The 63096-nt window shown below is 48.1% G+C and overlaps 3 long non-coding RNA genes across 4 annotated transcripts; 2 read left to right on the top strand and 1 right to left on the bottom strand.

Annotated features, from left to right (window-relative positions):
- Nucleotides 1-12716: 12716 nt before the first annotated feature.
- On the bottom strand, nucleotides 12717-38892 carry LOC135292807 (uncharacterized). Its single transcript, XR_010354970.1, has 3 exons — nucleotides 38636-38892; nucleotides 13906-13993; nucleotides 12717-13414 (listed from the first exon to the last, which is right to left on the bottom strand). It is a non-coding gene; the product is annotated as an uncharacterized LOC135292807 (long non-coding RNA).
- On the top strand, nucleotides 24937-27160 carry LOC135292806 (uncharacterized). Its single transcript, XR_010354969.1, has 2 exons — nucleotides 24937-26218; nucleotides 26944-27160. It is a non-coding gene; the product is annotated as an uncharacterized LOC135292806 (long non-coding RNA).
- Nucleotides 33369-37191, top strand: LOC135292818 (uncharacterized). 2 transcript variants are annotated; one of them, XR_010354987.1, is made up of 7 exons: nucleotides 33385-33495; nucleotides 34144-34320; nucleotides 34568-34717; nucleotides 34936-35052; nucleotides 35663-35796; nucleotides 36404-36517; nucleotides 36940-37191. It is a non-coding gene; the product is annotated as an uncharacterized LOC135292818 (long non-coding RNA). The 2 variants fall into 2 exon arrangements; XR_010354988.1 differs by lacking the exon at nucleotides 34144-34320 and having other exon boundaries at nucleotides 33369-33495.
- Nucleotides 38893-63096: the final 24204 nt, after the last annotated feature.

Below are 63096 nucleotides of genomic sequence, written 5' to 3'. Positions count from 1 at the left end.
AGCATAAGTGGGAGAGGGAGCAGTGAGGTGGGTAAGATGGAGATTAGTATGGTGGATTTGGCATTTTTCTGAAGCAAAACAGATTCTTAAATGTCAAGAGTCAGGATTATTAAGTGTTTAGGAAGCTGTCGAAGAAGAGAGTGGTGAGAGCTATATGAAGAGTGTGTGGTGAATTGCATGAAAAGATGAGTTTTAAAGAGCAAAAAATCTTCTGGGAGGCTGTTACAATTAAAATGGAGGACGAGGTGTCAGCTGAGATGTGTACTCTCCTTTTTTTCTTTGTGTAACACATTATTGCTGATTCCTGTGGAACGGTACAAGGTGTGAGAAAATAATTCTTTTTTTTTTTTTCTCAGTCTATATGTGATCACAATTCAATTCCTAAGGACATTTGCATAGTATGATCCACCTTAGGAAGTTACAATGTAGAAGAATTCAGATTTATACTGGCTTCAAGATACTCACACCATCTGGTATGAGTGAGGATGTAGATTTCAAATGTTGTCCCTCCCTTGATGTCTCCAGTCACATTGGTCACATTCTTGCTGAATTTTGTATCACTTTTCTAAACCTCAGTGCTATACAACATTGGCACTGCTTTTCTGTCTGGCTCCATCTGTCCTTTCACTCCATCTGAGATATTTAACTTCAGTGTACAGAGGATTTGGCTTCTCAGCCCCTGCCAGCTTTTCCCCAGGAGCCATAGGTGCTTTGCTCTTCCCTGCTGCTTTTCATGCTCCACAGAAGGGCACAGTTTTTGAGCCAGCCTTTGGCTTAATAGCCAAAACATCCCTCTGTGAAGCATGAAAGACGAGAGAGCAGCGGGGCAGCCGCAAGAGACAGATGGAAAAGAAGCTGACTTGGTGAAATCAGCAGCCAGGCTGTGCCCCACCTCACACAAACAAACCTGGCCACAAAGAGCAGCTCAGGACAGCTCTCAGGCTTGAAATCCTGCTGCTGAGCTTGGAGGGAAGAGCAGCTGGAGCTCCCTGGGAAGCCACTTTGGGCCAATGTCCCTCCCAGCTGTGCCCCACAAGGGCATTCACAGGGGCTGACTCACGCCCCTTGTCTGTGGAGGTGCCACCCTGCTCCACACCAAACCATCTGACTCACACGGGACAGGTCTAGCAGAGTGGCAAAACCTCTCATGTCTTTACTGTTCTTAGTACCAGACAGTAGTTACAAGATTTTCCAAGTCTGTGTAGATGATATAACTATACTTAACTGGGGCCTCTTTGTGATCACATGTCAATTGGATAAGCTAAAAACCCACCAAAGTACAAAGCAAAAGGTCATCTTACTGTGGCTTGTTCTGTTTGCTTTGCTTAGCAGTCAGATCAGAACTTTGGCTAGTGGAATGGCCATTTTGAAACACAAATCTCTATTCAAATCAATAAATTATAACAAGAGTACACTCCAGTTTCTCATATTCAAGTATTTTTACAACTCTTAAATTGAGTTGCCTTTGTCCACAGTAATGGGTTTTTATTGCTTATACAATTCAAAGTGTGTGTCACCTTGGTCCAGAAAATGCTATGGACTCCTCAGTAAAAAAAATTGAATTATTAAGAAGCAGAAGCTCCTTCTTCCTTCTCTTCCTTCTCTTCCTTCTCTTCCTTCTCTTCCTTCTCTTCCTTCTCTTCCTTCTCTTCCTTCTCTTCCTTCTCTTCTTTCTCTTCCTTTCTTTTTCTGTTTATTTTTATCCTAACCAAACTGAAACCACTGGCCAGAGGAAAACAAATTTTAAAAAAGGAACAGTAACAGAAATGGTTGATGTAGAAGGCCTTTATTTCCCTTTCATGCATGAAAAGCATGATAAATACCACAAGCATATGTTTTGCAGCACACTCATTTGTTGTCTTCATGGACTCTCATTCTATTCCTTTGGTTGTATCTTTCAGAACACCTTGAGACTAATTATTATAAGTAAATATTACAATATGTGAATTTCTTCTGTAATAGAGGGTTTCTCTAAGTTTTCACATTGCAGCACAATAAATGCATTTTAAAAATGCCATGGAGGAATGAGGTCAGCTGTCAATATATTATGAAGTGAGTGAGAGTGGAGAAAAAAAACCCCTATTCTTGGCTACCACAACAAAAGAGTTGTTTTGACAGGCTCAGCAGGCTCAGAGTGTGGCTCTGCAGAACGCCTGGGTGCACAGGGTGCTTTGCCCACAAAAGCTGAGGGAGAGGCTGGGGAAACACGAGGCAGAGTGCTGAATGGGTATGTCAGAGCCAGACTGTACAGGTGTGGATGTTTATGGGTGTTCATGCAAAAGAAAAGGGATTCCTGGAATGGCAAACATGCTGGAAGCACTGTGTGTTAACTCCTGGCTGGCTCAGTGCTGGTCCCTGAAGGGTGCTGGAAAGGATTCCAGACTTGGAGACCTTTGATCTGTCTCAGTCCAAGGTGACTGACTTGTACCAGCTCCCTACAGAGAGCAAAAGGCTGAAAGCCTGGCTGGTGTGTTCAGCAGCAGATGGAGGCTATAAATGTCTTCTCTATCACTAGGAAGGAGTGTTCCTCTGCTTTGTCCAAATGCAACTGATAGAAGAGTTCTCATGGTTCTCTGTCACTGGACAGAACTGCAAACTTTTGTTTCAGCATGTACATGCAGACTGATATTTATTTTATTTTATTTTATTTTATTTTATTTTATTTTATTTTATTTTATTTTATTTTATTTTATTTTATTTTATTTTATTTTATTTTATTTTATTTTATTTTCAATAGCAGCATTCAGGACTGGCTTTATGATTTCTGACTGAGGACCCTAAGTAAGTTTCCAGAATTGGAAGTGTTCAAACCACATCTCCTCTAGCCCATGCACAGAGGGAGGGGAATCGAGTGTGTCCTGTCCACAGTGCAATTTTAACTAGAAATCCTTTTTTCCATGGGTAGTATGGACTCCCAGAGCAGGTATTCAAAGCTCATGCTTGCTGGGGTTAACCTGAACATTTGCACTGGAAGGAATAAAGCTACTGCCAAGTGGTTTGTGGAAAGCCCACCAGAACATGGTGAGATTGTTCTGCTGTCCTTGTGCTGAAGACCTTTGTGTTCCAGGCACAGGAATTGTAATTTCAGCTAACTGGAAACACAAGACAGTGGCTCGTGGCATGTGGCATGTGGTGGCTGTTTAGCAATGCAGCCTGCTGTAAGCACTTCAGGTCTCTCTTCCAGACTCTGCACTCTTGTGGTACCAAATCCTGCCCAAGGAAAGTGCAGCAGCACTCAAACTGCAGTGTGGGGGTGTCTGGGGCTGCCTGTGCTCCAGAATTTCAGCTGTGCTCTCAGTGCTTGATAGGAGACAGAAACCCTGGGGGCTCAGAGACACTCAGCTTGTCCCTCAGGTGATGTGGAACAGAATATTCCTAGGAATAAGGTCAAGCTGAAGAGGAAACATTTCTGTCAGCTCTTTCCATGCCCCAAAGAAGCCACATATCCCCATTCTTCCACACTGCAAGCAAGGAGAAAAGAGGCCAAAACATGTAAGATCATCAAACTGGTTTAGCTGCAGAATGAGAAGGAGATAGATAAGACACGTTATCATTTCTATTTTAAAAAGTTGGAAGAGTTTGCAAAGTTAGAGTATGAGGTGACACCTGGAAAAAGAAATCCTGATCCCTTCTGTTTTTCCCACACCACTTAGGTGACTGGAAGTGGTCAGCACCACTGAGTTTGTCATATTCCATAGAGCAATAGTTGGAAATTTTGTTTAAATCTGAAGCTAGCTCAGAATGTTTAATTTGAGCAAGTGTGTTTTGTGGTCAGTTATAGTATTTTAGTGCTTTTTACATAAACAGCTTCCTCAGTTTTAAAATGAACTTGCCCAGATACCAAAAACGTTGTCTTCTCCTGTGATATGTGAGGATGCAGTTCTTGTTCTAAACTTCAGTTCCTGGCAGCAAGGCTTTTACAGCCAGCTGACATGGCACACATCTGCCCTTCTATAGCATTTATCCTTAAAAAACCCTCCAAGAAATCTCTGGAGGAATTTATTACTGAATGATAATGGTTTCTTAAGAGAGGGAGTGGAGGTATAATCAGAAGTGGAAACACTTGAAGCAAGATCTCTAGAATCTACTGTTTCCTACTGTAATCTCACTTAGGAAAGCATCTGAAGTGTGTGCTTGAATCTTAGTAACTACACAAGCAATAAACACATTTCCTAAGAAAGAAGGACTGGCCCATGTACTGAAAATGTGGTGAATATTTTGAAGAACCATGTTCTGTATTAGATCAGTGACAGAAATTATGGTAATATGACAACTCTGCTTTACAGACTCTTTCTTTCCCTGTCAGTCTATGACTTTCATTATATTATCTTTTTGTCTTTCACCTGTTTCTTCACATTGCATGGGTTACTCCTAGGACATAGAAGAATCTTACTAGGCATGGAGAAAAGCCTTGTCACAAAGAAAAAGGTGCTGTTCTTTTAAAACATTGGTCTGGAAAAAGATGATATAGACTAATGGAATTTTTTTCTTAGCTCTCAATTGTCTTATTTATGCACACATCATTTATATATCTATTGTTTGTTGGCTCCTTAAGTTACAGTAATTTCTTTAAGACATTGCTTAAGATGGATGTAGAGTGAAATGTATATAAAATAGTTTTCCAAAGTGGATAACAAAATGTCCAAATATTGTTTCAAATAAGCAGTAAAATATCTAAAGCCATGCCATAAATGCTGCATTAAAAGTGAGCTTTCTTCAAACCTTTTGGCATAAAACCATCACAACATCCTGCCAGGAAAAAAAAAAAAAAAAGGAATAATTAAACCTGATTTGGAGCATCATAGGAGAGAGAGCTGGGAGCTGGGTAGAAATTCTCTGTCCAACCAATTTCCTGTAACTCCACAATACAATTATGTGTGACAAAAAGGATTATTCCCTGGACCAGGTGTATTTGGTAGCGTATGGTGAGGTCTGAATACCTGCCATAAAATTGCTTCTTTTGGCCAGTTTCTGTTGCAGTAAATATTCCCAAATCTGGAATATCCAGAACATTGAAGGTGCCTTCCAATTTCCCCAGTGGCTGGTGATGCTGTCTAGCACACTAGCCTTGCTGAAAGGTGTTTGCTTGGTTTTAACAAGGAGATTCTCCAGGAGCTTTGGTGAGAAAGATACTGGTTGTTTTCTTTTCTTCTGGTTTATTCTTTCTCCTGTAGATAAGAAACAAACAGTGTTTTTGTGTGTCTTCAGATAAGTTGATGGGCAGAGTGGGCATTTTAGGGCCACACACACACCCTAGAGATTTGTAAACAAGAACATGTGTGACAACTGTATGATAGAATGACATCTTTCTTTTCACATGGTCTGCTTTCCCTTCCTGTGTGAACTGCAATCTTCACTGAATTTGCTTTTTTGCTTTGTTCTGAATGTCACCACGTACCACGAGCACTCCTTGGGTGTCACCCTACGGGGCTCATGCAATTAAGCTGTAATTGAGCAGCTGCACATCCATGGGAGGCTGTAGGGATACTCTGAAAATGTATCAGAACAAGCCAATGGACAGTTGTTTCCCTTGACTGGAAATTGCTATGCATTGATTTGAGCAATAATCCATGCCATGACACATATCAAGGACATTGGAGCTGTTGCCAGTCATTAAAAAGCTCCAGATTCCTGTAGGATTATTTTATATATCATATGAGAATACAGAGAAGTAATATTACATCACTTTTTGTTAAAATTTCCCATGAAAATCAGACCATTGTTCTTCTTTGGCTGGGCTTTTTTAAAGGATGACTAGTTTTGTAAAAAATAAATAGTATTTTTCCCACATATAAAACTAATTTCAGTGGAAAGTTTTCTATTATCAATACACTTGAATGGTGTTACACTAGATTTGCTTGGATTTAAATGAAATCAGAAACCTTCCAAAACACAACTCATTGGCTTTGCTCTCAGAGCTTGCTTTAAAGGTGTTGACATTGGCCTATAGGAAGGTAAAGAATTATGGTTAAATGAATGATGTAGTGATAAATTTTTATTTCCCCTTCAGTATTTTTAATAATCTGAAAACATTTAATGGCTATTTTGTGAGCTACCCATTAGTGATGTGAAATAAACTAGTCCTAATTCAAATTTACAGAAATAAGCACAGTTATTTCAACAAATAAACAGGAAATAAGTTTGTACTCTTAGCAGCAAATCCAGCCTTGTGAAGCAAAATGTTGCTCCAGGACAATTCCAGGTGGCCATAATCAGTGGCAAATTTGTTTTGGTGTTTGAGAAACCAACATCTCAGTAATTCAAGTATTTGTCAAGTACAGCTCAATAGAGAAACTCAACATAGAGATAAAAAGTACAGCACTTGCATTAGGTATTTTTTTTTGGTCTGAGAATAGTTTATTCATTGCTGAAGGTTTCCATTTCTAAATTTAGCAAGTTAGGTAGAAAACCCAACAATAATAGTACAGTAAAAATGGAGAATTTTTATTCAGGGGAAATTGCATTTGCATGTAACGAAAAACAACACCTCACCAAAAAATCTGGATGGTTTAGGATGAATTGGGTAAAATCAACTAGCAATGGAAACATGAATTTTCTGCAGGAGGAAAAAAAAGTAGTTTTATTTTGATAAATATTTAGATAAAATGAAGGCAATCTGAATTTCACTTCTTCCAGCTACCCCAGGCTTTCATTGCAGAGCCTGTCAGCTGAAGGGAATGGTGTTTTCCTAGGACCAGAATATTTTCTCTGCAAGTGTGTCTTCAGAGATGCAGGAGCTATCTGAGGCTCCACTTCCATGGCTGTGTCATTTAACCACGAGAACAGACTCTTACCAGGGAGAATTGCCAAGGCTTGCTCCTTCATTGCTGCAGGCACCTGCAGAAATGGTAGTGCAGGGCATGGAATGCTCTGATCCCTGCAATACAGAGCCACGCTCACAAGAAAATAGCTCCAGTGAACAAGGACAAGTGGAAGGAAGGGCTTGACAATCCTGACCTACCAATCTCAGAAAGAATCAATCTGATTTTGAACTCCAGCGTGCAAAACTGGCACAAATATCAGCTCACATCTTTAAAAAGTCTTCATAACATGCAAATCCCAATTAGTCCTCACTGAGGAAAAGGCAGTGCTAAAATAGATTTGCCTACATTTTTAATTATTATTATTAAATTTACAGAACTTATGCTGACCAGCATATATTTCCTGTGAAGTGTGCAGATGATCTACATGCACACACTGAGGGAGGATTTTCCCCAAGGAATTATATAAAGTTTTATTGTCTGAAAACAGATGTAGTTATCTCTTACACTACTGAGTAGTTTCAAAGGAGCAAGCAACACAGATTGGGTGACTTTTTAGCCCCTTAGCCCAGGCACAGGAAAGGGACACCTCTCTGAAGTCATGGATCATGCCAGCACATAATTTCACTTGCTTGAAAGCCTGAAGCCAAGGTCAAGATACACCAGTGTTATTCAAACCTTACTAACAACAACGTTGGAAACACTTTGCCAGGACTCTGCTTCAAAATATTTCCAGCATATTTCTGCCTAGAACATCTTCCTCTGTCCCATTTATCTGTTTAACACACTCTGCTCATTTCTTTCCCATCAGACCCTGAGAAGCCTTTCCCATTCCTGTTGTATCAGTACCTGGACATCACCTTCTATGCAACTCAAAGATTTTAATAATAATAGTATATAGTATAATATAATATAATATAATATAATATAATATAATATAATATAATATAATTATTATATTGTAATAATATGCATTTTTAAATAGTAATAGTGTGTCCTTTTCTGCAGGCCTACCTTCTCCTGCCTTTGGTGCCTAGTTAGCAAAACATTATCTGTTATCAGCCCATCTTCTTGTTGTAATTAAGCTTGCAGGGAGGTTTTATTCCTCTGCCTGTGATGATCTTTGGTGCCCTAAATTTAATTTCTTTTCATAATCCCTACAGTAGCAAGCAGCACAGAGAAGTTTAACTAATAAAGTGTTGGAACCTTGGAAGCAACAAGAACTTGGCAGGAACACCCATGGGATAAGATAAATTATCGTGTTTAAAAACAAACAAGCAGGCACTATAAGCCTCAGTAGGGCTGTGAGCAGTGCTGGCTTTCCATTGCAGAGCCTTGCTGGCTTTTAGAAGAGGGATGAGGGGTGGAAAGGCAGCAGTAAAAGCCATGTGGTGGCTTCTGTCTGTTCTCTTCCTTCCTTCTCAGCAATCCAAGTCACCAGGTGCTGCAGAGCACCCTGCAGCAGCCCCTCCTGCAGGGACAGGCACAGGCAGCAGAAAGCTGCTTTTCCTTGGATTCAGGCTCAGAATTCTTTGTGCGGGAGCCCTGAACTAGCCTGTAGAACCAAGTGGTCAGGGAAGAGACACTAGAAATCCATCCCAGTTTCTGATGTCAAGCTTGATTCTTTCATCTGCAAAGCAGGATGGAATATCATTTCAAAATATGCAAAGCTGTTGCTTTGGAATGATGTCTTCACATCTGCCTTTGGATGGGGAACTTAGTAAATAAATCTGAAGGCAGAACTGAAAAATGGGTGTCCCTAACCACTCTCAGCTTTGCCACTGTACTTCAGCAGTGCAAAACACTTAGAAAATATCACTTATAGATATGGTTTTTTGCACTTAGAAATATGGCTTATACAACGGGAATTTTGTCCTGGTGTTCAGGGTCACAACACTGAATTTTACTTAAATATTTCAGTTACTCTTGTATCCCTCTTCTTTTACCCAAAGGCATTCACTGAGCCAAGGTGGTGTCACATTTTTAGCATTGCCCTTTAGAAGCTGAATGAACTTTAAAAGCAGCTTTTTATTTTCTCACTGAAACTAAATAGGCTACATCCTGAAATTTTAGACCACTTAAAATTGGCTCATAGATAAACCTTTTATTTATTACTTACATATTAGTTATTTATATTGTATTGTAAACTGTGTGAGTATGACTGTAGTAAAAAACTGCATTCCTATCATAGAATTATTTCTCAAGCTCAGGAACAGACTCACAGCAGAAGAAAGCCTTAGGGTCTATCAGGTAACACAACCAAATGTAAAAGCAAACATCAGCTTCTCTAGAAGTGAGGGGCACGACTGCCTTTGAGAGAAAGATCATCCTACACTCACAGCGAGATGTTCTCTTTCTTTTTGGTAATTGACAGTAAAAAGAAGTGCTGGAGTACCTGGTGGCATGAAATAAGGGGCTGACATTGGGAGGAGGGAACAGTGGTTGTTTACTGGGGCTAGAAACACTCGTACGAGGTGCAAACCTCATCTAGCAGCAGGAATACTTGCTACATGAACAAGATTTACTGACAGACTCCATCTGTGCCTTCCCACCAAACAAGGTCACTCAGTCAGATCCTAGGAAGCCTGATGAGCAAAGTTGCCAAGTCTCTGCAGTGATAATGGAGGCTTGCTCTGACTTACGCCTCAGGCACTTGCAATATTTTTAGTACTGGAAAATAAAATAGGGTAGAGGAAAAAAGGTCATAATTTTTATCAAACCAGTCCCCCTTGAGAAATATCAGTGTGCATGCCTGTGCATGAACATACCTGGGTATTTTTTCTTTCTTTTCCTGGTGATTTGCAGTTTACTTTACTCTTGAGGCACTCCTTCATCTTGGGATTCATCTTGGCCATTCATCTCACATCTGCACCTTGGTTGTGGAAACATCACTGTGGTGGTACCATGCCCCTTCCTCACAAAAGGCTGTATCAACAGCATGTGTGGTGGCTCCAGAGCTGAGGGAGAGGCTTTAACTATGGATTTTTGATGTTCATCAATTTTCTGCCTGGAGTTTCTGTGATACAGTCTGGTCAACTTACAGGAAATATTGTGGTAAGGGACGAAAATAAATTTAGAGCATTGCACACGCCCAGAAAAAAAGTCTCTGCTAAGAACTTTTAGTATTCACAGCTGATTTGTTCCTGTAGACAAGCTGATAGTTAAACCAAAACAACTGAACCGCAAGTACCCTGAATCCCTTGTTTGATCTAGGATCTATTCATGTTTATCTGCTTTTGATAGGAATATCTGGTCCAGTGTATGTTTCCAGTGTATGTTTATGCACTGCCTGCAAAAAATTAGCCCCTTATTTGACTTCTTAGTGAGTAAAAGAATTCTTGTCTAAATCTGTGAGATGGCATTAAGGAGACCAAAACCATCATGTAAAACAGTGGAATAAGACGAGAAATTTAGATGGACAGTCAGTGAAGTTTCTCAGTGCCATCCTTTAGTGCGGGATGGAATGTTTCTGGAATGAAATAGTGCTTCTTGTGGTGAGAGATGTGTTGCAATGTGCGCTGTCAGAGTCTTAGTATGGAGAAGATGTGGAGCAGATCTTTTGGAAATGGCTCTACCCTGCAGAATCCATTCTGTGTCACCTTCTGACAGGATTCTGTTCTGCCCCTGAGTCAGTGTAAACTAACTCAGGTCCTAAGATCTCACATACAGAAAACTTCTTCACAGGATGGGGAGTCACATTTTCTCTTGTGTGCCTTCACACTCAATGTATACAACAGGACATTGCCAAATTGCACGCCTGGTGATCAGAATAGAGCATTAATTTAAAAGTTCTAGGGGATAAGCATCCAGGAAAATGCACATGCACAAGTGAATATTTCCATATTCTGGAGGAGATGTCTCTACAATTGCCAAAGGACACTGCATAGTGACACTGGCACTCAGGTGCCTTGTAAAATACAATTGTAAGAGATGTCTTTCTGCAGTGATATAATATCACTGACTGTGGTAGAAGTAGATCTACAAGTGGAAAAGACATGAAAATTTTAATTCTGAGTTGAAGAATACACCAAGATTATGAATTAAATTTTTATTTATTGCTTAACTTATAAAGATGCTGTAGCTCAGGCTCTGCAAATATCCATTCTCCAGCAGTGAGTGCAGACTGGAAATGCAGAACTTGGTGTTAAGCCCAAGGCTTTTTGGGATATCTGTCCAAATTTCCAGTGTAGGATGTCCTGGATTGCCCACAGCTTTCAAATGACCCCTGAAGTTTGCTGTAAGCAGTGCCAAGGCTTTTTTTAGCAATACTCACACTTCTAAATTCCCAGTTACAAGTGGGGGGTAACTAGTTTAGCAATATGAGCTATATGGAGGTAGGAATTGATGGTTTTCCCCTTATTCTCTGTTGTTTCCTGCCATCTGACAGACTTATAAAATTACAGCTCTGCCCATATATTCAAAAACATATCTAGTAATATAATGACTTACCTAATAATCAAAAAGTCCTTTCTATTGCCTGAGAGATGTAATGAAATGTTCTGACGGGTGGGGGTGGAACAGTATGAAATCTCCAAACTGACAGCAAGCATGGTATTAGTTCCCATAAGACAGAACAGCACAGATGTGCACAGAACAGCACATCACCCTGCACACACACTAAGGAGAAATGAAGGTTTAAGGTGCGGTTCTCAGCTCTTCTCCCTAAAGAGCAGGTACTTGTTCCCTGAAATCCCTGTCCCTCTGTTCCCCAGTTTACTCTGGCACACCACACAGTATTTCACAGCTGAAACTCAAAGCAGCTCTGTCCTGGCTGTGCACAGATCTTGAGGTGCACTGACAGCTTCACCCTCAGGCACCGGAATTGCCAAAAACCTGAAGTTTTTTTCTCTCCCGTCCCATCACATTTCTGCTGGTAATTATTTTATTTCTTTTCCCTTCTGACCTTCCCCACAGCCATGCCTGGCTCCATGCTGTGTGTACCAGTGTTCTTTTCCAGCCAGGCCACCTCTCATCTCCCTCTGCCCTCACGCCTCACCTAGGTCAGCCGAAGCCCAAGCTTTAGGTCAGATCTAAGCCCCGGCTTATCTGTTGCTCCACTGCAAAAACAAGATAAGAACTGTGTGGGAAGTGGATTCGTAAAGAATTCTCAAAACCTGGCAGAAAGCTCACACAGTCTTGTACATCTCTGTGCAAACACTGAGTTAAGGTGTGATGACTTAGGAAGGCCATATTTCAATAATTAAAATACTTATAAACACTTTTCAGCCTATTAGCTTTTACCGCACAATGCCACTATTACTTCTAACACCAATCACCTATATTTTTACCCCAGGTGATCCTACTACAATCCATCTTTCACAGTTCTAATTCTCTAAAGTATCTGGTCTTTTCACAAGGGCATATTTTGAAACTTATTAAACTTATGGAACTTATTAGAAGTTATTTCTTGTTCAGTCTCTCTCTCAACAATGTCATCTCTATTCTAGAGCCTTCCTAAATCTCAGTGTTTACATACAGATGTACAAGACTATGTGAACTTTCTATCAGGTTTTGGGAATTCCTTACAAATCCATTTCCCACAGAACTGCACCTTGAGTGTGGGATTCCAGGCACTTCTCATAGCTGTCTCACCAAAACTGGCTGTCTGGGCTTAAAAAAACACCAGTTTATTGGTTCTGACTGGAAAATGGGTGATATTTTGAAAAAATGTTAACTCTGGCTTTCTCTAAAACATTGTTTGTGTTGGATTTTCCTTTATTTTGCAGTTTTCTTTAGCTTTTATAGTTTTGCATGGCCAAAAAAAAAAAAGAGGAATTATCTCAGATGGCTGCTCTGACCCTGAATGGGAGAGCAAGTCATTTTTTCTATAATATGTATTTCATGAAGCTCCTCTCCTGACCCATATTATTCAGTTATTCATTAAAGCTAAAGGATTGTGTATGCTTTTTCTTTGTTGTTGTTTGGGTGGTTTTTTTTTAAGAAAAAACCCAAATATTTTATACATTATAATCAAAATTTAATTTAATTTTATTTATAATTAAAACCATGTCTTAAACTGAAAGGAAAGTTGGTGCCTGAAAAAAACAGTTCAAAATATGTTTTGCTATAGAACCTCTTTACAACAGCAGTGTTGACTTGTAAGAAATTATATGTGTAATCAACAACAAACCTTTTGTGTACATCTTACAATGCAAAAAAACCCCACTTACAGAGATCCACAGATGAAGCTATTAGGAAGCATGGATGCAGATGTTGTATTGAACAGCCTTGCACAAATAAAAGGAAGTAAGGGATACAAGAAGCTTCAAGTACTCACTGTGAATAAATTGCATCTAGAAAGACTTGCCACTGGGTAACACAAATCCATATGACATAACTATAAAGAGAGATGAACCTTTTCTTTGGGATCTTCCCATGTCTCTCATTTAACCTTTCAGTTAAAGATGTTTTAAGCTTGAGCAGCTGTCAATGCAACATTAATATGTGAAAGAAATAGAATGAAACATTCCAGACTTCCTGCAGAGGCAGTAATTTGCTGGCTGTTCCCTCTCAGGCTTTCATGGTCCGGTGCCCAGGTGTCCTGTCCTGGAGCTCCCTGCCACGCTCACCGAGGGCTGCATTTCCACTGAGCTTTATCTCAGCCCGATAAAATTGTAATTCTTGATGAGGTTCAGCCAGGCATGCCCTAGGAACTGCAGAAAAGGATGGGGAAGAGTCAGGGAAAGGCAAAGACAGGCAACACTTCTGTACATTGGTCATAGGACAACTCTTTCATTTCAAGGGAGTTGTTCTGATACAGCCCTGCTTAGCACTGAACAGAGGGTGATTAATGTTTAATTGGTTACAATGCACCTTTTCTAGCAATTAGTGAACACCTCCCCCAGTGATTGAGACCATCTCAGGGTCTGAGACTGGGTTTCCATCACCACCCCAGCACCTGTCTGCTTGTTGCAGCTTGGTTTGGAAAATCACCCACATGAAGAAATGTCCTTCTCTTTGCCAGCTGGGCTCCAGAGGGTTTAACCAACCACTAATAGGACCCCTCATCTGCTGAGTTTTTACTCATTCATGGTCCTGCCTCCCACCACAAACAAAGCACATATGGAAACCTCTACTGGGATTACTCCACTTGTGTCGCTCAAAAGGCACTGACAGTTCCAGTGCCTCAAACAGTGTCCCATACCGTGTTTCCACGCAGGGAAAAGCTAATAATTATAGCAGTGACTCTTTCTGTGACTGGGTAATATGTACAGGGTGTATGATCCATTTCTCTAAAAGAGAAAAAAAAGTACTTTTATATGGCAGCATTGGCAGTGAAACTGATTTTTAACAAGTACTTCAGGGATTCCAGATGTCACTTGACAAGTTGAGCAAAAGTGCTAGCTCTTCCATCAGTCTGTAACAAGTAATCATGTAACAGTTGCAAGATTATTCAAATGGCTCTAAGATTATTTTTGCAGCCAATTTCAGTCCATGGAATTGTGGAAATAGTCCCCCAGGCATGTGAGAACTTTTGTGGTTTTTATCTGTCTGGAGGAATATATAAAGAAATTACAGCCCATCTATAAGTAGTATTGATTAGAAATATCTCTGTGGGAGAAAAAATAACCGCCACAAAAAAAACCACCTCCAAATCAAAACTATTGCATCTAAAAACCTGGCTGGGTTTGGTTTGGTTTGGTTTTTGGGTTTTTTTCGCAACTGTACTGCCGGGGTCGGCTGTTACTTGTCTCTGCCCCAGCACGGAAAAAAGTGGTTCTGGGCAGGCCGCGCTCTCGAAGAAGGAGTCTGGACTCTTGCTTTTAGGTCTTCAGTCGAGTTTATTATTTCTTATCTACAAAGATTTTCTGTCTGTCCAGCCGAGGTCTGATCAGCAAGACAGCCAAAGGCACTCTCTCCCGCCCACGAGGCGGTTGTCTCTTTTATAATGAAAATTATGTATTAGATATTTACCTTTAATTCCCAATACTTTCTGCCCTTGTTGGCAAGTGTACTCTTTCTATGAACCAATCCACACATGCCAACATCATTCTGAACATGGATGCCAAGGAGAAGAAAGAAGAAGGACAGGGCACGCCCAAATTCCTCCATCTTGGGACTCCTGATCCATGCACAGAATTCTAGACCCCCCTGTACAACACATAAAACCCCCCTGTACAGTGCATTCTAACTTAAGTTCTAACAAGTGAATAACATCCCCTCACCATTCAGACCTGAAATTCTCTCATCTCCTCACCTTCAGGTGTCATTTTTTTAAAAGGATCAAAGTCAAGCCACCAGGTACTTTTGGCAACATTCCAGGGCCTCCGAGCCCCCCAAGGGTTGTCTCGGTAGCTCTGGACATCCGGAGTGATGTACTGAGTTCCCACATCTCCCCCTTCTGTTTGCACCAAAAGCACCCTCTTTACAACTCGACTCATGACACCCCGCACACACAAAAGAATGCATGGAATTACAATCAAGAGGACTATGAGAATCACCAAAATTTGAAACCCTATCTTTAAAAATTCTTTTCCCAAAGGTGAAAGATCAAAAAACTTTGCCATGTCCTCAATCCAAGATCCAGTGATCTTGCCAAGTTTCTTTACACTCTCCTCTATTTTTTCGATATTTTCATGAATTGACCTGGAATGGTCAGAGAGATTCATACAGCACATTCCTTCAAATTCTTTGCATCCATGGCCGTGAGCGAGCAAAAGATAATCGATTGCTGCTCTGTTTTGCAGAGTTGCCTGTCTTACACTGTTCATGTCTTGCAACATGTCACTCAGTGCAAGAGAGACTGATTGAGCATGCTTGTTCAGCCAACAACCCATACGATCCAATTGAGTCAAAGCAACCCCTGATGCTACCTGAGGTGAGAAAATTGCTGTCGCAATTCTCCTTGCCTTGCTCCAAGTGTAAACCCTGTCATCACAATTCTCATCGAAATGCTGTAAAGATCTTTTATCTTTATGTTTTTGTTCCCTCTGCATCTTTAAATCTGGTGTCAGCATTGAAATTCTTCCAATGCTGCATGGACCTCCCTTGGCATTCGCAGGAATACCATGCCAAATCCTGTCTCCACAAATCAAAAAGAATCCCCTTGGCAGTTGCACTGGGACTTGGAGTGACCCTTTGTCTGTCACCATGGTGTTGTTGCACCAGGCTGACGCATTTCTGTAGAATTCATGACTGGGAGTGACATCAATAGTTTTGTTTGGCTTTGCTGTACCTGAAATTTCAAATTTCATGCATACATTCATTGTCATGGACCTGAAAATCTCCAATTCCTGAGGTTCGGAAGAAGCCACAGGAAGAGAATGTGTCCAAGCACACCATTCATTCACAGGATCTTTAACAACCTGTGAGATCTCGATTGCAGTGTGTCCTGGAATTGGCCATTCATTCACTGGCAATCCAATCATGTATGCTGAAAATGGCCTCCCTGGTCTGGAGTGCGTCAGGCAAATGCTATCTAAATCTGCTGCCTGGGCTAAAACTTCGCAAACATTTTTTTCTGGCTGATTGACTGGTAAATTTGCTTTGTTGTTCAAAACCATTGGCAATGACACAAAACACATGAACATTGCAAAGTTCATCACCCCACCTTTGTGACTAAATATCACCATTTTCCACCCAAGATTTTTCAGAAAACCCCCAAAGTCTTTTATTCTTCTGTTTCTTCTAGATTATTGCTTGTAGTTTGAGTCTCCTCCTCCGTCTGAGTACTTGTCTCTCTGTTTCTGGGATCTGTGTTCTTTTGTTCTTGCGTTCGAAACGGCTTCACGTGTCGTGCCGACACCCACTTCGGACCTTGCTCTGTGGAAACACAAGCGAAACCCTTGCCCCAAGTGATTAGTTTGAAAGGACCTTCTATCTGTCCTGATTCTGGGTTTCTGACCAAAACTAAAGGATTCTCCCTTAGTCTTGCCTGTGAACTGTTTGAGAAATGTCTCAAGATTGGAGGATTGGGTTCTGAAGATGAACTATTTAGGAAATTCAACACATACAATGCTTTATGTAATTTCATGTGTGGCGTCGCCTCTGGCTCCCCCCTCCTCTGTCTATCTAGAAGGGATTTTAAGGTATGGTGTGTTCTTTCAATGATTGCTTGACCTGTGGGTGTGTGTGGAATACCAAAGGTATGTCTGACACCCCATTTTTTGAAACATTTGTCAAGCACCCTGCCTGTATAAGTTGGACCATTATCTGTTTTTATTTCCTGAGGCACACCCAATGATGCAAATGCTTGTAGAAAGTGTCGACAAGCATGGTCTGCTGTTTCCCCTGCATGTGCTGAAGCAAAGACTGTTCCCGAAAATGTATCAACTGAAATGTGAACATTTTTGAGCCTCCCAAATGAGGGATATTTCGTGACATCTGTTTGCCATAACTGAAGACTTTCCAGTCCTCGTGGATTGACCGCTCCTGTTGAGGCTGGCGGCTGTACAAGTTGACAATCTGGACAAGCATTGATGATCTCTCTCGCTTGAGTTTTTGTGAGACGAAAAGATTCCATCAATGCATGTGCATTCTGATGAAAAAAACTATGACTCAATTTTGCCTGCTCAAAAATGTCTGGGAGTGTCTGTGAAATGGGCATTGTCAACCTGTCTGCTCGAGCATTCCCCTCTGCTAAAAATCCTGGATGTGTTGTTTGAGCTCTGATGTGTGTGATAAAATATTCATGTTCCCTATTTTCTAACAAAGTTTTCGTGCTCACCAAATATGAATACAATATTTCATTGTTGGCCTCTTTCAAGAGTGAACCTTCCAAGCGTCTGACTACCCCCGTGACATATGCGGAATCCGTAATCAAATTGAGAGGTTGTTCAAACAATTGAAATGCTCGAGTGACTGCTGCCAATTCCACAATTTGTGGAGAACCCTGAATCATCCTCACATCCGAATCCCATTTCCCTGTCTGAGTTCATCCATGTGATCACTGACTTGTGTGTCTTCCCTGAGCCATCAGTGAATACTGTGATCCCGTCCAGAGGTTCGTCACTTATTCTTGGCTTTGCTCTAACATATTTGTGACTGCAGCACTCTGTGTTGTGGAAAATTAATTGTGCAAGCTCCTGGGAAAGCTAACAATGCAATTATTAAGTCTTTTGATTTCTCCATCGCCCATTTAAAATAATCTTTTTTCAATGGTAAATGAATGATTGAAAATTCTCGTCCTGCCATTGTCAGCAACCTTGTTCTCCCCTTGATGATGATTTGCGCCATCATTTCTAGATCTGTAAGAATTGTTTTTGAAGGCCTGTATGGTAGAAAAATCCATTCTATAATTATCAAAGAATCTCTTTGGGATGAATCCCATTGAAAGATCAGGCCGTGGAACTGTGTTTTCTCTCCCAGCACTGCCAACTCAAAAGGCAATGATTCAACGAACCGATGTGCTTGACGCTTTTGAATAGCATCTGTGATTTTTTTCCAATTCCTTCTTTGCCTCTCGCGTGAGTGTCCTGGGAGATCAAATGTCTGTGTCCCCTCTCAAAAGATTGAGCAACGCAGGAATGTCGTTGTTCGTGATCCCTAGAATTGGTCTCATCCAGTTGATTTCTCCCAAAAGTTGTTGCAAATCATGCAGATTGTTGACTTTTGTGCTGATCTCCATCTTTTGGGGTTTTATTGTTCTCTCTGAGATTTTCCACCCTAAATATGTCCAAGGTGCAATCTCCTGAATTTTTGAAACACTGATTTCCAAACCTGCCTTTTGCACCTCTGTGATCACACAGTCACGAGCTTTTTGCAGCTCCTGTTGTGTTGACGCTGCAATGAGCAAATCGTCCATATAATGAATAATCTTCACCTGCGGGAATTTCTTCCGTGCCGGTGACAAAGCTCGTGCCACGTACCATTGACAAATTGTCGGCGAGTTTTTCAGACCTTGTGGAAGTACCACCCAATGGTATCGTTGCAACGGTGCTTCCTTGTTGATACTTGGAACGGAAAAGGCAAGTCTTGGTGCATCATCTGGATGAAGTGGAATGCTGAAAAAACAATCCTTGAGATCGATGATCACGAGTTGCCAATCTCTGGGAATCATCGAAACCGATGGAAGTCCCAATTGAAGAGGTCCCATGTCCTCAATGACTTCATTGATCTTTCTGAGATCATGCAACAGCCTCCATTTACCTGATAGTTTCTTTTTGATGACGAACACTGGAGAATTCCAAGGGCTATTTGTTGGTTTGATGTGTCCCTTCTCCAATTGTTGTTGGACCAGGTTCTTCAGCGCACTCAACTTTTCTCGTTCAAGGGGCCACTGATCCACCCAAACCGGATCATTTGTTTTCCAAGTCAGTTTCAGTGTGGCGAGTGCCGCAGTGACCCCAATTAAAAATCCATCTCGATCTTCGTCCCCCACTGAGCCAACAAATCTCTTCCCCAAACTGTGATTGGCTTTTGCACAACAAACGGACGAATGATCGCTGTTTTGTTTCCCGGTCCTGTGACAACAATAGAATTCTCACTCTGCAGACATAGAGAAGCTCCCCCTATGCCTGAGAGAGATCCCAGAGGCACAATCAAATTCCAATCACGGGGCCAAAAGATGTACGATATTACTGTGACATCTGCTCCCGTGTCAAGCATTCCTCTGACCACTATTGTTCTGTCCCCACAAGTCAACTGACATGTGAGTGTGGGTCGATCTCGACCTATGTGTTTGATCCACGTGGCATGAATTTCAACATTCTCCCTCAGAGGATGCCCTTCCTCATCAAAGACTGACAGAACCTGCCCAATGGCATGTGGTGGTGTCGTAGTTTGGCCCGGAAATGTGTTTTTGGAAAGGTTTAAGTCGGGCTAATCAGGGGCCAAATTCAAAATTAGCATTTAAGGTGGCCACTAAGAGTTTGGATACGCCTCTGAGAACACACGGGGGTTAAAAGCAGGAAATTCCCAGAGAACTTCCTCTTTGAGAATTTGGCGTTAGTGAGTAGAGTCTGGCTTCTCCCCTGCCCAGCTGTGTCTGGGTGGGGGAGGGGGAGGCTATGATGGGGAGGAGGCCGGGAGCCTTAAAAGGTGCAGAGGTAGAAGAGAACATGCAAGAGTTAATGAGAATTGAGATGTCTGGGTAGCCCTCCCGGAGAAAGAGACAAAAATTGCGCTGGCAACTCAGCTAGCCAGAAGCAGGAGATGCGTCGAGAGAAGGTGCCTGGCAGATGTGGGAGTCTTTGGGCAGGCAGAGTTAAAGATTTTAACCCCTTTGTAGACTAATAGAAACCTTACAAATACTAAATTCTCTTGAATCAAGATGAAGTAAGAGAGAGATAAGAGATGAGTAAGCGTGAAGAAAGTTGAAAAAGAGAAGAATTCTGAGTAGAAGAGATGATAGAGTGACCTTGGACTGGACTCTTTCTTGTATAGCCATAAACAGACCCGTGTTTTTTCCCTGTAACCCAGAGACTGTATTTAGGGAGAAGCAACACCCGGGAGTCAAGAGTGAAGCAGCGGCGTGAACAGAAACGGCTAAAAGAGGTGTGAGATGCCCTCTGTCTCCACAGAAAAGAAGATCTCTGTTCATGAGGCCCCTCAGCCCCAGGGGGTGAAATTTGGGGAAGACTGGTGTCCCAAAAGTTGAAAGACTGCTGTTTCTGGAAGTGAGTGAAGCATCTTTAAACGGGGAGCCCTAAAAGCAGTCCTGGCCCGTGTCCAGTGGTGAGAGCACTGGACATGGGGGGGAGAAGTCACAAGAGCCGATGTTCTTTAGGTGAGGCCATGGAGGACACGGAAGCACAGGAGTTTTTAATTGTGCTTCCGGGGGAGGCCCATGAGGCAAGAAAGGACTCCTCTCTCCCTGATGGATTTAAGAGTTGATAATTTGAGAGGTGGTGGATCTCTGGAGAAAAGGGAGGGGGAGGAGGAAGGTGTCTGGAAAGTTTTCATTCTTAGTTTAGTATGTGTTCCTTTCTAAATTTGTAATAAATAAAGTGTTATGTTTCTTTCCCTCCATCCCCGAATGAAAGCCTGCTTTGTTCTGTTCCCGGGTCACATCTCACAGCCACCATTTTAAAAATATACCCTTCATGAGGGCCCTGGCATTGTGCCAGGGTCAAACCATGACAGGTGGCAATGCGAAAGCTCTCGCAACTTGAGTGTTTTCCGCCACGATCAACGGTGGACGGAGGGCTTTTGCTAGAACTGTTAATTCTGTATTTCTGTCTGCTGATATAACTGATGGATAAACAATGAGTCCCAGGATACTACTTCTGTCCTGCCCTACTATTAAAAAATCTTGTTTTTTGTCCGAACGTCCATGGACACCTGTTGGTATCTCCGCATGACTTTCATCCAAGAAACACACTAATTTGGAAGCTGCCAATGTGCACTGCATTCCTGGTGGAAGAAGGTCTGGGTCGCTGGAGAGTCTGCTGAGGACTTTGCTGAGGGTGTCTGCTTGATGCTCTCCGATGACTGTCCTGCCTGCTCTTGTGTCATCGCCATCACTTGTGTCGTCGCGCGCTGGCGATTTGTGTGCGCGCTCTTTTTCCCATTTCCCGGATGTGGTAAAGGATTTCCTTCCACATCCGTCTGAGAATAACATTCTTTCACAGAGTGTCTTCCTCTTCCGCATCGTGCGCAAAGTGGTTTTTGCGGTTTTTGCATCTGCACTTGTGCGTGCGCTTGTGGGCAATTCTTCTTAAAATGTTCAAATGCTCCACACTTGTAGCACTGTCCTCCTGGTGGATTGTTTTTCTTTTGAATGGTTGCAAGAATTGCATTCTGCTGTTGAAATATTTTGTCCAGCATCTCTTCTTCTGATTGTTTTCCCGAGTGTTCTCTCAGCTGGTTTTCCCACTCTCCTCTCAATTTATCTCTCACGATCGACGCAACATGCTGAGGCGTTCCCACCTTGCTGCATGCTTCCACCATCTCTGCCAAGGATGGCCGTCCTGGCATTGCAGTGATGACCCGTTGACAATCCGGGTTGGCATTGCCGAATGCGAGACTCTCCAAAAGTGGTCGCTTCGCAGCTTCGATGGTCACCTGTCGATCCACCGCTTGCGTGAGTCGATCTATGAATGATGAATATGGTTCTGTGGGACTTTGCCTGATGGTTGAAAATGGGACATCTGGAACTCCTGCTGGAGCGATCTGCAAGATCGCTTTCCGCGCCGCTTCCTTGATGTCATTCAACACTCGCCTTGGAAGACGTACCGCTTGTTCTGCTGGATTGTCATCTGGAGGATCTCCTGCCAACTGTGCTTCAGTGAGGTTCACGTTGGCCCGCCTTGATAATTTTTCTTCAACTCTGTGAGATATCTTCGCCATCTTCTTTCTGAGATGAGATTCTGCGTGTCTGTGAGAATCATTGACACAAGGCTTCGAATATCAAATGGCGTCAGGTCATACATGTTAAATGTCCCCCTCAGGAGCTGTTTAGACTATGGTGAATCCAGTCCATTGCGTTGAACAGCTCTCGCTAAGTCTTTGATCACATCGTGATTCAACCTTTCCCACCTTGGATTCTGCCCCTGCGCATCATATGTCACTGGCATTGTCAGATCTCCTGATCCTTGCAGCAAAGCTTCTTCTGTCAGTTCTTTTTTGACCTGTTTCCAATCCACCATTTTCATTGGTTGTTCCTCTTCTTCCTGTAGAAATTCTTTTGGCAATTGCATGCACAGTGGAGTCTTCGATGTCAACAGTGATTGTTTTTCAAACAGTCTTTGACTCGAGGTCTTTGGCCTCGCTCCTGGACTTAAATAAGGAATTTGAAATTCTTGTGTCTGCATCCTTTTCATCGCATCAAATGATGGCATATATCCTTTTCTTGCTTCTGCTACTGAAAACATCCATGCCGGAATTCCTTCTGATGCTGCGATTCGTATCACGTCTTCTTCTTGCCCTTGATCCTCGTATAATGTATCTTTAAGTTCTAACTGTGGTACTGTTTTCTTTGATGTTGCCTTCCCTTTATATGTCGTTGGAAAAAACTGCTGCATTGTTGCAGTCCTGCCACGAGATAACGTTGTGGCTCTGCCCTGCATTTCGGTCATCCCCCCACTGGGTTGCCTGGACAGGTGCGATGACGTCACGAGCTCGATCGGCTCCTCAGCCGTATCGATTGGCTGCAGCAGTTGTGTTTGTGGAACCCGAGCCTGCACGGATTTTGGCTGAGCCAGCAATGGAGGTTGAACACCTGAGCACTGCCCTGAGATGGGAGAGGTATGAATCACAGGAGTTGGGATCGAGGAAACCGGAACCGGAGAAGGGGTGGAGCCCCGGGACACGGAGCCCCGAGATCGGCCCCTCCTCGCCCGAGACGTCACCGAGGATCGGACCCGCCCCCGACCGCGCTCCGTCCGCATTTTCCGCGTGTGCGCTTTTTCGGGAATGCTTCCCGTCTCCCCTGGGCTGACGTCACTGTCTCCGTCCCACTCCCCTTCTGATGTCTCCTCCCCAGTGTCTGTCCCCGACTCCTCCCTCTCTGACGCTGTGTCCACACCCCGTCCCCGTGTGTGCGATCCCTGCTTCGCCCGTGCCCGTATTTGCTCCGCGATGCGAGCTGACCGCCGCGGTTCTGTTTCCGGGTCCTGCGTCACCGCTGTGCGTCCCCTACATCTACTTACGGGTGCTGCTCGGAATTCCGCGGCTGCTTCGAGCTTGTTGCCCGCGTCTGACGTGGACGCTGTGATTTGGGAGCCCTTCCCGGATGTCCCGCGTGTCTCGCCCCCCGCGTGCGTCTTTGGCACGGCGCCTGCCAAGGCTGCCACCCCCGGTGTGGGTCCCCCAAAACCCATGCCAAAACTCGTGTTCCCCACCGCTTCCGCGCCCCCCCCGCCGGTCACAACCGCCGCCGTCGCCGCCGCGCAGCCGCGCGCGCCGCGAGAAAGCGTTTCCCCATCCCCCTTCGATCCCCCTCGGACCCCCCTTCCCGATTCTTCCGCCTCCCCCGCCCCTTCGTCCCCCGAGACTCGAAATTCAGGAACAATCGTCCCCGACCCCTCGATCTCGCTGGGTGAAGATCTCAGCTCTTCTGGGGTTGGGATTGTATTCACGTCTGAATCAGAGCCTGAACCCCCTTCAGTTTCTGGGGTTTCAGGGCGTTTTGGAGGTCTCTTGGGACTTTGGGATGACGGGGCTGAAAGCAGTGCCTTTTCCCCTTGCTCCTCTCCCTCGGGAGCTGTCCCCCCCGGGCCAATTGGAACCAGAGCCAATCTCTGCACTGAGCCATGCTCTTTTTTCCCCGCCCTTGTGGGAGTTGTGGAACCTAATTCCCTGGCTGATCTCCGACACTTTGCAGAGACAGCCTCTAACATAATTCTCGCTGGAGATAACAGCTTGAAAGCCGTCTCTTCCCTTCTGGCAGCTAAAAAATATAAATGCCTGTTAACTTCTTGCCAACAGCCTAACTCAAACAACACATGTGTTTCTGCAAATGGATAATTATATCTGACCCATAATAATAACTCTTTGAGCTCCTTTCTAGAAACCCTCTCTGCGTACGCTTCTGTCACGCCTTGTAAGGCTGACAAGGTTTCTATTTGTGCCTGTGTGAGTGTGTTCCCCATGTTTCTTAATTTTGACCTTCTCACCGAATTTGTGTCGTCAGAGCAGTCTGGAGGCTCCCGGTTCCCGTCCAGCAGGTCACAGGAGATGGATTCGGAGGCGCCTTTCCGATTCCGATCCGGGCTGTTCTGATACGAGGTTTCTTCGGGAGAAGTGGAGTGCGGTGTTCTCTCTTTGGCTGCTGCTTCTTCGGACTCTTCTGGCTGCCTTCCCAAGGAGTTATCAGTGCTCTCCTGGGAATGAGTCCAGCTCCGGGAACTGCCCGGCTGGGAGCTGCCCGCTCGGGTGCTGCCCACCTGGGTGTTCTCTCTGCAGCTCACTTTTCGGCTCTCCGCTCAAGCTGTCCTTTTCGCTTTTCGTGCCCACCTTCGGGCCCCCCTTCGTGCCCACCCAGGGACGCCAGATGCCGGGGTCGGCTGTTGCTTGTCTCTGCCCCAGCACGGGAAAAAGTGGTTCTGGGTAGGCCGCGCTCTCGAAGAAAGCGTCTGGACTCTTGCCTTTAGGTCTTCAGTCGAGTTTATTATTTCTTATCTACAAAGATTTTCTGTCTGTCCAGCCGAGGTCTGATCAGCAAGACAGCCAAAGGCACTCTCTCCCGCCCACGAGGCGGTTGTCTCTTTTATAATGAAAACTACGTATTAGATATTTACCTTTAATTCCCAATACTTTCTGCCCTTGTTGGCAAGTGTACTCATTCTATGAACCAATCCACACATGCCAACATCATTCTGAACATGGATGCCAAGGAGAAGAAAGAAGAAGGACAGGGCACGCCCAAATTCCTCCATCTTGGGACTCCTGATCCATGCACAGAATTCTAGACCCCCCTGTACAACACATAAAACTCCCCTGTACAGTGCATTCTAACTTAAGTTCTAACAAGTGAATAACATCCCCTCACCATTCAGACCCGAAATTCTCTCATCTCCTCACCTTCAGGTGTCATTTCTTTAAAAGGATCAAAGTCAAGCCACCAGGTACTTTTGGCAACATTCCAGGGCCTCTGAGCCCCCCAAGGGTTGTCTCGGTAGCTCTGGACATCCGGAGTGATGTACTGAGTTCCCACACTGTACTTATTTAAATTATGTCAACTTTACTTAGAAGTAAACCTTTGCTCTGTGCAGCCTGCCTTAACACAGCATCAGGCCCTGTCTCCTCATGAATGGATGATAAATGAAAGAAATTGGTGAGAAAGTGTCAAAGAGAATCAAAAATATTTCTCACCTTCTCCATTTCACTTAGGGGCATAAACTCTTTGGGATAGATTTCGGTGCTCTTCTGCTTCTCTTTTCTATTTCTGAATGCAGAGATTTCAAAATATTTTTTTTTTCTCAGAGGAAAAAAAGGCTTTATGTGCCATAAAGCCTGAAAATGGTGCCTTCCCTGGCATCTCAGGATGTCAAACAACAAATCCCCAGAGCTCCTCTTTTCACACAAAAACAGCGTAGAAAAGACAAAAAACTCCACCTTTTTGTGTCTTCTGATGGTGTCAACTAACAGAGCTACAGAGCCTCCTGCTAGCTGAGGGCCAAGCCCTCTGTGGGCAGGGTGAGAGCAGGAGCTAAGAGCAAATATTTGCAGGCAGGAAAAGCCACCAAGGCCTTAAGAAGGGTTGTCTTTTGTTTAAATGGTGGATTTTTTAAGCTGTCCAAAAGTGAAAAAATGCACATTTATTGTAAATGCAGGGCCACCGACAAGGGAAGGAATGATGAGGAGGACTCCTTATCAGAAGGCTAATTTATTACTTTGATACTATTTTATATTAAAGAATACCATACCATACTAAAGAGTACAGAAAGGATACTTACTGAATGCTAAAAAGATAATAATGAAAACTCATGGCTCTTTCCTGAATCCCGACACAGCTTGGCACTGATGGGCCAAAGAGTCAGAACAACTCACACCAGAATCCAGCCAGGCAATCACCTGTGGTAAACAATCTCCAAACACATTCCACACGTGAGCACAGCACAGGAGAAGCCAATGAGGTAAGAATTGTTTTTCTTTTTTTCTGAGGCCTCTCGCTGCCTTTCAGCTCCCCAGGAGAAAATCCTGGGCGAAGGAATCCCGTTCAGAGCATGAGAATGCCACAGGCATTCATTCAGGGCACAAGAATATGGACAGAGGTGACACAAGTGCCCTTGGAGGGCTGCAGCTGGCTCCTGGGTTTGGGGACACCTGGGTGTGAGGCTCCAGTATGTCCCAGTCTGAAATAAACATAGAGTTTATCAAAAGTCCCACCATTCCACAATGATCGTTTGCAACCTGAAGCCCAAAGACTGCTTCCTAGTTTTTTTCTGACTATTTTAAAACATCTTGGAGGGATGGAGGGATGTCAGCCATCAAAATTATTTTCATTTTAGCGTGACTGTCAAATGAACATAGGTCCACTCGTGACACAAAGTGTTTAAGGGTGGAAAAATGAGAATGGAAGGATTGCATGGTTGCTGAACAAGCTGCTTGGTTTTATTTTTTACGACAGAAACTCTAAAAGTGCTTGAAAACCAAATTTTTCCAAAGTTAGAAGTGTTCACATGTGTAAGAATTGTCATTAATGGAGGAGTCCTTTTAGAAAAAGTTATTGTAGTTCTGAAACTACAACCCTCAGAGCTCAAAATTTCATTAGGTGTCTGAAATCTTATTTCAGTTCTAGAACACACTTAAGCTTGAAAATCAAATTTCTCCTATAATCTAGTTCTCTGTCTTTCCACAGCAATTAAAATAATTACACTCTGTCAAGCTACATCTTTTCACCCTGATTAAAGACAGAGCTGTATGGAGCAAACACATCAACTTGTCTGTTGGCAGGTGAAAGAAGAATGCAGAGCATGTCTGAAACCATACTGATAACTTCACATTGAGTATTACACAGGCTAAGAATTCATCCTGTATGCTTCTTCTAGAAAATAAACACTTTATTAAGAAAATTATTTATTCTGTATATCCTTAAACCCAGATAGTTTTACTTATAAATCAAAGCTAATGGTTTGGATCCTGTCTCAAAATTAATTACTGGTGCATTCTCTTAAACCTGGTTGTATTTGCAAGTAAGTACCTAAAATCAAAGATGAAAAAAAATCTTTGATCATTAAAAGCATATACAGTTATGTTTAAGTTATTAGTGCAGATGATTTGGCTGTTTACAACATAATTACTGATTCGACTATAAAAAAAAGAACTGCAAATTGTTTCATGTCAATTAACAGTAAATAAATTATTCCACCGTGCATAAATTTTTTGCTGTTGAAAACTAGCACATAACTTTTTATGGTGCTCTCAAAACAGGTCTAATGCAATGCAAATAACACCCAGAAACCCCCCTGCCTGCTGGGGAGGGGGAGGAAGGCATTTGTCACAAGGAGAACAAGAAATGGAGCTGCACCAAAACCTGCTCAGAGACTAACAATTGCAAATAATATGAGCAGTGAAACATTGCAAAACTGCACAGTATTACAATGCAGCAACAGAGATAAAAGAGAATGAGAACTATTATACAGTGAAAAAAAACCCCAGAAAATGGTGGCATTTTAAAATTTCTATTAAATTTTAAAATTTTATTTAAATTAAAAACAAAAAAAATGAGAATAATAGTTAAGGAACACTCACTAGCAATAATTATTTTTGATTATTAAAATGTAAGAAATACTATTTTAGAAAGATCAGGAAATATTTAATTGAAGTGTGAAATCAGTGCCATCCAAACACCTCAACTGAGTTTCACCAAGAGCTACCTTTGATTTGCAGGCAATTGGAAAATACATGGGTTTATTTCTCAGTCTCTCTTCAATGACAAGCTGATACTCACAAGCTGTCATCCCAAACAAGCAACTACTTCTGAAAGAATACTTCCCCATATTTTAACCATTTTCATCACTGACATTAAGTATAAAGGTTGTTCTTTGTTTGCCACATTGATCTTGGAACAGAAAGATCAGGACACTTCCTTAACCTTGATTAAATAATTTTTGCATTCCTGTCATAAATTCAGACCTGTAATTTCAAAATTCAGAGCAGCTATTTAGGAAAAAAAAGAAAGAAAAAAATAAAGCAACACCCTGAATATTGCTCCAAGTGTCAGTGAAAGGGAAGACAAAAATATTAGGATGTAGCAAAAAAGGAACCAGATGTATGTATGATGCCAGTGATGAAGATGGCTGAACTTTTCTTGGGATGACACACAGATTTCTGAGCTACCAGTTTCAAAGACAGAACAGAGGCAGTGAGATTAAAAAAATGGTGTTAACAAATACTCAATTCGTGGTGAGTTTGGGGCTATTTTAAGCATAGCAGAAGGGAAATGCTGAGATATATGTAAGAATTGCATATTGTAGAGCATCTATACTTCTATATAAATTTTACTACAACACAAGAAGAAGAGGGTATTCACAAATATTTAAATGCAACAGATTTAAATGTATGAAGACATTCTTACAAAACTTTTCATTAACCTTTGGAACTTGTTGCCATGTGGTATCGCTGGGTCAAGAGTGCAGCAGGATTTAGAAAGAGAGGACATTTTTATGTACAATCAGAAGTTCCCTCGTTACATTAGAGAGCATAAAGTGCTTTTACAGAGGACACAAAGTGCAATGCTTGGGGCCATGAGGCAGACAGTAACTCAGCGGTGAGGAGGGCTGTTTTCAGCTGGCAGCTTGCTCTGTCCTGGCCCCTGCAGACTCCTTGGAGCTGCTGCCGTGCTGTGGCTGCAGTCAGGGGCAGGTGAGGCTGCTGCCAGCCCATCGTGGCATCACAGCTCTGCCTGCTTCATCTCTGCTCCTACTGCTGCCCTCGGTTTTGTTCATTTATTCCTTTGCAGCGCTGCTTTGCTAGCTGTTTGTGTTACAGGCAAAGCCAGCCTGGCAATCCTGTGTACGCTTTGCTCAGTAAAGAGAAATGGCTGTGATTTCCTGTGCAACACATCTGCTGAATGCTCCTCTTTTTGAGGCAGACAAGCTGCTAATCCAAGGCAGATGTTGCAGCATTTGTTTCACTCTTCGCCAAAGAAGCCAGCAGATCTCCTTTCAGGGAAATGCTTTCAATTCAACTCACTCTTCTATTAATTCTTGGTAACCGATTGTAAGAACTGTGTTAGTAAAATTGATATTTCAGAGCTGCCCTGCAAGGGATATTTTTAACACGCAGCAGCACAGCCCCTGTCTCTCGTCACTCATGTCATGCTGTCACCGTGTGTACCTTCAGACACAGGCAGGCTGCTGCTAATGAGCTCACCACTCCATGTTCCTCTAACATGGAGTTCACTACTAATGAGAAAAATCCCCAGACTGTACTCACACTCTAAATCAACTTGGCAAGATTGATCAAAATATTCATTAAAACAGTTTGTTCTTCAGCTCAGCCTGAGCCCTGCAGGCATAACTCTCCTGCTTCTGGGAGGGTTGGTGTGTGTGTCTGTGTGCACACATGTGAGTGTGTGAAATTAAAACAAGGGGCTTGCTTTTCCTCCTCACAGTGTTCAAGCAGCACTTTCAGAAGGGAAAAAAAGAAATGAAAAAGAATAGCTGAATTGTCATTACTCTTTCCTCCTTGAAAAGTGCCCAGGAGTCCAGAGAGGCTAACAAAAATATTCTGCACTCCTCTTCTCATGTGCCTGTCATCAGGAGGCCTGAGAATGACCAAAATGAAGAAGCAAATTGTCATCAAAAGGGCATCAAGCAAAATAAGAAATGGAGATCTGTCAGAGAAAGAGAGACATCACTGGCCACACAACCCTGGGAATTTAATGTATCTTCTGCCTGTCATCTGCATGCTAAATTTCCATGTCCTCTTTCAACAGAATTTCCTCTTGCTTTGTCAGCCTTGAGAAGTATAGGTTAGCTCACACTGTCTCCTTTTTCACATGCATTTCAAGATAAAATACAGCCCAGAGAGCCAGGAATGACAGTAACTGACTAATGCTCAGTGAGCTGGACTCTGCTCAGAAGGCTCTAGACAGAAAACCAGAGCAGCACAAATTGCAGGGAGAGATGAGCAGGGGATAGATTTAAAAATCTCAGCTATGATGTTATCTATCCCCCCAAAGGGACAAGAATAATTCTTGTTGGTACCAGTTTGAAAGCCAGACACCTTGACTAGTCATATATTATATACTTCTGGTTCATTTCAGCAATAGAGACGGTTGCTCTTGGTCATCTGACTTCACTATTCATTGCCTAGACATCAGGAGCTTTTTCCAAAGGACTGAGAGAAAACTTAAACCAGACATGGTTTTAAAATCCATCATGTGGTACTGTTCACAACATTGCAAACCCCTTTAGTTTAAAATGTTAATGAATTCCCAACAGCCCATTTCTTAGATCTATTATGTGCTATAAAATGAGCTCCTATGTTCCAAGAAGACTGCAGTGGGGTTCTGAATCAATCACTCAGAAACTCCAGAGCAAGCTGCACAGGCAGTGTCCTGCTGAGCTGGAGCAGCAGCTGCTGGTGGGGCTCCTGCAGTGGGGCATCAGGAGGCACTCTGCCTTGGCTCAGAGCACAGAGCCTCAGCAGCTCAAACTGCAGCAGGCAGAAGGATTCCTCCAAAAACTGCCAGTGGCACACAAAGGCTGTGATCCAGATGTCGTTGTTATGTCATTTCCACAGCTTTGTATTCCAAAGGTGCCAAATTGAAAGTGGCTGCACAACTGACTGGGACATGGACAGCTCTTTCACCATGTGCACTGTGGTATGAGATTTTCTTCCCATTTAAACACTGCTGGCTGTTCAGAAACCTTTGCTGTGGCCTGCCTGCATGCTGAGCACCCCGAGTTCCCAGAGCAGTGTACCAGCAGCCAGCGAGGCTCCAGGCAGCAGGTGCCCATCCAGGCTGGTTGAGTCTGCCTGGAGGAGCAAGAGCTCCTGCAGTGCAAACGCTCACAAATGAAACCACTGCTTCAATGCAATGATGCCAGCCTTCTTCACAAGAGCAGTCCAGGCTCTGCCAATGCAGAAAGCTGTTTCTTTTTCCTTTAACACAGAAAATAATGCTACTACAAAGAAAAAAAAAGAAAAAAAAAAGAAAAAAGAAAAAAAACAAACCTGTAATCATATTGTCCAGACAGGTTCTCTGGAGATCAGGTGCTATTAATAAATGCTCATTTACAAGAATATTATCTGCCATAGAAAGTGAGGACCAGCTCTTATCACTTTCCTTTCACAGTGCAAGATGCTGCTTCTAATGTGCTTCCTGCTTGCCCACTTTTATCTGGCTGGTGAGGTTTATTTCTCTTGACAGAAGCTGTCCCCAGGCATCTATTTCCACAAATGGAGGGAAAAGCAGATACTGGAACTGCTTGACTCTGTTCTGTGGATAGACTCTACTGAAGACCGTTGAAATTTTCATTAAAAGAGAAGTTTTAGGGAGCCCAAATACTAACATACTTTTAAAATATTTTTTGTCTATTTATGCAAGACAATAGCTTTTAGGAATGAGTTAGAATTTTGTTTATTCAGTTATTGAAACTATTTCTGCTATAATTTTAAGTCAAAAGTTTAAAAAAACTTAAAAATTCAAAACACGGTGTTGTCTAATAATAGAATATTGTCTACTAATTCAAAACATAGTGTTTCTAAAGGTGTGTGTCTCAAGTAGGTTTTGTGAAGATTTTGTTTTCTGCACTGGATTAAAAACTGAGTAGATAGCAGAGAAAATTAAGCACACAGTTCCTCCTTTCCCTTCTTTGATCTTAATAGGCTGATTCATTCATTTTAAAATCATGCAGGGAAAATATTAATGAAAGTCATCTATTCAGAAGAGTGAGATCTTTGATTTACAAGAGACTTCTGAATCACTCCATATTCCTTGTATATCTTGTTTTAAGTTGTCATGTTTCTTTTTCTGTAGCTTTGAAGCATCTCAGACATTTTCATCATCAGCTGGAGATCACTTTGCTTAGCACAGTTTTTTATTCATACATTTTTTCCCTCAGAATCTTAGGCAGTAGGTAGAGAAGGAGGCAGAGAAGTTTGGTTCAGTGGCAGAAAATGCCTTGGCTTACTCTCTTGTGATATTCTCTCTGATTTTGCCCCTCACTTCCCACCAGTGCCAGAGTGTTCTAGGAGAGCTGCCACAGCCCATGGCTGAAGGGAAATGTCTCACCTCCTCCCGAAAGGAAGGAAGGGCGCCCAAGGGCGCTGGGGCGGCATCGCCGGCTTTTGGCTCCGCTTGGCCCGGCCCCGGCCCCGGCCCCGGCTCCTCCCGGGGCCCGCGGAGGACACAGGCGGTGCGGCCGCTCCCGCCGCCTCCGCTGAGGCTTCCCCGGCCCGAGCTCCGCCGCTCGGCAGCGCGGCCCCCGGCCCCGAGCCTCCCGTGTCGCGTTCCAAAGAGCGAACGCCGGGGGATGGCCGGGCCGGGGCGGGTGAGGGGCGCTCGGGGGCCGTTGCTGGCCCCGGGCCGAGCGCTGACAGCCGCGTCCCGCCCGCAGGGAAGGCGCAGGAGGCCCTGCAGGAGCGCTACCGCCTGGGCTCGCTGCTGGGGCGCGGCGGCTTCGGCAGCGTCTGGTCGGCAACGCGGCTCTCGGACGGCGCCCCGGTGAGCGGCGGGGCCGGCGGCGGGCGGAGGAGGAGGGGGCGGAGGAGGAGGAGGAGGATGGGGCTGGGCAGGGCGGGCGGCGAGCTCAGCCCGCTGCTCCCCTTGGCTTGCAGGTCGCCATCAAAAGGGTGCCACGGAACCGCATCCCGCACTGGAGCGAGCTGGTGAGTGAGCCGGGACAGCGGGAGAAGCCGGGCCGTGCTGGGCGGGGATGAGCCGAGCCCCGGCATGGTGGAAGCTGCCAGGACGTCCCGAGGGGGAGCGGGCGTGGGGCCAGCGCAGGGCGCAGAGCATCCCGGGCTGGCTGAGGGGTTGCCCAGCCCTGGCCCGGCATCGGCCCCACTGACGGCATCGTGCTCCTCCCACAGCCCGACGGCACCAGCGCTCCCCTGGAGGTTGTGCTGCAGGACAAGGTGTCCACTGGCTTCCCCGGTGTCATCCAGCTGCTGGAGTGGCTTGAGCTCCCCAGTGACATTGTGATGGTGCTGGAGCGGCCAGAGCAGTCTCAGGACCTCCTGCATTTTATTCAAGCACGAGGGTTCCTGCGCGAGGAGGTGGCGCGGCAGCTGTTCCGCCAGGTGCTGGAGGCCGTGCGGCACTGCACCAGCTGCGGGGTCCTCCACAGGGATATCAAACCAGAGAACATCCTGGTTGACCTGGCCACCGGGCAGGCCAAATTGATTGACTTTGGCTGTGGCACCTACCTGCAAGAGACAGCCTACACTCACTTTGCAGGTGAGCCTACACAGGGCTGTGCTCCCGCTCCTGGCATCTCATGGCCCAACATGTCACAGCCCAAGCTGGGTGTGGCAGCGGGGATTCTCCCTTTTGCTGCCACTCAGGGCACTGAATCTGCAGCTGAGTTGCTTTACAGCAGGGCTGGGTGGGGAGCCATCTTCCAGCCCCGCTGGCAGGCTTTGCCCACCACTGTGCCCAGGACTGGGGCTGGGCTGGGACAGCCAGCCTGACAAAAACAGCCATGGGTGGGGGTAGCAGAGAGGGAGGCCGGAACCTGTGCCCCAGCCAGTTTGGTGTGCAGGCAAGAGGAAGGTTTTGGACTGTTCCACTGGCCCTGTTTGTCTTGGCTTTATAATATGTTTGGGGCAATGCAGGCAGGGAGAATGAGGGCATGGTTTTTCCCCATCACGCAGTGGGTTTTTCCTTTGCGTGCCATGGTCAGGCCTAGCCAGGGCTTCCACTGCCCTCTTCCAACACCAGTGGCTTCTTTTCCAACCCAGAGTTTGTACACCAGTCCCAGGTGCTGGTGAGAGGACAGTGGTCACCCTGTGTGCCACTGATGCAGCCCCTGCATGCCCAGGGATGCTGGGGCCAGGCTCTGGGAGCAGCAGCATCCCCCTGCTGAACTCCATCTGTATTCCACAGGAACACCATCATACAGCCCCCCGGAATGGACCCGCTTTGGCTGGTACCATGGCGAGCCAGCTACCATCTGGTCCCTGGGCATCCTGCTGCACCAGATGGTCTGTGGGAAGATGCCTTTCAGGAGGGGCTGGAACTTCAGCTGGGGCCAGCTCTCGCTGCCACAACGGCTCTCTCCAGGTGGATCCTCATCTCTGGGCATGGGTGCAATACCAGTGCTGGGAGACAGCAGCGGGCTCGGGAGCATCCCGCTCTGGCAGCTGCTGAGGAGGTGGCACATGTCCTGCTCTCCCCCAAAACCAAGAATTGATGGGAAAGTTCAGGCCCAGCTCTGAGCACATCCAGCATGGCCTGGGCAGGGAATAGTGAAGCAAAGCAGACAGGAGCCTTCTCCAGCTGACGGGCAGTTTCTGGTTTCTCTCCCCAGAGTGCCAAAATCTGATCGGGTGGTGTTTATCTATGCACTCCTTGGACAGACCCTCATTAGAAGAGGTGTTCTGTCATCCTTGGATGCAGGATATTCATCTGCCCTAGAAGAAGAGAGAGAGCCAGAGGCACACTTTGATCCAGGGCCCTGGTAAGTTACAGCTGCACACATGCCTTGGCAATGAGAAGCAAAGGAACCCAGCCTGTGTCACTGCACCAGGGTCATGGGATGGGAACACGCAGCCCTTGTGCTGGAGCTGAGCTGCTCTGCCCAGCCCTGGTGGCCGCCATCCAAGCAGGTTTTGCTTGTCCTGGTTCCCTGACAGCTGGGGCCCTGGGCAGAGCTCTGACAGCCTGGTCTGATCCTAGGGAAGGAGAAGGAGCTCCCAGAGAAGCTGTACCAGGTGGGGCTGCTGCTGCTGGAGACAGCGAGGATGACATCAAGGATGACAACCTCTTCCTCAACCTGGCGACCAGCAGTTGAAGGTGATGCACTTTGATTCTGGCACCTTCTTCAAAGCCAAACTCCACAGGGAATTTGCAGATGAGTCCACACGTGGGGAAATGCTCCCAGATTTGGGCATTGCCCAGCCTGGCTGGGAAGCAAAGGTTCCCCCTTGGCTGGGGCAGATGCAACTAATTCTTCAGTCGGCTTTTTGGCAGGGCTGGTGGAATGGGCTGGGGTGGGTACAAAATGGGAGTGGGCTCCTGGCCCTGCCAACAGCCCCCAGCACCCACCATGCCCCGGGCTGGGGCTGGGGCTGGGGCAGCCAGCCCGACACAAACAAACCCCCGTGGTGGGAGCAGGGGTGGGACTCCAGAACCTGTGCTGGGGCTGCTTTGCTGTGCAGGCAAGGAAGGGCTTGGGCTGCTCCACTGCCCTTGTTTTGCTTTGGGATCACCGTTATTTTGGGGGGACAATGCAGGGGGAAGGGAGAAAGTGTGGACTTCCCTCACCCATGGGTGTGTTTTTCCCTGGCATGCAGGGGTTGGGCCTTCCTCAAGGCCCTGACAGAGCTAAGAGTTTTGACCTTTCTTCTTCTTTTCCCTTTTTGTCTCTAACCTCTTTTCAATAATTTGTCGTTTGTTTTCCTAGAGGAAGCATTCTGGTTAGTCCAGTCTGGATTGGGAAGTGCTTGGAGCAGCTGTGGCATGGATGGGCCGTGCCCTTGGAGCAGGCTGAGGACATCGTTTGGGACCAGCTTTTCTTCCAGCCGTGGATGGCATGAGGTGGGTGCCTGTCTGCTTGGCAGGGTGGGATCAGAGATTTTGGGAGATGGCAGCGAGCACAGGAGCATCCTGCTCTGGGCAGCTGCTGAGGGCTGCATGTGCCATGGCTGGCTGCAGGCTGGGCACATGTCCTGCCCTCCTGCCCTGCTCCCAAAGGCAGCACTGATGGGCAGCTCTGGGCACAGCTCTGGGCACAGCCAGCATGGCCTGGGCACCGTGGGCAGCTGGGACAAGGGGACAGGAGCCTTCAGCTGACGAGCAGTTTCTGCTTTCTCTCCTTGCAGCCGGGCTCTGCGGATGCTGAGGCTGCTCTGGGCTCTGCCAGGGCTCTGTTGCGCTCAGCCCTGGGCACAGCTGGGCTGGCTCTGCCCTCACGTTGCTCTGACAGCTTTGCATCAGATGAGCTTGTTCTGAGCACAGCACCTGAGCTTTCTGATTTGGCAGGTGAGTGAGACTCTCCTGCGGGCCCAGAGATTGCAGCTGGGGACACACATCCAATTGGCAAGGACCCAAACTCTCCACAGTCCCAGCTGAACGCCTGGATGTCCACAGGATGTTTCATCTGTCCCACTCTTCATTCCTTTTTGACTTTTTCCTCATCCTCTAGAAGTGCCACGAGTGGGCCAAACGTGGCAAGTGGGCCGTGTTCCTGAGGCAGTGCAGTCTGGAGCTGCTGGATGGAGAATTGCCCTGCTGCACTTCCAAACCAGAGCAAAGAGCTGTAAGTGGGACTTTGTGTCTTTAAGAAATCCCTGACAGTTTCAAAGGGAATGTGCAGCTCATTAACAGAAGGAGAAGGAAGGTCATCTTCTAAAGGATTTGGGGTGTGACACAGTTTTTATTCCCAGTCCTGCTTGGAGCTGGAAAGGCACACAGCAAATTTCCTCTTGCTTTGACCACAATTTAAAATAACGATATCGGGAACAAAGCCCAAAATCTTTTAAAAGGCTGCTGAGGTCAGTAAGATGGATCCATGCCATCAGCACATTCACAAAGCAAATAACTGAGATCTCTTTTTAAATAGATCCTTTACGTCTTAATGCAAAGTTACAGAAGTTTTTTCACTAACACTTGGATTTTATTTTTATCTTGTAGAATTTTACCAATCTTTTTTTTTCTTTCTCTTTTTTTTCTTTTAAATAGAAAACATGTCCTGTAAAAGAAGTGTCCTTTTCTCCTGGTTCCCATGTGGAGCACCTCCGTTCCTGCTGGCTGAGCTGCTCAGGCAGAGCCCAGCAGCTCCTGGCCCTGCAGGGCTGAGGCTTTTCCCCGTTGCTGGGCACAGACTGATGGAGCAGCACTGCTGAACATTGGGGCACACCCAGAGGGACCAGGAGCAGCTGCCTTTGGCCACCTGAGGCTCCAAGGCCCAAACTCTGAGCAGCCAGGGCTGGAAGAGACTCGCAGGCTCCCTGGTGGCTGTGCTGCCCCACTTGTGTCCAGCCCAGCTTTGCTTGGGGCAGAGGGAGAACAAGGGGCAGCTCCGTCCCAGCCCAGCCCAGGGACCCCTCCAGCCCCAGGGCTTGGGGCACTGTCAGCACCTGCTGCTCCAGCCACCGCTCCTGCTGGCCCTGACAGCAACACCCAAACTGGGGCTGATCCCGAGGGAGCAGCAGCAGGGCCTGGATCTGATCCCTGACTCTGGGGCACGGCTGGACAAATGACCCCACAGCAGCAGCAGCAGCAGCACATGGAGCTGACTTTCATCACAGCCCCTGCCCCTCTTCCCTGGCGTGTGCAGCGGTGTCACAGCAGCCTGAGGCACCTGGGACCCCCAGTGCCAGCAGGGACTTGAGATGGCAGCCCTGGGCTCCTGGAGGTTGTGCAAGGAATGGAGCTGGGGACTCCCTGTCCATGGGGAGCTTCCAGATGGAAAAGGCTGCTGTGCCCAGGCAGCTCCAAGGCCACAGCAAGGAGGGTCTCAACCACTGGATCAGTGCCAGTCCTACAGTCCTGGGAAGCAGCCACTGAGCCTGGGAGAACAGAGGGCACAGCAAGAGGGACAAAGCCAAGCAAGGTCAGAGACTGGAGAGAGCCAGAGCCGGGAGCAGGAACAGCTGCTCCATTGCACTCTTGCAAAAAGCTCTTGGCTGGTTCAAAGCACTGAAAGGCATGAAGGACAGAGAGGAGGCCACACCAAACAATGCTCCTGTTTCCACACCCTCTCCTCTCTGTCCCAGAAGAAATTGCATGGACTGTACTCATCTCTCCGAGTCATCTCGTTCAGCATGAGCAGCTTAGCACCAGGAGCTGAAGGAGCTGCCACCATAGGCCACAGGAGCTGGGCAAGGGGGAACTTTTAGAGCAAAGTAATGCTGCTCAAATAGACCTAGCTGAATGCAGCAGATATAATAATGGAATCACAGCATCCTTTCTGTTGGAAAAGACCTCTGAGCTCATCCAGTCCAGCCGGTTACCCAGCAGTGCCAAGCCCAGCACTAAACCCTGTCCCTGAAGTGCCAAGGCCTGAACAGCAGGCCCTGAGACAAAGGTGACTTCTGGATGAGCCTTCCAACCAAAGGTTATCTTTGTATCTGCTCACTGATGAAATATGCATGGTCATTAGCACTGTGATAGATGTAGCTACTCATTAGTGACACATGTATTGATCTTTTTGTATTTGCAAGCCAGACAAGGCCATGAAATCTGACATCTGGCCTTGTTTGGGGCTGAAGGATCAAAGTCAAACCTCCCTTGGTTCCTCCTTGAGCCCTGGCCAGGCTTTGGGAGGGATCCCAGAGGAGGATGAAACCAGATGTTCCCACACTAGAAGTGCTGTCAGTTTGTTCATCCAGCACTGTCAGAGCTGGGCCCTCTCACAGCGAGGTTGGAGCCTCACCTGTGGCTGGAGGCACCTGCAGGAATTCCCAGTGTCCAGGAGTGGCTCTGCAGCCCTTGGCTGGGACAGCTTCCCCTGCTGCTGTGTGGATCTGGGGGATGGTGAAGTCTGAGGGTAAATGATGCTGGATCTTTCTTATTCACTGCTGCAATCTTTGGTGGTGATGATTGGGTGCATTGCTGAGCTGCACCTTTTGTGATTCTTTGCTGCTTTGAGCTGCAGTAAATGACACTGATTCCTTCAGTTGGAGTCTGTGTCTTTGAGGCTGACCCTGCCCACTGGTTAAACAAAACTGGCAGAGTCTGGCCAGATCACAGCCAAATGTCACTTGTTAAATGTAAATGTGAGGAATCAGTGGCATCAGAAATTCCCAGATGGGAAGCCCTTCCCTGGAGTTGGCTGGCTCTGGAGTGGGCTGAGGTCGCAGCACTGTGTGAACAGTGGGGCAGTTGGTTAAAAGAAGCTGAACCCCTGGATGTCTTAAAAGTTATCAAAAAATTGCATATGGGAAAGGAAAAGAACTTGTGGGTTTGGGCAGACAAAGATGAATTTGTTAACAGTACATTGGAAATAGCACCTTCAGAAGGAACGATTATTGTTGGAATGCTCCCACATGGAGCAACAGAAGAAGGTTTTAATCTTGAGCTCCCATGCATTTGTGCAAGTGAAATATTAATATCATAAATAACTATGTACATATTTATAGTATAATAAGGCCTTAATATATATATTTATATGTATGTCTATATCTATCTAGCTATATCTATATTTCTATATCAATATCTATATCTACGTATAAAATAGTAATAATGTGAAATAGTGCTGACAATACTAATTTGGTAGCTTTGGCTGCTCAGGGATGTAACATCAAACACTCTACAGAAAAGGATTGGCCAGGACCCTAATGTCAGAGGTAAACTTTGTGAGATTGTATACAATGAAAAAAGGAGGAGGGGATAAAATTGTCTATTTTACAGGGTTTGCTGATACTGTGATGCAGAATGCTTTGTCTGTTACTGTGAAAAATACTGTGATGAAGACTGCAGGGTTTTTCATGAACCAGACTATCCACAAGCTGCAGGATTTGTTGAACAGGTGAAGGGGTTGTTAAAAGAGCAGTGGAAAAATTAGGAGATGGGAACCTGTCCCCATGGAGAACCCATCTTCCAGTTGTGCTCCATGTCCTTAACAATGGCCCACTAGGGAAATGGAAACCCCTGGCTGTGCACAGCTGCACCCAATTTGCAACTACAACCATGGGCAGTGAGACTTGGACTGCCTGGGAAATTGTTGTGGGTGTGATGGCCCCTGGCAGGGCCAGCCCAGAGACTGCAGGGCTGGACCTTCATGCATTGGAATTAATGAGGATAAATCCAAAGCAAACGAAAGCTGTCAGTACTGAGACAGGAATTCAGATTCCTCCAGGACACTTTGGTTTGGTAACTGCTCGGTGGGGGTTGGCCTTGCAAAATGTTCATGTCATGGCAGGAGGAAAGGAGGAATTGATGCTGAATATAAAGGAGAAATTACAGTAATTCTGTTAAATAATTGTCAGTAAGATTGGGTTATTCAACCCCATGACAGGGTAGCACAATTATTGATATTGCAATTTTAAGCACGATTATGAATAATGGAGATGCACCTCCAGTCATTACCATTTGTGGAGATAAAGGGTTTGGATCCAGCAGTCCTAACAATGGAGCCAGAGTGAGGGCCCGGAGACCAAAAGGGCCTCCTGAGGCAGCTGAAGGAGCAGCTCCTAGGAAAGACAACACTGAATCCTGAAACCTGGGCAGGAACAATGGGAATATGTCCCTGCAGCCAAGTGTTCTGTTTGAGAACAAGTAGATATTACAGGATGCTGTTTTACACATCCTGCCAGACCAAATCTTGTTTGCCCCAGTGGCCCCTTTGGAAAATGCTCTGATCCACAGGGCTCCCTGTGAATGCTGCTGTGGCACTGAGGGACTTGCACACAAATTCCATCCAGGAGCCTGGGTGCCCCTCAGGGACTGGGCCCCAGCCCCCTTCCAGCCAAAGGGGAAAGGGCCCCACCAAGCCTTGTTAGCCACAGACAACATGGTAAAGCTGAACAGCAAAGGACCTTGGAGGCATTCTTCTGGAATTAAAAAGGCTCCAGCTCCATGGACAACAGAATTATTGTTCCTTACTCAAATGAGATTGAGCGAAAAGAACGAAGAACAGTGTCACTAAAGTACTATTGGTGTCTGTATGTTGTACCTTGATAAGTCAGCCAGAATCTTTGTTTGCCACAAACACCTCCGGTGTTTCACCAAGGGATTAGTCATCAAAATTTAATGATTGGTTCTGAAAATTTCAAGATCAGGGTAGCCGAAGTACTCCATGTCACTAATTTCTGTGTTTGCTCTCAGCTGAAGTTGGGAGGAATGGGGTTCCCTTGGAGGGCCCACCCTGTGGGCTGGCCAGAACTCAGTCTATGGGCTCTGACTCGTAACTGTCAATGAAGGGACAGTTCAAGAAAACACAGGAATACAATGATCCATTTGACAGGATTCACTAAGATTTCCCTTCAGGAGAAACCGAAGCCTGTTCTAATTACAGAGGCCACAGTGTGAGAGGATTTCTGTGCCTTACCATCACTCCCAATGCCAGTAGAACTTGGGCTGCTGGAGCTTGGTCAGTGTCAGTGTCAGTGTTACCCCACTCCTGGCTGCAGGGCCACCATTTAGGGTCCTTCAGCAACAACCACAAGGAAGACCTGGAGCCCAGAGAACATTTTCCCCCCAAGGAGTGCCTTGGGTTTCAGAAAGCAAAAGATTCTGGTTCATCCTGTGCCCCATGTGTGCTGCCCCGTACCGTGGAGTTGACTGGATGGATTATTAGAAGAAGTAGCAAATGATGCTGTTAAAATGTCCGGTAGCACATCCTATGGGCTCCAACAAACGCAAATGGGGACTCCACAGAACCACATGGCCTTGGATTATCTGCTTGCTGGCCAAGGAGGAGCCTGGGCTGTCATGGGACAGGAATGTTGCACTGCTGTCAGTGATGGGTTTGAAGGCCAACAGTCAGCTATCACCTTGACAGAAAGAGCAGGAGAAGAGTGGCAGAAAGAAGAAAATTATTCTTGGTGGGATTGGCTTCATGGCTGCCAAATTGGAGGCTGCATTTGTGGCAGTGTCTGTCATCATTGCAGTGTGTGCACTTGGTGTGCACGCTAACATTCCATGTTCCAGTTGTTGTGACGCTTTGTGCTGGGAAGTGGAATATTGAGACTTGTCTTAAAAGAGACAGTCTCAAGAAGAGAGAGGCATTTGATAAATAAGAGAGAATAGTAGCAACTCTTTAGGCATGTTTGAAAAGGAATGTGAATAGCTCTGAGTAATGAAATGTAACAGCACTTATTTGAAGCACAAGGGGAGATGCGTTTATGCCTAATATCTAAATCTAAACTGTGTTATTGAAAGAATGGTTATGAAGGTTGTACTTCATTGTAGCTCTCAGGGCCCATCCAAGTAGCAAGGCCTGAACAGGCTGGGATCAAGGCCTGAACAGGCCCTGAGGCAAAGTTCACCTCTAGATGAGCCTTCCAAGCAAATGTTATATTTGTATCCACTCACTAACAAAGCATTATTAACAACATGATCAGTGGATGTGTTCCTTGATAAAACATGGATTTCTCTTTCTGTATTCAGAAACCAGACAAGGCCCCATCTGGCCTTGTCTAGGGGTGAAGGATCAAAGTCAACTCCCTTGATTCCTCCTTGAGCCCTGGCCAGGCTTTGGGAGAAACCAGTCAGGAGAATGAAACCAGATGTTCCCACCCTAGCAGTGATGTCAGCTTGTTTGTTTGACGGTACAAAAGCTGTGTCCTCTCACAGCAGGCTTGGAGGCTCCTTGCCTGCAAAGGTGGAGGCACCTGCAGGAATTCCCAGTGTCTGGGAGTGGCTCTGCAGTCCTTGTCTGCCTCAGCTGATGTGTGGATCTGGGTGATGGTAAAGTCTGAGGGTAACTGGTGGTGGATCTTTCTTTAATCACTGCAGGCAATCTTTGTTAGTAATGACTGGATGGATTGCTGAGCTTCTTTTGTAATTCTTTGCTAATGATTATGTGCTTTGCTAAGCTTATCCTTTTGTAATTCTTTGCAGCTGTGAATTATATAAATTACAGGATTCCTTAAGTTGGTGTCTGTGTCTTTGGTACTGACCCTGCCCAGTGGTGAAACAGGGCCCCCTCGTGCGTAAGATTTACCTGGCAAGGCAAAAACCCTCACTCCAACATTCCCCCCTTCCTCCTTGTTCCCTGCACTTCATACACTGAGCATGATGTCCTGTGGTCTGGGGTATCCCAGGGTCAGTTGGGGTCACCTGTCCTGGCTGTGTCCCCTGCCAAGCTCCCCACAGCCCCAGCCCCTGCCCAGCGTGGCTGGAGGAGGAGCAGGACGGGCCTTGGCTCTGTTGCAGCTCAGCAAGAACAAAACCATCTCTGCGTGCTCAGCCCTGTGCTCAGCACCCGGCCCAGCAGTGTCTCAGTGCCAGTGTCTGTGCCCTCAGTCCTTGCCAGGGCTTTCCATGGCAGCTGCCAGGACAGGTGACCCAGGTGTCACCCCCAGTGAGGGCTGCCATGGAAACAGTGCCAGCACTGCCCCTTTCTGTCTGGCTGACCTGGCCTTTGGCCCTGGCAGTGCCCTTTGCTGCTGGTTCCTGGTGCCTGAGCAGCCAGCGCGGCACAGGGCAGGTGGCCATGGCACAAGCCCCCAGCAAGGGATCCCCTCTGGCTCTGGGCAGTGACACCAGCCCTGAGCAAGAGGCCCAGGGCAGGATTCCATGGCCACCAACCATCACAATGGCTCCGGGCATTGGTTGCCATGGCACCAAACTAAGGAATGGGTCCCCATGGCCCTTGCCATGGCACCTGGTGGCACCAACGAGTGTCACTGCAATTGTCCCTGGAACAGCCCCGGCACTGCTTTGTCCTGACGGTTGCCGTGGCAGCCGAGTGCCGGGGTCGGCTGTTACTCGTCACTGCCCCAGCACGGGAAAAGGTGGTTCTGGGCAGGCCATGCTTTCGAAGAAGGAGTCTGGACTCTTGCTTCTTCGGTCTTCAGTTGAGTTTATTGTTTCTTATCTATGAAGTTTTTTCTGTCTGTCCAGCCGAGGTCTGATCAGCAAGACAGCCAAGGGCACTCTCTCCTGCCCACGGGGCGGTTGTCTCTTTCATAGTGAAAACTACGTATTAGATATGTACCTTCTATTGCCCATACTTTTCACCCTTGTTGGCAATTGTACCTTCACCATGAACCAATCCACACGTGCCAACATCATCCTGAACACGGATGCCAAGGAGAAGAAAGAAGGACAGGGCACACCCAAATCCCTCCATCTTAGAACCCCTGATCCCCATGTATAGAATTTCAAACCCCCCTGTACAACATACAAAACCCCCCTGTACAGTGCTCTAAAAATTTTTTTCCTTCACCCTGTGATTCCTACTACTGTGCCACTTAAACTTTTGTGGCCTGTAATTCTTCATATCAGGTTGGCAATTTGCTCCATGAATTAAGATCGAATTTCCAGGTGTCTTTGGCTTCCTGCCAGGGTCTCCGAGCCCCTGCCAGGGCTTTGAAACATCCAGGGCATCCAGAGAGATGTCCTGGGTTCCGACACCAAGGACAGCAACAGCTCTGCAGGCAAGTGGCCATGGAACCTGGCTGCAGAAATGGCTCCTTGGGGTGGTTTCCAAGGAAACCTGAACTGATGAGGGTTGCCATGGCACCCAAACCCAGCAGTGGGGTCACTGCAGTGTCCATGGCAACAGTCCCTTGCAATGGCCCAGTGCAGGCTGGGATGATGATCCATCCTCATAGCTGGCCCAGGGCAGGTCTGCAGTGGTCTTGGTGGCAGCTTGGGCTGGCACACACTTGAGGAGGATGTCTGTTTTCAATGGGGAAACTCAGGAGTTTTCGATTGCTTCAAAAATTAAAGAAGGCAATATCCTCTTTGGCTGTGTGCAGCCGGGTCTCCAAGCAAAGCAGCTCCCAGGTGAGTAAGGAGAGAAAAATGGGCTTGGGGAATGTGGAGCAAGGTTGTCCACACTGGGTCAGACCTCAAGGCACAGCTTCTCTGAGCAGGCCAGAGCTCCTTAGGAGAGTGCCTGGATCAGTATCAGTCACTGAATGCTGCAATCACCTCTTGTGTAACAAGAACAGCAATAAGAGACACCCTTTAAAGTAGGAACACATATTTCCTAGCAGATCTTTGAAATATTTCTCCATAACTGTAAAAGGAAACCTAATGAACTGCACTAGAGTGGAGGTAAGTCAAGGCAGAGGCATGGTTTGTCAGGACTCCTTGATCATAATGAGCCCTGTGGAGTATTTGGAGCTGAGCGTTGAATCTCAGGGCCTGAGAGAAGATTGCACAAGAGTCAGTATCAGAGGAAATGCCCAAAGTGTCTCAAAGTATTATGGGTCCCACTAAGATCCATCCCCAACACAGGCTCCTCATGGACTCCTTGGAGGAGGGAACTGGTGGCCAGGTGTCCTGGTTTAGGGCAAATTTGGGAGATAACCCCCAAAGGGGCTTCTCTACAAAAGCAGATTCAATTGCCCCTCCCCCCTCCAACCGGTTCGGGAGAAAATATCTCCTTGGAGAAAAGTGGAAAGAAACCTGTTTATTAAACAATAGAAACCAAACAATATTAACAATAAAACTTCTCACTGCTCCAAAGAAAGCAAACTCAGAACAGTCCCCTCCCCAGGTTGCAGCTCGGCTCACTCAGTCTCTGATCAGTCTCTCTGGTGCTGGAAACGCTGTGGCCCAGGCCCGGCCAGGGGGGCCACAGGTGGAGCTGCCGGTGCTCTTCTGGGTGTTCAGTCCAGAGCAGGCTTGAACAGGTCCAAGAAAAAAGGAAAAACAATCACAATGCAGAGAACTTCTTTGCCTCAGCTAGCTAAAACTAACTAAAAGCAAGAAAAAGGGAAAAAAGGAGCTCTGTCCGGCTGTCTGTCCATCCGCAGACAACACAGTCCAGGAGCAGGAATGTGGAGGAGTGAGAGCAGTCTGAAAACAAACTGCGCGCTTCTTCCCTCCCCTCCTCCCTGTCTGGAAGAGAGTTTTAAAGGTGTAAAACTTATTATTCAGTATAAACAGAACAAGACGATTGGGGATAAAAGCATCATATAGTCAACCCAGGACACCAGGATTGCACAAAAAACTTCTCAGAAACTCAGTGTGGAAGAGAAAATCCAAAGTAGCTTAAACACCTTGAGTATCTTAAAGTATTAATGACCCCAATGAGTGTCAGCACAAAGCTCTCAAGGGACTCCTTAAAGCAGATAATTGGGGCCATGATTGCACAAACCTCTCACAGACTCTGTATCAAAAGGGAAACACCAAGTACCCTAAAACAACTGAAGTACCTTGAAGCATTAATGAGCCCCACTGAGTGTTGTTACTGACCAAGTGTCTCCAGGGACTAATTACAGCAGATAATTGGAGGCTGTCGCTACAGGACACAAGACAACACGACGCAGACACGCTGCTGCTCTCAGACAGGAAAAAGAGAGAGTTTATTTTCTGACTCCTACATTTATAGATTTCCAAAGGTGACAGAGGATTGGAAGGTGAAAGTGCCACCTCTCCAGGGACACTGGACAAACCAACAGTCCATCAAATTTCTCCTCCTCCATAAAAGAATGCAAACAATAAGTTGTTTACAGAAAAGTGTGTGAGAAAGTTTCATACAAGAATGCAAACATCAGAAGGCTTTAGAAAGTCTTAAAAAATCAGGGCGACATCTCACCCTTCTCAGTTTTAAAAAGAAAAGGAAAAAATGAACAACGTGAAAAGAAAAAAACCCATGAACAAAATTCAGCATCCATCCATGGAGGAATCATCAGAGTGATCACTCGCATCATCTGCATCCGAATCATCACTCCATGATTCACCCACTTGACGCCTTTCAGGTTGGTCACGGCTTCTGTTTTGCCTGTCAGTCGGATTCTGTCTCTGCGGTTGCAGGTCAGGGCGAACACACTTTGAAGGTACCCAGCGCACCCCGGTATCTGTGGATACACAAGCATACCCACGCCCCGAAGCGATAAGATCATAGGGACCTTCCCACTCTTTGGTGACTAAATTCCGCATCCGAACCTTCGCTCGAGGCTGATGTGCTTCGTCCGCAGCCTGCAACGAGAGATGGTGATTCAAAACAACAGGGTTATTTGAGTTCTGCGGCACCGTAAGATGATTGATGGTGTATAATGCCTTTGCCAACCGACTGTGCGGGGTTTCACCCTGCATTCCCCGTTTTTGTTTTTGAAGAACCCGCTTCAGAGTACCATGAGCACGTTCTACAATAGCTTGGCCAGTCGGAGAATGAGGGATACCAAACTTGTGTGACACACCCCACAACTGCAGGAACTGCCGCACCTTTTGCGATGCGTAAGCAGGACCATTGTCGGTCTTCACAGCAGAAGGTATGCCCAGAACGGCAAAGGCCTGCCTCCAGTGGGCAAGGACATCATGGGCCTTCTCTCCGGTGTGAGCAGAAGCCCACATTGCAGAGGAGAATGTGTCCACCGTGACATGCACATACTTGAGCCGGCCAAACTCGGCAATCTGGGTGACATCGGTCTGCCAAAGCTCCAAGGCCCTAAGGCCCCTGGGGTTTACCCCTGCCGGTAAAGGCGGAGCCAGTGCATGGCAGTCATCACATGACTCAACAATGTCACGAGCCTCTGTTGGCGTCAGCTGAAACTGCTTCTGCAGAGTATGTGCGTTCTGGTGGAAAAACCCATGAGACGCCTTGGCCTGCGCGAGTGTATCAGGCTGAGGGGCTACCCACGCTGGGTTAGCTAACTTGTCAGCCCTCGCGTTACCTTCCACTATAAAGCCTGGCAAATTGGTGTGACTCCTTACATGCAGAACGTAGAAAGGATGAACCCGAGCCTGAATGGCACACCACAAGGCCTTCAGCAAATGAAACAAGGCAGGGTTACTGACCTCTTTCAAGACCGAGTGACCCAACCGCTGTGCAATGTCGGCCACATAGGCAGAATCCGTGACCAAGTTGAAAGGTTCCTGGGAAAATTTCTCAAATGCCATGACAGCAGCCTTCAATTCAACCAATTGGGCTGACCCATCCTCATGACCTTCCAGAACCTGCCACTCAGATCCGTCCCTCCAGGTAACAATGGCCTTTCCTGTCCTCCCTGAACCGTCGGTAAAGACGGTGGGTCCTTGCACAGGTTCCTGACTATTTTTGGGCCGCAAAGAGATTTGTGTGGACTTCGCCATATGCAACAGCCTATGGCTGGGCAGATGATAAGTGATCTGCCCTGAAAAGTTTTCCAGAGCACTCTGCAGGGACACACTGTTTGCAAAGCTCCAGTCAAAATCCTCCCGCTGTACTGGGAGTATGATCTTTGCGGGATCCGCACCCATCAATTGCAAGCACCGTTGCCGGCATTTGATTATCAAACGAGCAAAAAGCTCCGACAATGGGGTTGCCGTCTTTTGCGGCTGATGGGGCAGGAAAACCCATTCCAAAACGTGCAAGGAATCGGACCATTTGTCACTCCATTGGCCAATGATACCTGTGGGATGCGAATCTGGAGCGGTGATGAACACAGTGACATCAATGGAGGGATCAATGCGGTAAACTTGGCAAGCCGAAACGGCCTGCTGAACCACCTCCAGCACCTGACGTGCCTCAGGGGTCAATGAACGAGGTGACTTTAGATCAGAGTCTCCTTTTAGTAGATCATACAATGGAGACAGTTGTGCATCGGTTAGCCCCAGGTATGGACGTAACCAAGTGATGACACCTACCAATTTTTGGGCATCATTCAGTGTCTTCACAGGATGCACGAATTGCACCTCCTGGTGACAGATTGTCTGTTCCAGAATTTTGACCCCCAAATACTTCCAAGGCGGTTGTTGCTGGACCTTTTCTGGAGCCACCTGCAGTCCATGTGCATTTAAAGCATCGAGCAACTGAGGCTGAATTCTTAGCAGCTCATCCTGGGTGGGCGCAGCCACCAAAATGTCGTCCATATAATGATACAGACGTGCACCAGGAAACTGCTCACGAACTCCAGACAAGGCACGGGCCACATACCACTGGCATATGGCCGGAGAATTGCGCATGCCCTGAGGAAGGGTCCTCCATTGATACCTCTGTGCGGGCTCAGCGTTGTTAATTGCTGGCACTGAGAAGGCAAATTTCGGCCTGTCATTGGGATGCAAAGGAATCGTGAAGAAACAATCCTTCAGATCCACAATGAGGACCGGCCAATCGGCAGGCAGCATGGCAGGCGATGGCATGCCCGCCTGCAATGTTCCCATGCCTTCCATCACGGCATTGACCTTTCGGAGGTCTTGCAACAAGCTCCATTTCCCAGATTTCTTCTTGATGCAAAAGACAGGAGTGTTCCAGGGACTGGTAGAAGGCTCCAAATGACCCTGGTCCAACTGCTCCTGCACCAGATTCCGAAGGGCGACCAATTTATCTCGAGGGAGGGGCCACTGGTTCTCCCAAACAGGTTTGTCCACCAACCACCGTATAGGAGGCGTAGGACAGTCCGCGCCCTTCATCGCAGTGGCCCCCATCAAAAACCCGTCCCGATGCGCACCCCCCACGCTGACAGAACATCCCTCCCCCAGAGGTTAACAGGAGTAGAAGTAACATGCGGCCTGATCCAGGTCGTCTGTCCCTCTGGGTTCGTGACCAGCACGGACTGCTGGCTCACGTAACACTGCGCCGTTCCCCCCAGCCCCCTGACAGGCGTCTCCACCGGATCCAGGGGCCAGTCCGGAGGCCAGGCAGCAAGAGAGAGAATCGTGATGTCGGCGCCGCTGTCAAGAAGCCCACGAAGGCGAGTCTCCGACGGCGTCACACCAGGAATGGACAGGGCACACATCATCTCAGGACGTTCCTTGGTCAGAACAGCAGTCCAGTGCACTTGAGGCGGCCCAGTGGATCCGAAACCGCCAGCTCCACGCGACCGGTCCGCTGCCCTGCAAACAGAGGACTTAAAGGGCACAAGTTGAGCAAGTCGTGTCCCTTTCGGGATCGTGACCGGGGGGGTGGGTGTGGAAACCATGGCACAAATCTGCCCTGTAAAGTCTGCATCAATGAGCCCCAGATGCACAACGATGCCCTGAAGGGTGGCACTAGACCTCCCCATCAGGAGAGCACTCATGCCCCCACCCAAGGGACCAAAGGCATCTAGGGGAACCTTGTGTACTTCACAAGATTCTAACACAGCTGTTGCTGCTGTGCAGACGTCTACACCCACTGAGCCGCGGGTGCTGGCTGCAAGCCGGCTGAGCAAACCTCCATCGGCTCCGGGGTCTGGAGAGAAGCTTGTGTCTGAGCGCGTCTCTCCTTCGCGCTTCGCTTCCCGTTTCCCGAGCCCGGCAGTGCCTGGCCATTAGCATGAACCGTTGCCTTGCAGACATTAGTCATATGGTTCGGTCTTCCACACCGACCACACAGAAACATAGGAATCTTTTCCTTCTGTTCTTTCTTCCCCCGTTTCTTGCTGCCCTGAGCATTCCCCTGCTGCTTCTGCCAGCCCTGTGGCGCTGCCCAGGCTGGCTGCGCAGCAGTAGCCCAGGCAGCCATCTTCTGAACAGGGGGGCCTATGACCGAACAGGCCTCCGTCATTTGTGAGACAGTAGCCCCACCAGGAAGAGCGTCTATGACTCTCTTACAGTCTGCTGTACAGTTGCTCCTCGCTAGGTCCGCAATCACAGCCTCTCTTGTCAGCGGATTTGTCAGCTGCCTCTCCACCGAGGCAGTCAGCCTCCCCACGAATGTCATGAAAGGCTCATCAGCCTTCTGGACAATGGTTGAAAATGGTTGCCGTGGAGCAGCCATTTCTACGGTCTGAATCACTGCCGACATGCCTAGTGCTTGACACTGCTCAAGCACGGAGGGAGAGAAACCAGCCTGTCCCTGAGGCTCAGTGTAATTGCCTGTACCCATCAGCATGTCAACGTCAGCCACTCTCCTGGGATCCTGCGGCCCCAGTGTAGCATTATGCTGCGCTGTAGTGGCTGCCAAGCGAGCCCACTTGGTCTCAAAGACACCAAATTGCACGGGATCAAAAAGAGCACGCGCAACATCACGGACATCGGCAGGCGTGCGCACCTCAGGAGAAATCATGCGAAGCATGTGCATGACTTCAGAAGAGCCCAGACCATGTCGAGCAACCGTCTCACGGAGTTTTGTCTTTGTCTTGAAGGGCAGAGGCTCATAGGTGTTATGAGCAAGACCCCTGATCACAGGAAAAGCCTGGGGGCCTTCTGGCAAGGCCGCAATACCTGCCATGTCCCGTCCCGTGGGCCCCACGGGAACAAGAACAGCTGCCTGACTGCGAGGCACTGCGACAGCACTCGACCCCGCATCCCTCGCAGCACCAGCAGAGCCAGAGGAGCCCCCTCCGTGATCCTGCAGACGCTGCGAGGAGACAGGCTCACGCATCTCATCAGCCGTAGCTCCGACTTCCCCCCAGAATCGTCTGGGATCCTTCGGACGCACGATCACCTGGCACGGGGGAAGAGTCCACACACCCGGCAGGGAGGACCTGCGACCCCGGGAGAACACCGGTTTCCCGCTGGCCGCGTCAGCAGTCGCGCTAAAGGTGAACACCCCAGCGCCCTGGCGCGCCGCAGCCCCTGCGGAAGGCGGGGACTGCGGGGCCGAACCAGCTGCTCCCTCGGCAGCGCCGTCCGCCTCGGCACCGGCAGAGGGCGCCGCAGTGGACGCAGGCGGCGGCACAGACCGCAAACCCGACGCGGAGCCACCCGTCTCCCGCGCAGGGGAGGGGCGGGACACAGGGAGAGATGCGGCTCGCGGAGCCACGTCAGCGCGGGGCGGCACAAGGGAGGTTGGCACAGCCCCTAGCAGCACCCGCCCCATCTCACGGGAGGCCGCAGCCGACTCTGCCTCCGCTGAACAAATCGAGGCAGGCATGCCGCCCACCATGATGGGACGAGATCGAGCACCGACCAACGCCCCGCCTCCGGCAGCCTCCACCGCCTGCGCATGCCCGGCGGGCTGCTCAGGCTCAGAAACAGGAGAAAGTGTCCCCCCGCGAGACGGGCCCGAATCTGAAGCGGGTGAACCCGCTTCCGCCGGCCGCAGGGAATATGTTGTGGACTTACCACAATGCGAACAGAGCGTTGTCACCAAATCAGACCCGAACAAAACCGGGCACTGATCCAGGGGCCCCTCATCGCCCCCGAGCGCCGGGAAGGCACAGGGGGACGACGGCTGCCCCTCCACACCGCGGTTCGGGGCAGGGCGAGTCAGCCGAGCTGCCTCCCCGGGACCCCCAGAAACCCGCGGGATTCCGCCCCCCGGCTGATCACTCTGGAACCGAGGGGTGAGAGACCGATCCTCCTCCGAGGACCAACCACCACCCTCGGAGGCGGAATCATGCTCCAGCTCCCCCCACCGGGAAGCGGAGGAAGCCTCTGCGTCGCTCAAAAGCTCAGATTCCCTTTCATCCCCATCCGAGACGGACAGGTCCTTCCGGGAACCTGCAGAGCTGCAGGATTCAGACCCCCATACAGCCCGAGCAACATCCTGCAATGTGTGCCACATCAATTTCACGCTGGCAGGACCACCAGCCATCATCTCCTGCACGAGGTGGTCATTCACGCAAGACCACGCCGCCTCAGAGAACGTCTCCGTAGCGTCGGAAAAGAATCCCCGCTGTGTAGCCCAGCAATGGAGTGTTTCGAAATCACTCCAGGGCACGGAGATCTTACTGTTCTCCAGGACCCGTCTCCACGAACCCAACATACCAAACGCACTCATGATACCCACAGGAGTGCCGCTATCACAGGACAGCAAGCCAAGCTCCCAGCAGGGAAGGGGCAAACGGCACAATCCCACCCGACAGCCCGAACTCTCTGCCTCCAGCCTAGGCTGCAGTACACTTCGGCGGTCACCAGATGTCGCTACAGGACACAAGACAACACGACGCAGACACGCTGCTGCTCTCAGACAGGAAAAAGAGAGAGTTTATTTTCTGACTCCTACATTTATAGATTTCCAAAGGTGACAGAGGATTGGAAGGTGAAAGTGCCACCTCTCCAGGGACACTGGACAAACCAACAGTCCATCAAATTTCTCCTCCTCCATAAAAGAATGCAAACAATAAGTTGTTTACAGAAAAGTGTGTGAGAAAGTTTCATACAAGAATGCAAACATCAGAAGGCTTTAGAAAGTCTTAAAAAATCAGGGCGACAGAGGCCATGATTGCACAAACCTCTCAGAGAGTCTAAGCCAAAAGACAAACCCAAAGTCCTTTGAAAAACCTGCAGTCCTGGGAGCATTCAGGAGCCCCCAGGGCCATTGCTGAGCAAGGCTCCCCAGGGACTCCTTCCAGCAGATCCTTGAGGCCACTGGGATGTGAGCTAGGGGGGGATGCTGAGGGCAGGACAAGGGGCTGACAGTGCCCAGCCTGGCTGGGGCTGTGCCAGGAGGCCCCAGGGCCTCAGGACAAGGTGTCTCCTCCCAGCCCTTGGTGGCACAGACCCTGCTGCTGTGCCCCAGGCCACCAAGACTTGGCTTCTCTTTGTCCCCACCTGTTATCAGTGCCTCCAGTTCTCTGCTCTGCCTGGGGCCTGGGGACACTTTCTCAGTGGTGTCCCTCAGTGGGACCCATCAAAAGTCCAAGAAACTTTGGAGTTGGATTCTGACTTGGAGTTCTGGAGAGGTTTCTTCATCTGCCTCTCAGGGACTGATGTTCAGGGCATGAGCACAAAGCCCCAGAGGGTCATTAAAGTCCTGGTGCTGTGTCTGTGCTGCTGAGCTGGGCTGGGCTCCTGGCACAGAGGCAGCTCCTGGTAATCAAGAAGAGCTTCAAAAGCACATTTCTCTTGATGGCACTGCCTGCAGCCAGCCCGGGCACAGCCCAGAGGCACAGAGAGCTTCAATCAGTCAGGGCTGGGATGGTGCTGAGAAGTGCCTGGGGCAAAATCACTGCCAGATCTTGGCACAGGAACCTCTGGCTGCAGGACAATGCAGCTGCAGCTCCTGAGTGATCTCCTAAAGCTGGAACATCCCAATGCCTGCAGACCCTGTGAGTACATCTCTGAGTATTTCTGCTGCAGGGGAGGTGAAATGTTCATGAAGCTCTGACACGCTGAAGGGTTCTGAGCAGTTGTATAACATTTCCAAGACAAGGATTTTGATAAAAATGAGGAAATTTCCTAATGTTTCTATTCAGTTTCCTACTCTTGGAGAATGTCTGGGATTGGGACCAAAATATTAAAGCTTGATTATGAATTTTGACATGTTCCTGAGACATCTGAACTGTTACTTTTAGTGATGAGTACGTTCACAAGAGATTCCTAATGTGCTTTCAGCCACTCTGCCCATGGACAGCACCAGCATCACCTTTGCTGGACCCATCAGGCTCAGTCTGAGCTGTCCTTTCTCCAAGCTGCAAAGAGAACCTGCCTTAGCCAGTGCCCTGAAAACAGGCAGGGTTCTGTAGGGGCATGGAGAGTGCACAAAGATTTGGGGTCTGAGAGTGCTGGCAGGGAGAGATCAGGTGCAGGGAAACAGCTGCAGGGGAAAGTCTCTAGGATGCAGAAACAATATCAGGGAAGGAGAGAAAGCAAAATCCAGAAATGCTGTGGCAGGGAGAGTTTAGAGATGTCCACAGGATCCGTTCCAGTGCAGCCCCTCCCTCTGAACAAGCCCCCTCCCTCCTGTCCCCCAGCCAAGCCTCTGCCCTCAGGGCCGGGGCTCCAAGGCGTGAAGCCCCTCCTGTGCAGGCAGAGCTGCAGCAGAGCCGTGGGGCAGCTCTGCAGCCCCGGGCCCAGTTCCTCTGCAGAGCACAGGGCTGGGAGCAGCTGTCCGGCCCTGGGGACTCTGGGAGGGGGCACAGCTAGCTCAGGGTGACGCTGTGCCCAGTGCCCGGCTCTGGGCAATGCTGTCAGTGCAGCCAGGGAAGGAGCTGCATCTCCCTTCATCCAGTGCCAGCATAAGGACACTTGGAATTCGCTCTGAGATTTGAGTCCAAGATGGGAGCTTCAATGCAGGATTCAAACCTGTCCTAGAGCATCTCTAAGATTGATGGGGAAGCACAGAAGTTTTCTGACATTGAAAATGCTGTTGGGTTGGTGAAATGAGAAATGTGAGTCCTTGGCTGCAAATGTGGAGCTGGGCTGTGGGGGATTCATCTGCTCTCAGCAATATCTGGTGACCATTAAGGAAAACTTAGGAGTGTGAACAATCCCCATTTGGAAAAAGTGAAAGCCCAGAGAAACTCCAAGCACAATGAAGTGACAGACCATCTTCCTCAGTCTCCACTCATCATCTTCCCTGAGGGAACACACTCTGTCCTACCAGAAGGCAGTAGAAATGCTGAGGGTTTTGATATCCAAGAATATCAGGAGAGACATGGGGGGAGCTTAAAAGAAAACCTCAGAACTCTCAAACAGAGAAGCCTGTCCTTGTGTGTTACAGAGGAGGGTGTATGGGAAATGGCTTTGATTTTGGTTACATACATCTCCTCTAACTGTTCACTGTCCTTTACCCATGAACAGGTTCCCATGTGCAGCCACAGCAAATGTCCAACAGCAGCTCCATCAGCCACTTCCTCCTGCTGGCATTGGCAGACATGCGGCAGCTGCAGCTCCTGCACTTCTGCCCCTTGCTGGGCATCTCCCTGGCTGCCCTCCTGGGCAACGGCCTCATCATCAGCGCCGTAGCCTGCGGCCACCTCCTGCACACACCCATGTTCTTCTTCCTGCTCAACCTCTCTATTCTTGACATGGGCTTCATAAGCACCACTGTCCCCAAAGCCATGCACAATACCCTCTGGGACACCACAACCATCTCCTATGCAGGATGTGCTGCTCAGGTTTTTCTGATTTTTTTTCCTTTGGATCAGATCTTGCCCTTCTCACCGTCATGTTGTATGACCGCTACGTGTCCATCTGCAAACCCCTGCACTATGGGACCCTCCTGGGCAGCAGAGCTTGTGCCCACATGACAGCAGCTGCCTGGGCCAGTGCCTTTCCCTATTCTCTGCTGCACACAGCCAATACATTTTCCCTGCCCCTTTGCCATGGCAATGCCCTGGGCCAATTCTTCTGTGAAGTGCCACAGATCCTCAAGCTCTCCTGCTCCAAATCCTACCTTAGGGAGCTTGGGCTTCTCATAGTTTGTGCTTTTCTCTTATTTGCTTCTTTTGTGTTCATTGTTTTCTCCTATGTGCAGATCTTCAGGGCCGTGCTGAGGATCCCCTCTGAGCAGGGCCGGCACAAAGCCTTTTCCACCTGCCTCCCTCACCTGGCTGTGGTCTCTCTGTTTCTCAGCACCGGCTTTTTTGCCTACCTGAAGCCCCTCTCCATCTCCTCCCCATCCCTGGATCTGGCCCTGTCAGTTCTGTACTCAGTGTTTCCTCCAGTCCTGAACCCCCTCATCTACAGCCTGAGGAACCAGGAGCTTAAGGATGCCCTGAGGAAAAAGGTGACTGGATGCTTTTCAGAAGCAAAAAAGTGTTTGTTTTCTGCTGCATAGTTTTCAGAATGGAACTCATGACTGGCCCAGTCTGCCTTCTCAGGTCTTTGGTGATGCCTATGGGTTCTTCTTGCCATAATGTTGTGCTCCATTAAATGTTTTTATTCATTCCTTGCTTAATTCCCTATCTGCCTCTTGAATTTGATCCAGAAGCTCTGTCAACCAGGATTTGCACCATTGCTTTCTTTGAACAAAATAAATGACCTTGCAGTGCCTTCTTTTTCTGGGATCCCAACTCTGAGACCTGCATGACGTTATGGGGGAGAAAGGGAAGAGTCCCAGGACAGCAGCACTCCCAGGGAGCAGCAGCAATTGGTCCTGTCAGAGCTGCTGAATGGACCTCCCTTTCCAGAGGCCCACACTCTCTTTCCCAGCCCTGCTGTGGGTGCAAGGCCGGAGTGCTCTGGCAGCTTGGTCACTGTCCTGCTGCATGTCCGTGCTGTGCCCTCAGGCAGGGACAGGCCATGGGCACTGCTGGGACACAGCTGGGCTCCAGCACAGCAGCTCCACCAGCAAAGGGCACCTCTTGAGCGCAGGGCAGGATGGCTTTGCTCTCTTCCAAAGTCACTCTCAGGCCACTCAAGAAGCTCCTTGTGTTCCTTGTTCTCCCAGGACTCAGTGGGATGAGATCAGGGTCCTGCTGTGTCCTTCAGGGGACTCAGGTCTGGGTCAGGTTTTGCTTGGGGGTAACCAGTGCCCATCAGATGGGGAATGGTCTGTGCTGAGCCTTCCAGGGGCTCTGCAGCTTGTGCCAGAGTTGATGGCAGGGGAATATTTGTCTGGAGGGCCTTGGGAGCTGCCAGGAGAACACAGGGGACCTGCAGGGACAGTGTGTGCCAGGGACCAGCAGGGAGTGGAGCTCACTGGGCACAGGCCTGGCAGGCTGGGGTCACCCCGAGATCCAGGACTGAATGTCTGCTGTGAGCCAGGAGAGCTCTGCAGCCCAGGGACACAGCAGGCCCAGGGAAAGGAGTCTGGGCACTGACTCCTCTGACCCTCAGGGAACTCCCCCAGGAGGATTCAGGGCAGCCCCAATCCCCTCTGGCAGCCCTGGCACAAGGCAGGCACCTCTGAGCCCCCTCCATGGCCCCGCAGAGCCTGTGTGGGAGGGGGTCAGTGCAGGGAGCACCATCAGCTGCCTCTGTGTGCCAGGCTGAGCAGCAGAGCCCAGCAGAGGCAGCCCAGGGCCCCGGGCAGCACAGCCCCCGTGCTCTGCAGAGCAGCAGCCCCAGCTCGGGGCTCTGGGCAGCAGGGCAGGGGCTGCAGCAATGGCTGCTGGGGCCAGCACAGACGTGTTCCCCTGGGAAAGGCTCTGGGGGCAGCTGGCATGGGCCAGGAGCAGAGCAGGAGCCTGTGAGTGTGCAGAGGAGCCCTGGCAAGAGGCTGGCCTGTCCCTGGGCCAGCAGGAGCTGCCTGAGGAGCCCCAGGGCCAACTCTGCTGTTGGACTGGGTAGCAGGGCTGGCCCTGGGGCTCCAGGAGCTGCCCGAGCTGAGCATCTGCTGAGCATTGCAGACCCAGAGTGGCTGTCCCTGACCTCCAGTGCCTGCAGTTCCTGCTGCAGGGCCAGACCTGACTCTGCTGCTCTGCTGGGCTGGGGCAGGGGCAGGGAGAGGAAAATGATGAACCCTTGTCTATATGAGTCCCCACAGTGTCACAATGGCCTCTTGGTTCCATGAAGCCCCACAGGGTCACCATGGTCCCCAGGTCAGACAAGGCCCTGCAGTGTCACAAGAGCCCCTTGGTTCTGTGGAGCCCACAGGGTCAGTTTTGCCAGTGGGCAGGGTCAGCGCCAAAGACACAGACTCCAACTGAAGGAATTGTGTAATTTATATAATGTGTATGTGCAAAAAATTACAAAAGGAGAAGCTCAACAGAGCACATCATCATTAGAAAATAATTACAAAACCAGAAGCTCAGCAATACATCCAACCATCACCACCAAGGATTGCAGTAGTGATTAAGAAACATCTAGCACCAGTTCCCCTCACGCTTTACCATCCCCCAGATCCACACAGCAGCTGGGGAAGCTGTCCCAGCCAAGGGCTGCAGAGCCACTCCTGGACACTGGGAATTCCTGCAGGTGCCTCCAGCACAGGTGAGGCTCCAATCTCGCTGTGAGAGGGCCCAGCTCTGACAGTGCTGGATGAACAAACTGACAGCACTTCCAGTGCGGGAACATCTGGTTTCATCCTCCTCTTGGGTTCCTCCCAAAGCCTGGCCAGGGCTCAAGGAGGAACCAAGGGAGGTTTGACTTTGATCCTTCAGCCCCAAACAAGGCCAGATGTCAGATTTCATGGCCTTGTCTGGCTTGCAAATACAAAAAGATCAATACATGTGTCACTAATGAGTAGCTACATCTATCACAGTGCTAATGACCATGCATATTTCATCAGTGAGCAGATACAAAGATAACCTTTGGTTGGAAGGTTCATCCAGAGGCCACCTTTGGCTCAGGGCCTGCTGTTCAGGCCTCACTCAGGGCTGTTGTCCAGGCCTTGGCACTTCAGGGACATGGTTGAGTGCTCTGCTTGGCACTGCTGGGTGAACAGCTGGACTGGATGAGCTCAGAGGTCTTTTCCAACAGAAAGGATGCTGTGATTCCATTATTATATCTGCTAAATTCAGCTAGATCCATGTTAGCAGCACTCAGTTGCTCAGAAAGTCTCCTCTTGCTCAGCTCCTGTGGCCTGAGGCTTCGGCTCCTTCAGCTCCTGGTGCTAAGCTGCTCATGCTGAACAAGACGACTCGGAGAGAAGAACACAGTCCATCCAATTCCTTCTGGGACACAGAGAGGGGAGGGTATGGAAACAGGAGCATTGTTTGGTGTGGCCTCCTCTCTGCCCTTCATGCATTTCAGCCCTTGGAACCAGCCAAGAGCTTTCTCCAAGAGTGCAATGGAGCAGCTGCTCCTGCTCCCAGCTCTGGCTCTTCCCAGTCTCTGACCTTGCCTGGTTTTGTCCCTCTTGCTGTGCCCTCTGTTCCCCCAGGGCTCAGTGGCTGCTGCCCAGGACTGTTGGACTGGTAGAGATGCAGTGGTTGAGACCCTCCTTGCTGTGGCCTTGGAGCTGCCTGGGCACAGCAGCCTTTTCCATCTGGAAGCTCCCCATGGACAGGGAGTCCCCAGCTCTGTTCCTTGCACAACCTCCAGGAGCCCAGGGCTGTCATCTCAAGTCCCTGCTGGCACTGGGGGCTCCCAGGTGCCTCAGGCTGCTGTGACACTGCTGCACACGGGAGGAAAGAGTGGCAGGGGCTGTGCTGAAATGTCACTATAAGACACAAGACAATACGACGCAGAGATGCTGTTGCTCTCAAGGCAGGAAAAAGGGCAAGTTAATTTTTTTACTCCAACATTTATAGATTTCCAAAGATGACAGTGGATTGGAGGGTGAAAGTGCCACCTCTCCAAGGACAAACAAACAGTCCATCAAGTTTCTCCTCCTCCATAAAATAATGCAAAAAAATAAGTTGTTTACAGAAAGTGTGTGAGAAAGTTTGGTACAAGAATGCAAACATCAGAACACTTAGAAAATCTTAAAAAGTCAAGGCGACATTGAAAGTCAGCTCCATGTGCTTCTGCTGCTGCTGCTGTGGGGTCATTTGTCCAGCCGTGTCCCAGAGTCAGGGATCAGATCCAGGCCCTGCTGCTGCTCCCTTGGGATCAGTCCCAGTTTGGGTGTTGCTGTCAGGGCCAGCAGGAGCGGTGGCTGGAGCAGCAGGTGCTGACAGTGCCCCAAGCCCTGGGGCTGGAGGGGTCCCTGGGCTGGGCTGGAGGGAGCTGCCCCTTGTTCTCCCTCTGCCCCAAGCAAAGCTGGGCCGGGCACAAGTGGGGCAGCACAGCCAACAGGGAGCCTGTGAGCCTCTTCCAGCCCTGGCTGCTCAGAGTTTGGGCCTTGGAGCCTCAGGTGGCCAAAGGCAGCTGCTCCTGGTCCCTCTGTGTGCCCCTGTGTTCAGCAGTGCTGCTCCATCAGTCTGTGCCCAGCAATGGGGAAAAGCCTCAGCCCTGCAGGGCCAGGAGCTGCCGGGCTCTGCCTGAGCAGCTCAGCCAGCAGGAAGGGAGCTGCTCCACACGGGAACCAGGAGCAAAGGGCTGCAGCACCTCGTGCTGGGGCAGAGCCCAAATTCTGAGAGGGAATAACAGAGTTATTCACGTGCATTGGTGCGTCGGCACTGCAGGTGCTGTGCCTGCAAACACAGAGTTCAAGATGTGCAAAAGAATTCTGCAGCTCTTGACTGGATCAGGATGTCAGCAGTGCTGAACTCCAGCTTAGTCCAAATGAAACACTTCACACCTCTGCTCATATCTGCTAGATTTTTTTCTTCAGGGTATCCAGAGAAAAGTAAACAGAGGAGGAGCCTACATTTTCATTGTTTATCAGAAATGTATCTGATTTTGCTGTACATTCCTTTTGTAGGACGAGTTCTCTGTTAAAAACACTGGACAAAAAAGAAAAGAAAAAAAAATGAAAGATAAAACCAAGAAACAAATGTGTAGGGAAAATCTTCAGTAACTTTGGATTAAGAGGCAACTGATCTTTTTAAGAAGAGAAATCAGTTACTCTGTAAATGTTCTGATGGCATGGATTCATGTTACTGACCTCAGCATCCCTTTTTTAAAACATTCAGGGTTTTGTTTGCAATATTATGTTATTTTAAATTGTGATTGAATCAATAGGAAATTGAAAGATCTATTATGAATTTATGCATTACTGTGTCTTGAGTGTAAAAATATTGCAGTTTGAAATTTGGATTTAAAGTGTTGCAAATGAAAGTAATAAATCCCAATGGATTGTGTGACAGCAGCTTTTCCTAGAGGATATGCAGCACTCTAAGGATTTCATCAGTGGGGCTGGGGGTACTTGGACCTTTGTCCTGTGCCACTCTGAGAATGTCACAGAATGGAACTTCACCTGCCACCAGCCCAGGTCACTCTCTGCCACCAAAGCTCCTTGGACCTTGTGTCCCCCAGGCAGGCACAAACTGTTTGTGCTGCTCCCCCTTTTGCACAAACCCGCAGAGAGCTGGGATTTTTCCAAGTCTCGTGTCTGCATTGGGCCATATTCCTAAAGAAGCAGCAGCCCATCCCAATGAATATGGCAAGTTATATGTATGGTTGTGAGCTCCACTTCCTGCCTAGAAATCCTGAAACTGCTTCTGAATGCTGCTCCTTCAGCTCTTGGACATCTTCTCACACAGAGCTGGGGAAAAAATCCCCTGGTCTCTGGCTAAAGAGTGAGTTATGCCAAAGTTAGAGCTCTGTGTGAAGTCTCTATCCATCCCTATCCTATTAATATAACAATATGTGGGGGTGTGCATGGATGTGTCTTGTACACAAAGGAAGGAGTGTGCAAGCAACGTGACTGACACTTTCACTGTCCATGTTCATCCCATACCCCTGGGTACAGAGACGTTATGGAAACCCTGGCACACACAGAGCCTTCTGTCCATGGATACAGAGACATCCAAGAGCCCCTGGCACACACAGACCCTTCTGTCCCTGGATACAGAGACATCCAAGAGCCCCTGGCACACACAGACCCTTCTCTCCATGGGTACAGACACACCCAAGAGCCTCTGGCACACACAGACCCTTCTGTCCCTGGAGGATGGAGCGCGGTGGGTGGGGGTGGTTGGTGGGCAGCGAGTCCCGGACAGCAGGCCAGACCCGGCTCCAGCCCTGCCAGGCCCTGCCAAGGCTCAGTGCCGGCTCCTCTGGAATGGGAAAGCCTTTCAGTCTTGTCCCTGCCCAGAGGAGCAGTGCTGGCCTGGCAGCACAGGTTGTTTTCCCCTTGTGGGAACTCAGTACATCACTCCGGATGTCCAGAGCTACCGAGACAACCCTTGGGGGGCTCGGAGGCCCTGGAATGTTGCCAAAAGTACCTGGTGGCTTGACTTTGATCCTTTTAAAGAAATGACACCTGAAGGTGAGGAGATGAGAGAATTTCAGGTCTGAATGGTGAGGGGATGTTATTCACTTGTTAGAACTTAAGTTAGAATGCACTGTACAGGGGGGTTTTATGTGTTGTACAGGGGGGTCTAGAATTCTGTGCATGGATCAGGAGTCCCAAGATGGAGGAATTTGGGCGTGCCCTGTCCTTCTTCTTTCTTCTCCTTGGCATCCATGTTCAGGATGATGTTGGCATGTGTGGATTGGTTCATAGAAAGAGTACACTTGCTAACAAGGGCAGAAAGTATTGGGAATTAAAGGTAAATATCTAATACGTAGTTTTCATTATAAAAGAGACAACCGCCTCGTGGGCGGGAGAGAGTGCCTTTGGCTGTCTTGCTGATCAGACCTCGGCTGGACAGACAGAAAATCTTTGTAGATAAGAAATAATAAACTCGACTGAAGACCTAAAAGCAAGAGTCCAGACTCCTTCTTCGAGAGCGCGGCCTACCCAGAACCACTTTTTCCCGTGCTGGGGCAGAGACAAGCAACAGCCGACCCCGGCATCTGGCGTCCCTGGGTGGGCACGAAGGGGGGCCCGAAGGTGGGCACGAAGAGCGGCAAGCGAAAAGGACAGCCGAGCGGAGAGCCGAAGAGTGAGCTGCAGAGAGAACACCCAGGTGGGCAGCACCCGAGCGGGCAGCTCCCAGGTGGGCAGTTCCCGGAGCTGGACTCATTCCCAGGAAAGCACTGATAACTCCTTGGGAAGGCAGCCAGAAGAGTCTGAAGAAGCAGCAGCCAAAGAGAGAACACCGCACTCCACTTCTCCCGAAGAAACCTCGTATCAGAACAGCCCGGATCAGAATCGGAAAGGCGCCTCCGAATCCATCTCCTGTGACCTGCTGGACGGGAACCGGGAGCCTCCAGACTGCTCTGACGACACAAATTCGGTGAGAAGGTCAAAATTAAGAAACATGGGGAACACATTTACACAGGAACAAATAGAAACATTGTCAGCCTTACAAGGCGTGACAGAAG

Source organism: Passer domesticus, unplaced genomic scaffold (assembly GCF_036417665.1).
Source record: "Passer domesticus isolate bPasDom1 unplaced genomic scaffold, bPasDom1.hap1 HAP1_SCAFFOLD_51, whole genome shotgun sequence".
NCBI lineage: Eukaryota > Metazoa > Chordata > Aves > Passeriformes > Passeridae > Passer > Passer domesticus.
The sequence above is the reverse complement of the archived record's forward strand: the minus strand, read 5'-3'. Positions and strand labels throughout refer to the sequence as shown.